Consider the following 72,089-nt stretch of genomic DNA (forward strand, 5'->3'; position numbering starts at 1 on the left):
AGTGCTTTGGGCTGCTCCCTGGGTCTGCTCGTGCCACTTCCTCTGCCCATTCTCACTCAGTGCTCCTCTAAGCATTTTCTACAAGAAAAGGGAGCAATAATGGCTCCAGTGAGTGAGTTTTTATTTCCTAAATATAAGAACTCAAACACTCCAAGTCACATGAGTGCTACTAATCACCATTTTCCTGCCCAGCCTGTTAAAACTTCCACTAACTCATCCTGAGTCCGCCATTTAAAGATACGATAACATTTTGTATCCAATTTCACCTATAATTATATTGTACACACTGTTAGCCTTGCTGAGAGCGAGACAATCAGTAACAAAACACTCCATCAACTTCCAGCACTTTAACAAAATCCCCTTTTTTATTTTATCAGTCTAATGTGAATCCCTCCGATCAGGTGTTAACAAGCGGGGCTATTTTCCCTCGATAATCCTCTAGCACTATAAATACATATTCACTACTCAGACATCAAATCACTTGGACTGCAAGAGGTTTTAGGTTTCCCACTTCTACCTCATTTTTATAAATCTTTGTTGTCAAAATCTCTCATGTTAATTGTCCATAACAGCAGCATCAGTATCATATCTGGGAAGAAAAAAATAGTTGGCTTTAAGGAAAGGAAAAGCCCTTATTTATGTTGCTACATGTTGTAAGGAATTTATTTGATTTATGTTAGATTATCCATATACATAAAATTTTAAGGATTTTATCAGTGATCCACATCTATCTGTCAAGTACATCTCATTTTTGCTTGATGGGTGAAATATCTTTGGTGATCACAACCATACAGCAGACAAGAGCTGAATTCTGTTTTGTCCTTGGAAAAGAGACTTCACCTTCCTGCGCTTATTGCTCCACCTGGAATGGCTGCAGTCTTTTTGAATATACCAGCATCTCTTTTCGTCCTTCTGGGAGATTCCCAAAACAGGAATGGGAACTGGACAGAAGACATCCGGTAACAGAAGAGCCCTGAGAAAAAAAACAAAAACCAAATAACCCCCCAAAAATGGTATAAGTAGACAATATATTTGTCTCCTAAATTTGTATAAGAACACAACTAATTCCTGCCTCATTACACAATTTCTTATTTGGTGTTAAGAATGTTATAATCCTCTTGAGAGAAAAGGCAAATAATGACGTTGGCAGGAATTATGATCAGAACTGCACAAATTTTCAGTCAAAATCTCTTAGGACTGTATATAACAAAATTTCTAATATTGTCTCTACCATTCTTTTTTCTATAACTTTTTAAAAAGCTGTAAATAATTTTAATGCTGATTTTTCCCTTAGAATTCACTGAGTCAAGGCCATAATAGTTGAAATCCAGAGCGACTATCTAATTAATTAACTTAATTTAAATATTTAATATTCAAGCCAAATATTGAAATTAAATTAAATTATATATTGAATGCTGCACAGGAAAATGCCTACATCAATATTTACACCTTTCTGGCTTTGTGTTGCATTGAATTCTTTAGAAATTTTTCCCATCACTGCCCAGGAACTCAATGTGTGAGGGATGGAGCACCTCTCCTACAAAGATAGGCTGAGGAGCTGGGATTGCTCAGCCTGGAGAAGAGAAGGCTTTGGGGAGACCTCATTGCAGCCTTCCTGTACCTAAAGAGGGCTTAGAAAAAGAAGGGAGAGGGATTTTTCATGTGGGCAGACAGTGACAGGACAAGGGGCAATTGTTTTAAACTTAGAGAGGGCAGGGTTAGATTAAGTATTAGGAAGAAATTCTTTACTCAGAGGGTGGTGAAGCACTGGAACAGGCTGCCCACAGGAGCTGGGATTCTCCCATATCTGGAAGTGCTCAGGGCAAGTTTGAGTGGGGCTCTGAGCAGCCTGACCTAGTGGTTGGCATCCCTGCCCAAGGCAGAGGGCATGGAACTAGCTGGTCTGTAAGGTTCTTTTCAACCCAGGACATTCAATGATTTTGTGATAAATAATCACAAACTCTTTTCATACCCTTGGTCTCACAATTAACACCCAATCAGTGCTAAAGATGTTTTCTTTACATATGGAAAAATTCACCTTTTGTGGACAGATTATACATACATATACCATACATCTAAAAATCTGAATCATACTAAAAAAACAGAGTTCAAATTATAGCAAAAATAGAACAGCTAATTAATGATAGAACTCCAGCAAAACAGTAACACAACTTACTTCTCTGATGACACATGATTGTCCTGCCCTTTCTGTGGAAAAAATTGCCCTCTGACTGCAGTATTACTAATTTTCTTACTGTTAAGCCATCTTGGACAAAGAGTGGTGTTGGTATTGAGCATCCTCTGTAAAGATTAATATAAAGATTCTGCCAAAGCTTTTTTTCTCCTCTGTCATTTTTAAAAGAGTTTTTATTTTCTTCTGGTGTTTCAGTTTGAAATTTAACCCAGGAAACTTCTGCTGCCAGGCAAAATAAACCTAAAGCAGAAACAGGATCAGTAAGTAAAGAATTATGTAATACATCCATGCCAATCAATATGTGTATTGATTTTGCATGGGCAGGTTTTGGTAGCAGGGGTCTGTAAGGGGTGGCTTCTCTAAGAAGCTGTCAGAAGCTTCCCCCATGTCCAGCAGAACCAATGCCAGCTGGCTCCAGGACAGATGAGCCACTGGCCGAGGCTGAGCCCAACAGTGATGGTGGTAATGCCTCTGTGATAACATGTTTTAGAAGGGAAACAAAAAAGTTATTGTACAGAAGTAATTGCAGCCAGAAAAGATTGGAGTGAGGATATGTGAGAGAAAAAGCCCTGCAGACACCAAGGTCAGTGAGGAAGAAGGGCCAGGATGTGCTCCAGGTGCTGTAGTAGAGATTCCCCTGCAGCCCGTGGTGCAGACCATGGTGAGGCAGTTGTGCCCCCTGATCCACCCGCTGCCTATGGAGGAGCCCATGCCAGAAGAGGTGGATGCCTGAAAGAGGGTTGTGAACCTGTGGGAAATACAGTCCTGGCAGGGACCCTTGGAAAGAAGGGTCCACACTGGAGCAGGTTTGGTGGCAGGACTTGTGACCCTGTGGGAAATCCACACTGAAGCAGCCTGTTCCTGAAGGACTGCACCCTGTGGAAAGGGACCCACACTGAAGCAGTCCATGAAGACCTGTAGACCATCAGAGAAGTTCATGAGGAACTGCCTCCCATGGGAGGAACCCCACACTGGAGCAGGGGAAGGACTCTCCCTGAGGAGCAGCAGAAACAACCTGTGATGAACTGTGTAACTCTCATTCCATCTCCTTGTCCCCTGAAGGGGAGGGGGTGGAGCTGGGAAGGAGTTAGGGATGGGGGAAAGATGTTTTTTAAGATTTGGTTTATTTCTCATTATTCTGCTCTGATTTTGATTAGCAATAAATTCAACTTAATTTCCCCAATTCGAGTCTGTTTTGTCTGTGATGGTATTTGGTGAGTGATCTCTCCCCGTCCTTAACACAGTAACCTTTGTTACATTTTCTCTCTCCTGTTCACTTGTGGAGGGGGGTGATAGAGCAGCTTTAGTGGGCACATGGCATCCAGTCTGGGTCAACCCACCATAAATGATTTTGTGGAAAAAAGATTATTTTGGTTTTTAAGGAAATCACATATAGGTTAATAAACATAATAGTACAGATTTAGCATAAGTATATTCCTTCACAGTCACTTGGTTTACCACCAAAGCAGTTAAAATGTGAGTATAGCACACACTAAATGGATTAAGAGCTGGCCAACTGGCAGATTTCAGAAAGTATTTGTTGATGGGGAATTGTTACCAAATGGATGTGTTTCTCATGGAAATTCCCCAGTGGGCTGCTCCGTGTCTAACACTGTTCAACACTTTTATCAACTCCTTATTTGCACATGTTGTAATAAGCTTTGATTTTCCTTGATACGCCTGACAGATTAGTTAGTGTTTAGTGATGTACATGTTTTCTGCAAACTGTTAGCCTCTTACCAGAGTTTTGCTGCAATTCATTCTGTTGCCTCTTGTGGTCTGGACATAAAGTTTAGCTTTTTAAGACCTATTGTGAAATTCCATGGAGAATTCTGCCCATTTTTCTCTTTCTCTCACAGATAAAATAAGGCACTCCCATTACAAGTTTTGGTACTCAGATGAAGCAGCTGGAGAGTCCACTCTCTAGTGACTTGTATTTTGGAAAAAAAAATTGAAAACTTTGAAGGAAAGAATGGTTAAGTTACGCTTTGGAAGCCTCTGTTTTTGAATCTGCAAAAGAAACTCATCTCCCACTTAGAAAAATGTCTTCAACTGTTACCTGAGAGATGTGTAATTCTGGTACTGTTTTGCACACATATAATGCTCTTTATTCAAGGATGTTGCAGTGCTGAAAAATATTACATCACTAGGAGAAGAGCATAACAATAGAAAAATACTGATCAAAGCTAAGTCACCAAAAATAATGCTAGCAATGACATAGTATAAGTCTGCTGATTTGATTGTAGAGGGAGGGATTATAAATCTCCCTGATTACTGTGAGAGGGAGGTACCCTCATCTGGTGTGTGTTCAAAAGTTAAAGGAATGAGTCTGGAAGAGGATAATGGAATAGGATGAAGTGAGAATATAATTTGATTTTTTTTTTTTTTTTTTTTTAATTAGGGACCATTTCTTTTATGACCAATCAGATTTTAAAGAGTTTGAAAATATGTTACTATTCTTCACAGTGGGGAAAGAAGTCGCTGGACAGTGTTTAATTTTCAGAGGACAAAAGCCTGAAGGGCTTTCCTCTGGTTTTGAAGTGAAGAGTCCATGGATTTTGCATGTTGGATCACTGCAGGGGTTGTTGTGAGAGCCTCTCTGCAAACCAGGTCAGCAGCCAGGAAATTAACAAGCAAGGCAGCAAATAGGTGGTGAGAAAGATTACTTGGGAACAAACCTTGTTGGAACAACTAGCTAAGAGCAATTAGCAGGGCAGCCAGCGCCAGCCCTGGCCAGTGGGAAGAGCCAGCCACAAACACTGACAGCAGAAAGCACCCACCAGGAGCGACAGTAAGGGAAGGGCTGTTTGCACATGGGGCTGTGCCTGGCTGCGAGCAGAGCACTGGCTGGTGCTGCCTCTGAGGCCAGCCAGCTGCCCCAGGGCATGGGTAGAGCTCAGGCATGATTCTGCTGAGAATGACCATCCTACTACTGAAATCTGCCTGAGTCTGGATCAAAACCAGAGTGAGACGCAACTAGAAGAGGATATCTATGGCTGACACCGATGCACTGATCTTTCAGAGGTCTCTTTTAGCCTGGAGTGAGCAGGTACCACAAGGGGGAATGGGATCATGTTTCCTTCTCTTGCTTGGATTTTCTAGGTTGGAAAGGTATGCCTGGAGCTCAAGTATCTGGTCTAGAAGCACTGCTAGGCTCATGGTTTATACTTTAACAGCAAACTACCAGTGGAAAATTTACTTACTCTTAATAGATTCAGATCCCTTTACTTGTACTTGGTTTGCTTATAGCTGGTAGTTCCCACACTCTGGCTTCTGTTTCTTTATTATGAGGAATCCTCAGCCATTCAAGATTCAGATGACTCTGATGCCATCTTAAATGGACAATAAGCCCAAAACTCAGAAAAATGCTTTTGCTCATGAGAGCGGGGAATATCCTCCTACCAAGGATATTACTTGTAAACATGTAAACACATTTGATGGTCTTGAAGAAAGAAAGATTTAGAAGTGACATGACGGGCTAGAAGGCAGTGCCCTGCTGAGAGGTCAGTTCCATCCGTTTCTGCTGAAGCCAAGAGGAATCAAAGGGGTTTTGCGGGGGAAGTGTTTCTACAGCCATAGACCCAGTCTCCTGGTCTGCTCACAGAGCAGCAGCATTTCTCCTTTGTAGCACTGTCTCTCTATACTGCCATGAAGGCACTTCAAACAAACCTCCTTGGCTTTGGAATATTTGTGTCTCGGAGGCCTGCATGGCATTCTTCCTTCTGGCAATATTTTGTTGCTTTTACTTAAGACTGGACAAGTCTAGAAGCCAGGCAAACAGTACTTTTGAGTAACAACAAACATCTCAGCTTTCTTTAGATGGGTAATATTATTGGCAAATTCAATGCTGAGCTGCAGACTGCAATTCGTTTTCTTTAAACGTACAAGGAACACTGCTGTGAAGCACAAGCTGTCAAGATTATTTTGTGTAAGCAATTATCTTCTATCTTGACTGGACTGATGTGGGCTCGACACACTGCCTTTGTAATCATGTAATTGCTAAATGAAATCACAAACTGGTGGGTGAAAATGCAGAAAAGATGTTATTAAGGTTTCAATGTGACTGCTACTGAATGTCACAGCATCTGCCATATTGACCTCCACTCTCTGAAAAAGCAAGACAAAGAGGGTTCATTGATCATTTAGTACCGTGCCAGTGTCTTCAGGCCTTAGGGCTTCATGAGCTCTACTGTGAAGCAAGTGGATTGATTGCAAAGGTTCAAAAAAGTTTAAAATGAGTAAAAGTAAGTTATGAAATAACAAAAAGAGAATTGAATTCTAAACTCCCAATTTAGGCATGAAAGCAGAATGAAGTCAAACAATAAGCAAACAACAATGAGGTCTTTGGGGTCTGTTACTGAGAGGGTACATGCAAAGAGGAGAGAAGGGCACATGAAGCATCACTTCTCTCAGCACTGCTGTTTGAGAAAGGATCACAGAAAAAAAAAAAGCAGCAGCCCAGGATGAGAAGAGCATATGCTATTTTTATTTTTTTCCTTCTGGTGGGAAGTTATGTGTATGTTGAAATATTTTTCTCCTCCTGCCACAGCAGCCTACCCCAAATAGAGTTTTATTTTGGTTCAGTGAAACAAGATAATCTATTTTAGTACAAAATATCTCACATAGGTAGAGCAGCTGAAAAAGTAGATTTAAGCATGGCAGTGAGGAGCTCTGGGTTTACAGAATTGCACAGTTTAAAAATTGAAGCACAGACTAGGCCTTGGGGTATCCCATGATTCTGGGATGAAAGTACAAAGCACCTTTATTAATATTATAAAAAAATTTACCCATAGATGAACTAAATCTGAAGTAAGCCTTTCTTCTGAGGCTTCCTCTGTCTGTCAGACTTCTGTTTGTTTGTGAAGTTTACATGCTTCCTGGGTTTGACCAAAACCAGGGCTTCTGGAATAACTTGAGAAATGTTATCACTCTGATGTTTCTGAGCCGGCTAGGATTAGAAATGACTGGAAATGTTATGGAAGAGCCTGTTTTCATGAGATTTCCATCCAGATATGTAGACCAAAGGGGTTTCTTGCTCTGTGAATTTACAGAATACCTTTCAGTTGTCTTTGATGTAAACTCCTTGTTTCCTGTAGCATAAAGAAAATTCTCCCCTGCATTGTGTCTATGCAAATTACAGCAAATAGAACAGTATAAGCTCACCTTTTAAGACCTGCCCTTTTGTTTTAACTAACACCTGAAAGATGGAGGTTTTTCAGTTTTTAAAGCTGGGTATCACAGTTTGTTTGTTGAGCTAGGAAAAGATTGTGTTATAATCGATCCTTTCAGGACCCTGCAATAGGCATAGGAAATACAGTATTTTTTTTAAGCTACCAGAAACCAGAGCACACAGAGTTAAACTCCCGAGTCCGTCCTGAGAGTACCTTGTTTTCTTTACACAATTACCTGTGGTCTCAGTCTGTTAGATGATCTCAGCTGGCATTCACAGTAATACTGAGACCATTGACAAGGGATGAAGTTTCCAGCTTCAGCTTGAAAGATCCCTTGTGTTTGTGGATTCAGGTCAGACATTTAGTGTTACCTGAACTTAATTGCAGTTTGTTTTTGCTTTGCATTGTCTTCTAAAAAAGCAGTCCAGGGAAAGAGGAAGGCCTGGGGAAAACAAACTGCTTGACCAAAATGACTTCAAAAGCAGCATTAGGACCACCTCAAAGTCTAAACACATCTCTGGCAGAAAGGTTATCTCCTTGCTCCCCAAACCTTGCCACTTCCTGCAGAAGCCCTGCTTTTCTTCGTTTTGGGCCATAACAAAACCCAGGACTGCTACTACCTTACCCTTGTCTCCCCTCTCGAGTTCAGACAGCTTGTGCAGGCAGTGCAGCCCTACTTGACTCCCTTTTCCCAGTTTTGCCTCAGAATTTTCCTTTTCAGTCCCATACAAGGAGGTTGGATGCCCAGGCTGTTAATGATCATCATTTAGGTCACGGTTATCTCTAGTATGCACCTGTGGCTGTCATCTTTGATTAGCAAATACAGTCCTGCTTATCCTTTCTTGAGTTAGGGCAACCCTCTTGGTTTTGGGCCTACTTTAAAAGTTGGCTCAGTCTGGAAAGCATTTCTAAATGCTTCAGACAGCACTGAAAAGACACCACTAGTAAAATATGCCCCTTGAGTTTTGTGTGCATGTTCACATCACAGCGTTGCCTTTTAATATTTTAACATAGATACAAAAAGTGTTACCTGGATATATGTTGTGGGCTCAAACTGCAAATTTCATTGACTCAAAACTTTATTTGACTTAAGAGCTAGTAAAAAACTCTTCTGAGTTCCATTTACATGGTGATGACCTCTGCAATGCATTTGAATGCTTACAAATGATGGCATATACTATTGAGACACATCTCAAGATTGGTGAGTCACATCAGAGCAGGCAGATGAGCCTGAGACATCTTGTTACCTCAGTTTAATGGGCTCCTGCAGATGAGCTTATTGGCAGTAAATGTTTGTGCACATACCTGTAACTAAGACATAGTGGGCTGGCAGCAATGTGTTGATGTTATTCATTCCCATGAACAAATGACAATTGGTTCCTAATTCACCTTTCTTTTGCTGCAACTCAATCCACACATGCACATTGCTCTGATGATGCACAGCAACATCGTAAGCTGTCATGACTGGATCAAAAATCCTTTCAGTTAATCTAGTTTCTGCTATTAAGGTACTCTAACCTCTTCTTTTTTATTCTTCCACAGATATGAACAAAATGGATTTGAAGTGAGACTGTAGTTGCTAAACTGTCACACCAATTCATATAATAATAGCCATCACAGTAAAAAATATGTCTGAAAAAAATTACAGTTCTGCAGCCTTTCATGAAGAAAAATCTAAATCAAACGAGTGTAACTGTCTGAAGGTGCTAAATGAAACTAGGCACTTTAAAGAAATGGATTGGAGACACTGTTTACCTGTGTGAACTCAATTTATGTTTAAAACAAGTGAATAAAGTATATCTGGAGAGTTCAGTAAATCTTTCAGGAGTGAATTCTGTGCACAAACTGCAGTTATGGCAATAAACAGACTATTCTGCCAAAGCAGTGTATAGGAAGTGCAAACAGATCTCAGACTGTGCAGGATCTCAAGGTAAAAGTTAACACTGTGACAGTAATGGCCATGAGCTTTGCCTGCAAGCAGGCTTTTGTGCTGAAAGCAAAGACTGAAGAAACAAGCTATGCCAAGATGAATGCAGCAGAACAGAAACGTGTAAGGAGCAAACCACTCAGGAGAAGACAGATTGCATTTTAGAACAAGCTCAGCAAGTAAATGAGGAATATATTACTCTATAGTGCAAGGCATTAGAAGTAAAATGTCAGGAGACTGGCAAAACTACCCACACTCTTTCTTAAAAAAAAATAAATTGCCCAAATTTGCCAGTCACTAGCAAATAGTTTGCCAAAACAAGGAAACAGGTTATATGCATGTGAATAAAGAGACAAACCGCATCATGCCCATAATATTCTGTTAACTAAGTAGATTTAGTTCAGGATATGGAGCAGGCACCTCTCTCTGCCTTGTTGGGTCTTCTCTGTGCAAACCATTTTCACTTTGCGTAAAGAGACTCTGGAAGCAGCAAGTTAGGAGTACAAAGCATTGTGTAATGCATGACAGGCAAGTAAAAGTAGCAAGCATCCATAAATGTGGTCATTGCCACCTAGAAGACACCTGATGGTGGCCTGGTAGTTACTATCCAGGGGTACAGCAGGATCAGTGATGCTGTTGAGTTGCCATCTTTCAACTTTCAGTTTTTTCTTTGGGGCCATTTACCTCCCATGCCAGTATTTTTTCTCTTGAACCCTCCTCCCAAGGCATTAAAAAGGACTGGAAGTATTGAATTTCCAAGTAAATATAGCTTTATATAGAGCTTTGCTTCATCAGAGTTAACACTGTATTGATAACTGAAAATGAATAAAATGGGATCTATTAATGCTTATTAACATTTAATATCAGCATTTTTTGGGGAGCTGGGGGGGGACACAAATACATAAATCAGTAATTACAGACTTATTAAATAGTGTTGAAGAGGATTAGGCCTCACATATTATCATCTCTACAAACAGAGTTGTAAACCACTGATAGTGAACAACAAAGCACCTGATAATCATAATTTTGGGACCTAGAAACAGTTTTCCAATAACCACATCCATAGAGTGTCTTACTGACACTGAGATCTGGTGCCCAGCAGTTTTATTGATTGCAGTGTCAAGGCTTGGTGATGGGTGAAATTTTACGACCTACTCAAACTGGCTATGAATGGTTAAACCTTTCCTTCAAATTTGCTTTCCTTTTTGAGCCATAAAATTCACTGTGGTCTTGTTTGTCAACTCTTTCAAGGGTTGAGGGATGTCTTTAACCAATTTTCTATGAAACTTCTAAACTCTTTCAATTATAAATTCCTATGCTATCATTGCTGACTGTTATTGCTCTTAAATACACTCTGACTCCAACAAGATATGACCACACAAGAAAGTAACATTTAAATCTGTTTGATTAGTGGATGACTTCACCAAATGAAAATGAGCAATCAAGCAGTCCATTTTGGTCAGTGAGTTAACTATGTGAGTTATATTAATTCTTGCAGAAAGCCCTTTATTCTGTGGAGTTTGTTAAATAGTTATCACATTCTCTTGAGTCAATCTGTCTAAATGCAAACATCAAGACAGATTATCTTGTAGCCTGTAGTGTGTAAAACAATTTGCCCTCAGTAGGTGGGCTGTTCTGTATTGTTGCTGTTTTCATATACCATTCTTTTACTCCCAAGAAACACAGCCCACCACTTTGATGTGATTAGCTTATGGAAATATTTATTATAGGAACAGTGATTAAGTTTTGGTTCCAAGACAGGTATAAGCATCCTCTAATCTATACCATTTTCCTTCAAGCTAAACTGTTCCCAAGTTGAATCATGATATCCATTATCCTCTTCCATTATTCAACCTCAAAAGTATTTCAACCCTAAACTGCATAAATACTAGCAGCACTTAATTAGTCCATATCTTTCAAACATTTTTCCAGTTCTGGCAATGTGAATTTTTTTTGCTGCTGAAGTTGTAGCAAAAAAGCTGTTCCCCAGCATGGACCTAGTATACAGTGAGATAGTCTTCACTACAGCCTTAAAATATCTGCCATGAAAATCCTCAAACTACATTTATATGTTTCAAAATCATGACCAAAACATTTAATAGATTTATATTGGAGTCTTCAGTGGATGAGCTGAGAAATTTTTTCCTCTCCTTCACACTGAATGGGTGGGGTGGAATATCCTCTTTTGGTATGAACAGCTACACAGATTCTGCCCCACAGTAAGAAGCGTGTATCTGTTGATGGATTAATTCTGTTTGAATACCAGGATGAATGAAAATGGAATTTGGCCCTACAACTGTTAAAAACTCAATGTATACAGATGTCATCTGAGCCCTACTCTCAGCAACTTATAAACTTCCAGTGGCAGTCAAGGGGTTTGGATCAGATCCTTTATTCTCTGAGCTATGACACGTTATGTCCTCTCCACTTCCCAGACTCCGGTTTATATGTGACGACTCTTGACTTCTGCATAGTGAGAGTCCCATTGTTTTCCACATCTCACAGTCTTTTTCTCAACACAGTCCATTTCCCTAGCAGAATTAATTCCAGCTTTGTTCTATAAATGCTAGTCTCTTTCTTTAGCCACTCTAGGCATTGAGCCAGTGAATTCAGACTAAACAGAGGATATTAATTTCACTTTAGCATGTATATATTGCACAAAAGCTGTGATGCACAAGGGTTTACTTCCAAGAACTAGAGTGAGACAGTTGTGTAAGTTTTCAAATTTGAACGTCAGAGATAACTTGCTGAGGGAATTGGAGACACTTAAGAGGAAATCCTCTAAGATTTTCTGCTTTTAATGACTACATACCTCAAGAAAGTGGGCTGTGAAGTATGAGTCCTTCACCTGAAGAACTGGATGAGATCAAATAAACCTTGTGCTACCACCTTTTGATATTCTGCATGCCAGTGATTTCCAGGAGTGGATTGCAGGAAGGTGTTGAACTCTTGTCCTGAGAGCTTGAGACATTTTGTAACAGAGAGGAAGACAGAAGCTGCTGGAATCTGAACACTCCCAAGGCATTGGTTTAAATATGTTATGATGTTGGGAAAAGTGAAGCTCACCTTTCTCAGGACATGGAAATAGCCTTGTAACCAGTGCAGCTAGCCAATCCATGCTCCCTGAGGAACCTGGGTGATGGTTAATATTTGCTAGGAGCTGGCAGTCCAATCAGTAGATCTAATTTAGCAAATTAGGCTCTATTTTATGAACTCCTCTTTGCTTTAGGGGAGAATAGTAGGGATGTTACTTAGGCATAACTTCAATAGCTCAACTAATAAACATTTCCTTGAGGCAGACAGCTTCCCCACTGGATTCTTGTTAATAATGGCATGAAACACTTACAGATCCCTGGACAAAAGGAGGTCTTGCACCTTATATTTGTGGGACTGATCGGATTTCCTTAATTACTTAGGGGCTTTATTGTTCTGCCTCAGCAGAGCTGTGCAGACTTTATCTCTCACAAACATATGAGAAATGCAGTCCTCAGCACCCACAACTCCTTGCTACTGTTATCAGCTAATTAACAGCACAAAGAAATAACAAACCTTAGCCCAAAAGGCATCACAGAATTGAATGAGTTAACTGCTTACAGAGCTGATGAGGCTGCCTGCTAGACAAAATACAATTAAATCCAGTTTAAAGTCGTTTTTATCTGACCTAAAACTTTTAAAAGAAGATTTACTTCCTTGAAGACAAAACAGCGATGCCCAAGCTGTTACAGTGTACGCCTTCAAGGACACATCTGTTGATACATTTGGGGAAGTGTTCTGGCTTAACTGACCAGCTGTGCAGGAAATATGTGTGGGATCTTCCTCGAGAAAATTTGTGCCATGTGTAGGTCTGATTAGTAACAAGAAAAACCCCTGAGTTTTTTAGCCCCAAGCTTTCATCACTAATTCGATGTTCATGGAAGCCAGTTTGCTGGAAGTGGGGTGAGTCTGAACCTGGGGGTGAGAGAGGAAGATCAGTGAGCATGTCCAGTTGTCCACATACATTTTACAGAACCACAAAGGAGAGAGATACATTTTCTCCAACCAGGTACAGATGGGATGAAGCAAGACCCTTACTGTTCCTGAACCTTGCATGCAGATCAGGTTTCACCTCACCAGGCACACTCAGCTGAGCTGCTGAGCACCAGCGTGCAGAGTCTCCATCTACCTGTTGCTGGCAGGGGCTCTGGGGCTTGGCATTAGGAACTAAAGTGACACCTTCTAAAAGTGTAGATATAACCCTTTGGTGACAAGTCACAGAGTCCTGTGAGTTAACTGGCTAGATTTTCCTGTCATAATGTCAGCTGGATATTTCAGTGCTAAATATCAGAAATGTAGGAAATGTGATGAAATAGAGAGGCAAGGCCCTTTCCTCTTTGCCCTTTTTGACCCAGCTCAATGGTTTTCCCTTCTTCACAGCCTCTCCCCTCTCCAAGGGCCCTGCTCCTTCCTTTGTCTTTCTGCAACAGTCTCATCTCCTCCCTTGCTACTCAGACATTTCTCCTTTACCCACCTCCTCCTGTCCCTTCACCCCTGGTTTGTTGCTGATCTCCACCCATATCCAGTGTCCTCATGAACCCAGGACCATGTAGGCATGTCCCATTCGTTTCAGGAATTGCTCCATTAGTTAATGTCTGAACATTTTGCCCTCTCTGAAGGGGCATAACACCATGTGAGTCAGTCTTGTGGAAATAAGTCTTACTCGTCAGATCTTTGCTTAGGTCCTTTAGTGAGGGATTGGTGGATTTATTAAAAATATATTATTACAACATGGAGAATCTTGCTTGTCTGTGGATAATGATGTAATGTATGCAGCTGTCTGGATTAATCCAGGGCAAAGCTAAGGGAGAGTTGTTACGGACAGGACTATCCCTATTCTGGAAATGGAAAGCCAGAGTGAAATAAGTGTTTTGATTTGTCTCAATGTGACACAGATGATTTCCTCTTCATGCTACCATGCAGACACAAACAGGGTTCATGAACCTGCTGTGGCCTCTTTTCAGATCTTGTCATTGACCTTTGGATTCTTCCATCTTTTGATGAGCTTCATTTAATCCATAGAGATTAGAGAGAAGGGTTATAGGGTTCAACCAACAATTTCGGACCTGTGCTGAGGAGCCTGCAGGACAACACAAGCTGCTTCTGCAGTCTTTCCTCATGGGCTCTCTCTGTTTCAGTGAACTGAAGGAACTCAGTGAAATTAATATCCCTCCCATCATGGTATATTCTCATGTGTTTTTGTAGGACCAGCCTGGAAAGTATTTCCCATACCTTCAGCAAGTTACTAGTCATATATTCAACACTATTTGTTCGTAGTGCTGCTCTCCATAATCTTTGGGAGAGTGGCCTGATGCTGCACCTATACCAGCCTTTTCCCACCTCAGGTTTCCCATCCCTTTCAGTGGCATGCAGTGGAGCAGACCACTGCTCAGCTGACCCAGGTAAACCTTGACAACATAACAGTACAGTTGCAGTGGCTGCCATTGGTGGTCTGCCCTGTTTTCCCTCTGGTTAGCTCTGCGGCAGGGTTCTGGGTACTGCATTCAGGGTGTCTGGCTCACTGGTGCATTGCTGCAGTACCTCTGCTGTGCTAGAAAACAGTAACAGCAGTGTTACACTGCCCTGACAGAGCTGAAGGCAGAGCAGCTTCTGCATTTGAAGCTCCTCTTAGTAGTTACAAACGTATTTACAAAGTTGAATGACAAGACTTTGTGATATTCTCTGTTAATCATCATGATAGTTTTAGGACAGACTCCTACATCTACAGAGAGTCCTGCCAGAGTATGTGAAATCAGAGTATTTGTGGGCAACAAGTCCAGGTATTGTACAGGTGTCATGACGGAATGCCAGACTTAGTGCTAAGGTTGTCCAAAAACGTGCAGCTATCACCCAGGCATATACTGTGTGGTTTCTGGACCTGACTGATAAAGCAAAGGGACACTGATGGAGGAAGAACAACCAAAGACCTGGCAACTCCTTATAGAAGTACTTGGAGGTTGTGGGTGGGGATTTCAGAATTCAGGTTTGGGCTAACAGGCACTTCTCAGCTGCTAAACCCCAGCAAACTTTTGTGAGAACCAAAGGCATACAGAATCAGTTCAGCTCACTTCACTGGGAGGAGGGTTAGAGGTAGAAAGTGTATGAATGTTTCTACAAAGAACACCCTCACAGTTAAGTAGGTGAAAGCTGATGCAATGAGTATGTGAAGGTGTGTCTTAATTTGGAGGGATACTTAACCAAAAGGAAGGGATTTTTCAGACAAATAGGAAAATGTCCATTCCTTAGGAGTAGAGTTTGGAAAAAAAGAAAGGATATAGAAAAGTACAAAAGCATCTACTGTCAGCACTGACATTTCTCTTAGTCAAACTCAATTTTCTGGCACACTGATTTGATACAAATGTTTTGAACAGCTTTCATTCTTATCATTCTTATTCCTTGAGCAAACATGAAGGAATATCAGTCCTAATCTGAGTTCAGCTCCGTTATGCTTTTCAGTTGTGTCAAAATGCAATAGTTGTAGAACACCTGGCAATATTTTGTGAACTGCAGTCTTTCTCCTCCGCCTTTGGAGCTTTTCTTTCTCAGTCTCAGCTAGGCCTGTCAGTAACGTCGGTGTTTTTTATCTTCTACTGCCATCACATTGATGTTGCCCCAAATGTTCTGCAAAGATAGGTGGACGCATATTACCTTGGAATTGGTGTTGGAAAACATATGCCATTTGGTTTGTTTCCTGACTGGTAGCACTGGTGCAGACCAGGAAAAAAGTTTTACTGGGCAAAGATGGTGTATTAATATACAGCAATAGTGTTGTGAATTCAGTTAGGTCCTTCTCATGTCCACTTCAAAGCCCTTTGGATTGATGAAAATGAGATCTGTCTACAAATATAGTCATTATTTTACATGAGTTAATTGTTACAACCACTTTTTCCTTTGAGGAAGGAGGGAAAGGTGAAGGGGAAAGTTCTTCAAGGACTTGTGGCACAAACCAAGGTGTGTAGAGTCACATGTTGACCCTGTGCATACAAGTAGCAAAAAAAACCCAGATGCAAATAACCTCATGGCCATGTCAAGCTCCTTATAGCCACTTCTGTCTCTAGGCTGAAAATAAATCCCATGGCTGCTTCAGGCAGAGGAAAGAGATACCTTTCTCATCACCAGATCATACGATCATAAGCTATGAGATGTTGAAGTGCAAAAGGAAGTAACTTCTACTCTTCTAGTAGTGTGACCATTGCTATGCATGGAGTAGGACAAGGCCATTTAAAACACGCTGGAAAAAATGAAAATAGGGATTTTCTTAACAAATATCTTCTACGGACAAGAGGCTAAATGTATCTGCTGTGATGGGAATGGTGGGAAAGGTGGAAGTACCTGTGAAGAAGAGTGCTTGATGTAAACATAATGTGCTTTGTCCTGATGAGATCTTGTGCTGAATTGTGTTGGCTCATTTGTAAGGCAGATGATGCCTCAGTGCCCATCTGCAGTGAAAGGGATGCAAAGGCCTGACTCCCTGATAAAAATGTGTCAAAACTTTCCAGACAGGATCAGTGTTTAAAATTATGTAATTTTTGAGAGAGGATAAAGAAAAGGAGAGGGAGTAGGTAGGTAAAGAATTTGATAATGGACAGAGGACATTCCACTGACTCTTTCGTAATATCATACAACAGCTTTTCTGAAGGTTGCATTTCACAGAAAACAAGGCTTTTCTATGGGGAGAAAAAATTCAATTTGCCATCTCTTAGAAGTGCATTCAATAATCATGGGTATGATCTTGGTTCTAAAACAATCCTGATAGGCATACCCTTATCTAACAACTGAGATAAAGAAGTAAGAGCTTCTGCAGGGGTCTGGACTCTTACAACAGCTATGACACATCTGTGCCAGCAACAGGCCAGTGTGAGTGAGCTTCACTCTGGTCTGTTGTTTACTCTGGACTTCATTTCTGGATTTCAAGTTTCTGGTGGCCTTTGTTCAGATTCCCAAGCACAGAACTATTGTAAAATAAAGAGGACGCCAAACTTGGACTTGGAAGAGGAATCTCTGGCACTGTTTGAAACATATAAAAGCATGAGGTTTGGCTAACCTTGCTGAGATGCTGTTGCACAATTGTGTATGTCAGAGATCAGTAATTGGCCCTCGTGCAGATCCTGGTGGTCTTGAGAAAAACATATATTTTTAAGTCACAGTGGGTTTTAATGCCAAAGAATAAGTATTTGATTATTCAGATAATGCTACTACAACTCACTTTCAACTTGAATGAATGTTGGCAGGCACAGTCAAGTTTGTTGCAGATCTTTATTATGTCTGTCAGCTGTGGAGTCATAGTATCACAATCACAGTGCAATGAGTGATTCCTTGACTTAAATATTACTGCCCTTTCTCCTTAGGAATGGAACAACTTAAAACACCCTTCTCATGTAGAGAAGTGTTGTTATTTACACTTTACACAAAAGTAGTTGAAATGCCGTAGGTTCAAGTCAAAGACTTCAATAATGGTCAGCTATCTATGTGCTTCAAAGACTGAACATGTTAAGCACAGGTGGTCACACAAGTTTTTCTGGTAGGCTGGGGAGCAGAACCCTGGCACACTAAGCTCTGGCCTGCTGGATGAAAACACTTTTCAATTAGTATCAGTGTTCCCTGTAGGCTATATCTTTTTAGTAGGTATTTTCCCATTCTGTCATGAACAGTATTCCCAAAGGTGCACCGTTGACTTCTGTTTAGAAGTAATTAATGTAAAAAGTCTCACTGAGGAATCCCTGGAAATCCCTGGAGAATAAAACCCCAAAATTTTAAAGCGCTTCCAAATAATTGTTTTGGTAATATCCATTCTCAAGCCCGGAGTAAACAGAATACATATCTGACAAAATGACTTTGCTGTCCTCACTGCTATACAAAAAGAGGAGAATGTTGTATCAGAAAAGGAAACTATTGAATTTCTTCTTGGTGCAAGTCTATGATGTCATTGCCTGTTTCCCAGTGGACAGGTCGTTGTGGGCACCAGAGTGCTCCACTAAGAAATATAAGCATCTCCAGTGGGTGATTCGGACATTAAATGGCCAAAGTACTATCTGGAGACATGGGTTCCTTTTCTTCACAGAATTCTCAAGTTCCTAATTTAATTGCCAAACTGTAAATGGGATGAAATCTCCACTTAAAATTATATTTTAAAAGGTCTTCTATGTTACTGAGTACACTTTAAAATTTTTTGCTGGTGTGTCTGAGAACAATATTCTTTGTCATACACAGATAAACCCCATGTTTTCCCTAACATGATTAAAATTGTGAGTCATCAAATATTACAGACATGTGGGATGCAGAATTGTTCCAATTTAGCCCCAAATCTTCTTTCAAGAGAATTCGAGTCCCCTGAGTACCTGCATTTCTCATATAATGGATGTCCTTAATTGCTTAATACTGAAAATGATTTAAAATCAGACCTGCAAATACGTTATTAGAGGACTTGGAATTATTCAGACACAAATATGTGCCTAAAAAGTATAGTGCAAAGATTAAAATGCAACAATTTGAAAAACATATTTTACAGCAAAGCAAAATATTAAAAATTATCACCAAAAAAACCCCACAGAGAAAATGTTGGTTAATTATCTACAAAGCCTGCTTAAATCAAAGCTGTTTGATAGGTTTTTAGATGAATGGCAACTAAAAAGAGTGTGACAAACAGAAATGGAAGGAGAGGGAAAAGGAGGAGACATGCAGTGAAGCCCCAGAAGAGCAATGTCTATTATATTAGCATGGAGTAGAATCCACTTGGAATAGAAATGGGTGAAACAGGGTGAAAGAGTTGATGTTGAGGGTCTGATATCTATACTTGGTTGCATTTTGGAGAGTTTTCTGACATTGGCTCTAGTTTGTCCCCATAGCACACAGATTGACCAGAGCAGATCGTTCCAGAACAATCTCTTCCAGCCCAGCCCTAAGTGAACAGAATTTCGGTCACTCGACCTGAGGTTGCTGTGCAAGGTAATGATGAGATTTGCTTCAAATATATAACTCTGTTACAACATGAAATATTAATGTGACTAATGCGACATGCAGGCCTGCAACATAGAATGATCTTATGAAAAGGTAATTTCTGTGTTTTATCTCAAGAGCCTGATGCTAGCTTTATGAGGAGATTGTAGCAGAAGAATGAGTGTCTTCTATTTCAGAGCTATGCAGCAATGCTAAAGCTGTACTCCTGCTAAACCATTACCACAAAGAACACTTAAACCAGTGTACTTAAAAAATCTCCCAGCAGATCTTCACTAATACTGAATCCATTATTGAAGAGGGACAGGGATTTTCCTCAGACCACACAATTTTCTGCAGAATTTGCAAATAAAAATCATCAGATGAGGATAAAAATAGGAACATTTTATTTGGAGCAGTCTTATTTTGGGTCCACTTTCCCAAGACAAAGCATGTCATAATAGATGAGAAAAAGTTGCCCTTGGGATCCACCTCTATATAGAGAACACCTCTTAAAAAAAACCCAATAAACCTCAAGTCAAGGTTTTGTTTTGATCCTTCAATGTTTAAAGCTTACTATGACCTCTAATGCTGGGATACAGCTGGGACATGAGAACCACAGTACTGCTGTCAGTACTACATGAGCTGTTACAGAGAAGGGAGCAGGGTTGCTCAAACTCTGCCAGCAAATACAGCACAAGGTTTGTTCTTGTGTGTGCCAGCATTTACTTCTCACAGTAGAGAATCTTTGAGTAGGATTGGAAGGGACCTTGAGAGGATACCTAGCCCATAGATCTCCCTTTCTTTCCCTCACCAAACTTAATATTTTATTGCTTCATGCACTTCAGCTGTTTCAAGCACCAGGACATGCCAGGCTGTGCAATCTTTGCCACAGGAAAGCAGGCTGCAGCTCCGTGTTAATTTAAGCCTGGCTCCTAATTCTGCTGATGGAAGACCACTCCTTGTTGTACTCTGCTGAGGATCCCTTCCCAACCTGCAGTTGCAGCATGCAACTGAGGTGGTCGCACGGATTCCGTGTCCTGACAGAGAGCTCCCAGGCTGACTCGTCAGATTTGCCTTGCAGGTGGCTCAGTGTGGAAGAGAAGAACACCTTCAAGGACTGGATCTGGGAGCAGGGGGTGGGAGCTGGATGGGAGAGTCTCTGATGCATGCCTGTGACCTGACCTAAGTCACATCCTTTTGTTAAATCTTCCTTGAGCTTGGTACAACCCTTCCATTGATTTCCAAACATTTTTGTTGTTGAGAAATTTTAAATGGATAGAAATTTTGAATGGAAAGCCTCATATACCTTCAAAGGATGTTTGTATTTTACTTCAGAATACTTTCAGTTGTGAGGATTAGGCAGTTAAATTACTTTTACCAGAGCATTAGCATAGTCTGTTGTTGAAATTCGTGCTCTTAGGGCAGGGGTACAAAGGTACACACCCTTGTGTGTAACAACACACACTTAGGGAAAGCTGGTGGCACTTTGCCTCCTAGACTGGTTAGGCAGTTTTGCGGACTCCACTTGCTACATCTCCGTATTTGGGCCCCTGACTTCCCCTGCACAGCTGGCCCACACTGGCTGGCAGTCTATGAACTAATATCATTGACGTTTATTGACTGGAAGCCTTTGAATATTTTGTTTGTGTGGAGTTTATTTGAGCAATACAAATTCCTATTTGGCAGGCAGTTTGAGTTCCCTCTAAAGAGGCTTGTCTGTATTTGATAGTTTTGCCACTTTAACTACAGTGGTATAATTGAAACAGCAACACAGAAAGTACTCAAGGGAACAGGCAATTATACTGGTGGCAAATTGTTTATATTGGCCTAGTATATTACAGAACAAAATGAACTGTACCAAAATGATGAAGTTTTCTATCAATTTCTGTAAACATATTACTCTAAACAAGGTGTTTATCCATGTATATTGCCTGGCCTCAAGTCCTCTTTCTAACAGGTTTAGGCATGCTGGTATAATATAAATGCTTTCAAATTTAATAGAGTTCCAAAGTGAATGATATTTTCTCCTCCTCCCCCAAAATCTGCAAGTCTGGCAAGTCTAAACTCTCTGTTGATACCTGCTTGGGATAGAGATAATTTTTTATAGATCCCTCTCACTCCACAGACTGTAAGCAATGCTATGAGCTCACTGTGATGTGTATGAAGGTGAAGAGTGGCTCTTCCTTCTTATCTCAGTTGCTTTGATGGCATCGGGAAGATAAAGAACATGCTGCTGTTGCTTTTGATGCTCCATGAGGGGAAAATAAAGAATTAGCAACAGCAACTGTATTGCCCAAACCTTCGCCTGCAAACTACTTTGAACAGGTCTTTGCATTGCTTTGATTATTTTTTGTTTGTTTTCATCTGCTAGACTGGTCAAATGTCTGGAATAGCTAGAATATGTTAAAGAAAAAACAGAAGGCAGAACAGGCATCTTAAACAGAAGATTTTGTCTGCCTGGATTTCTGACATGCAGTGAATGAGCCTTTCTCAGTGTTCCTGTCACCTCCTGAATACATGACAACTTCCTGGGAGGTTGAAGGAGACAAGCTGGCAGCAAGGGGAGGGATGACAGTGTCACACCCAGGTTTGTAGGCATCAGACTACAGAAGCAAGGCAGGATCCAGGGCTGGCTGCTGCAGCTCCCACCCAGGCTGCCACAGCAGTGCCTTGGGCTGGGTATAAAATGAAGCCCTTGGCTCACCATGTTCAGCTTGTGGCTGGTTCAGTAGTTCCTAGCACAGCTGGCCAGGCCCCAAAAGATCCCTCTACAGGTATTTAATTTTCCCAGAGAGTCAGATAGAGAAGAGCCAGGGCTCATAGCACTGGGAATTCCCTTAGGCACTGGATCATTGGGTTTATACATTGTTGTGTTCTACCAGGTGACATCTAAATCTGTTAAAAAGTTAGTCTTGCCTTCTTCTGGATGCCTAGATCCTTTCTTCAAAAGGTCTGTTGGCTCCTAAACCACTTATGGTCTTCAGTGCTGCCCATCCATCACCCCTGGCTGTGCTGAAGGCTCCATGTCTGTTTACAAAATGTTCAAAGAAGGAGGAATTTGGGAGCTGGCCTGAAAGGCCTCCTGTGTGCTTTTAGCCAGCACTTCCCTCTATAGATTGGAAAAGGTTTTATAGCTCCTTTTCTCCTTTTTTCTCCACTTCCATTCATTCTTTCTACAGCTCCTTGCTCTTTCCTCTTAGATAACTGTGGTCATATACCAGATTAAACCTAAAACAGCAAATTTGGGGGTTTTCTTGTCTTTATCTTGGTGCACCACACAAGTGCACCAAGCAATAAATCATTCTTAAAATTTTCCCTGCCCACAGCATGAGATGGTTTTCATTCCACTAGTGGTATTTTACCTGCAGAGCCCCTATTGTTGATTTCGAAGTAAACAAAAGCTGTATTAATTGTGAAATTATTTGGTAGGAGCCGAGAAATGCTTCTAAATGTGTTCCAAACATAATGTTTAAAACATTTTGTAATGTAGGGGAAGTCTGAAAAGCAATGTCTCCCAAAATGAATTGGATACTAGGGCATGATCAGACGAAAACATTTGTGAAATATCACCAAGGGAGGATTAGATTGGAATTGGATTGGACAACATGGACAAAGCTGTGCAGACAAATCTGCAAATTAGCAAAAGGTACATCTATTCTCTAATAGTATCCAAAAGGGAGTTAATTTACAGAGCACTGGGAAGGTGTTTTGCTGCTGACAATGTGGCCATAGCCATAACATCCCTCAGAGTCACCAAAGAAAACTTTTATCAAGAGGTTATTTTTTTTTTTTTAACTGCCAAGGCTGTTGAGTTTCTTACAGCATGTTACTATTACAGTACCAAAGGAAAGTTTCTGCTGCTATGAAATATTAGGGTTCTCTCACTTTAGACTGAAAAATTTGCATTGTTTCTTTCCTGATGTTCAGAGAAAGAAACTCATTCTGCACAATGGACTCAAAGAAATCACGGTTTCTCATTGTACTGTCCACTGCTTTTACCTCAGTGACCAGTGTGTGTGATCTCAGCATGCACAGCTAATTCTGCAGCCACCAAATAAATTTTTTGCAAATATCCACAACAGTATATCACCATGAGAGCAAGATGTGGAGCCTGCTTCTTGAGTTGGCATAATTTTATGACTCACAGTTGATGGAGCTTTGTGGGTGGCCTGGACCCAGCTCTCTGTGTTGCTGTGTGGAGGAGTCAGAGACAGAATCTGACCTCATTATTTCAACAGTAAATAAAATAATCTGTGGACTTTAGGGAACCCTTTTCATGTCAGAAGGTAAGAGCAGAGGATCTGTTCCTTTTCTGGGAGGTGCTTTTCAGTCGAGGTTCAGGCCTTCATGGAGCCTGGAGGATGGCAAACTCCTCTGCCGTCCTGGTACTAAGCTCTCCTTTCTTCCTGCCACCCTGACTCTCTTCCATGATCAGTTCCTGTCTATCTCTGCACTTGAATCCTCCTCTTCCTCCTCTGATTACCCTTCTCATCCCATCTCCAGCCTCTCCCCTGCTGACCTCCTCTCCCCTTTCCCAGGGTACTTGGCTCTTCCTGCCCCGCTCCCCATCTCCTCAATGGCTGATGTCCTCAACATCGAGTGGAGAGGGACAGCTACTATTTGATATCCTTGTTGCCACATAACTGCATTTCCATGTTGTGAGGAAGCCTGCCAAAGTCCTGTTCCTCCCATAGCAAATTGAGAGCTATCACCAGCTGGTAACAGCTTGCAGACACACCTTGCTGACTCGGAAATATTCTCGACAGAAGCAAGAAAGCTCAGATTATCAATCCTTGCTATCATGAAGGCTTTAAATCAAATACATTCCAGCATCTGGTTAATGATCAAAGCAAATCCTTTAAAAAAACCCAAAGCACACACATAAAAAAACAACCAAAAAACATTATTTCCTGATAGGCTTAATAACCTGGAATTAAGGAGACCGTTTATATCAAGTTAAGAGACAGACTTGTGACCACCAGTGAAGCGTGAATCAAAGATTGTTCTTAAATTCACAGTGACTGCTCTACAAAGGATCCCACCAAGCCAGACACAGCATGCCAGCATTCACTGTACAATCCTCAGCAAGCAGAAGGTCCCTGAGTTCATCATTCTCTGGTTTAGCAGAGAGGAAGAGACCAACGCTCAGGGTTTGTGAATAACTTCCTAGTCTGCTGCTGGCTTTTTTTCACTCATTCATGATGACACATAAGAAGCTTGGGCTGTTTCTGACTGGTTCTCCAGAAGGAAACTGAGCAGCGGTTAAACTGGGATTATTCAGATAGCAGAAGGAAAAATAATTTTGGGCATCACATGGCTATCTTACAATTTTATTTAGGAACCTTGCCACAGACTGCTGCTCTGTTTTGCTAGGTAGATACAAGCAGATATATATATATATTGCAGACTTTGCCATCTAAGAGGATACATCTGAGGTAGATCTTCAGCAAATGATAGCAGGTCTGTCTCTAGTGTCTAGAAGAAATTCTTGATTAAACCCAGTAGAAAATATCCCTGAATAAGTGTCAATATTTCTTCCAAGCAAAAATAATCCTGCCAAAATTTCCCTGATGATCCTGATTAATGCAGAGGTCAGGTTATTGTCTGTCTTTGGAATAAAGCACATTCATCAGAGTTCAAATATCCAAAGGAAAAAAAGATCCTAGGAAGGGACAATTGTAGTGAGTGGCTGCTCAGTTTTGCCCTTCAGGAGCTGGCAGTGTGACCATTATCTGCTCATATGCCTCATGCATTTGCTGAATCCCCACTCCTCAGCCTCTTCCAACATCACCTTCCCTCTCCACTCACTCCTGTAGTCTACTCGCCAAGGCCTCAAACTGTCTCCCTTTTCCATGATCCCAGGCCTGTAAGTATTCACATGCAAAGTTTGTTTTCCTTTTGGAAATTCTGTTGTTTTCCAACTTTCAGATTGTTTTCAAATTACTTCCCCACTCCAATTAAAAGTGCCATGACAGAGGCAGACTTTAGCAAGATGCTTTGCTCCCTTCATGTCTGTCCTACTTGGATCTGAAAGGATGTTGGCTGAATATTGGATATCCTCAGAAATCCTCCAATTACAGTGAAAGCTGCCAATCTGCAGACCCTTGTACAGACCCAGTGCATTCTCACTGTTCACACACAATATGATTTTTTGCGCTGTGAATCAGGTTCACAGCTACTTACAATTGCCAGCTCTTTGTTCTTTGTTAATACTGTTCTTCCTTTCCTTCCCTATGAAGCAGTGGGAACCACAAATAGCCTGGAACAAGTGGCTGGTCAGCAATGAGGAAAATCTGAGAGAGATTGATTCCCAGCTCTGGCAAGCAGTAAAGAGAGAGGGAGAATAGGAGAAAAAAGAAGCTGTGTCACATGATTCTCATGTTCAAATGACTCGAGGTAGGCTAGTGTTGCTCTCTGTTAATGAAACAGCATGTAGTTTCAAGGAAATGAGAAACCAGTAAATTTTAGAGCATTTTAAAATATTGGCCTTAAATGGAAAGGGATTTTACTTTACCTACTGCAGAGTTCCTGGTCTGTTATGGTATTGTCAAAAACACAGATGAATTGCTGATGCTTTCATAGAATCATCAAGGTTGAAAGAGACCTTTAAGATCATCAGCCCAGCACCACCGCTGTAACCCCTGATCCGTTAAACCACACCACCCAGCACCAGATCCGGACACGTCTTAAACACCTCCAGGGATGGTGTTGCCACCAACAATCAGACTGATTATACTTTAGTCATAAATGGTAAAATGGCCTTTGCTTTTAAAAAAAAAAATTGCTCCTTCTCCCAGGTTCACCAGCATCTTGTGTTAGGTATCTGCTGCAAGATACCAAAGAAATGAAGGGCTATTGGCCACATGTGCAAATTTCCCCATGGAAAAGTTTCTCTTAAATGATAGTCTGCCTCTTATCTTGCTTCAGATAACAGAGAAGCATAGTAGAAAATCTGTATTACAACAGAGTCTCAGTCCTGACATTGCTTTATTAAGTCAGACCACTAATGGCTAATGCCTAGACAATGAATCAAAGCAGCTGCCCGCACAAGGTATTGGATGAACTCAAATAATAAATATGTAAAAACCATGGATTTTTTCTGAATCATTAGGGGAAAATAAATAGCTAATATTGCCAGGTAGCTCATTTATAAGGAATAGTTTGATTACCTCTACATCTGGGTTTCCTGGCTTTTTTTCAGGGTAAGAAAGGTAGCTGGCTTGTCTTGAAAGAGTGTTTTAATGCAGAGTTCCTTATTAATATTATGTTTCTTTAAGGTGTTTTGTGTTAATACTTCAAACATGCACAGCTGGCAGTATGAGCATGGCCTAGTTTTTTAATGCAAAATATCATGTTTCCAAGTATTTTCTAAAAGCCTGAATTACCACAGTTTGTGTTGGGAAAAAAAGAAAGGAGGGGGGAATGAAATAAACAAAAACACCTGCCATCCTCAATTGTTGGTGTGGAACAGGCATGTCTTGCAAAAGCACTTAAACTGAGAGGGTTTTTTCCAAAGTTAATGAGTAAGAGTTGCAACAAATATCAACAGCCGGAACTAGCAAGACCTCAAATGCCTAGAGACTGGGGGAAACAAAATGGAGAGCAAATACATTGGTCTAAAATCTTCACATCATTTAAAGATATTTGAAATGGGTGCTTTAAACATAGTACAAAGTTATAGAATAGAAATAGACATATATTTTTGTTTGCCAGGTTTAGTCTGAGAAAACAATGGTATGCTTGGAGAAAAGTAGCCACTAGAAAAGTGTATGGAACAAGCCCTCACTAGAGAAGTAAATCACAAATAGCCTACAAAAGGAAAATAAAGATAATGAAAGTCAGAAGAATTTACAAAGTTTTGATGAGATGGTAGTCCCAGAATCTGGGAAGGTCTGGGACATTTTGCCCGGTGAATTACCAAGTATATATCTCAGTGCTTATGGCTAAAAATGGTGCAGTATTGTTGTGTTTTGAGGAAGAATGTGTTATTTTTTGAGGGGTAATCACAGAGTTTGGTAGGTGAATGAAGCCAGGTGCTCCAGTAGCACATGTCAAAGTATAGGACAGCAGTTCAAGGAGAACACATGGATCAGACGTGAGGTACAGAGGGGCCAGGAGGTTCAGGTGTCAACCACAACACAGGAAGAGCTTGGTGGGCACAGGAGAAAGCACTGCGGGGTTCGTCTCGTGAATGCTGCCAGGAGTGAAGTCCGAGCTCAGTGGCAAACAGCAGGGGCCAACTATTTATTCAGGCAGTCTCAAGCAGTTCAAATAGATTGCTGATAGAAAGGCATGAATAAACCACCATTTGGCTCAGTGCCATGAACTTCACTTTGTTGAAGGTTTGACTTGAATAACTCCTCCAAAATAGGCTGCTGGATTTAGACAGTGTTTCCTTGTATATAAGGTACTTTGTTGAAAAGGAATTGAAATGGTAAGGGCAGAATATGCCAGAGATGGACTAAAACCACAAGTTTTGATTTGCATCCAACTTCAGAGTTTTCTAAACTAGACAATGGTCTTCTATAGAAAGAGAAAGTGCTGTTTCTATCTGCCATCTCTTACGAACACAGGTTATTCAAAGTGTGATGTGAACACCAACAATTCAGTTAATGCGTTGCTTAAGAAACCAGCTGTCACTTACTGGTGACAATTTTTTAATCTGAGTTTGGAGTAAGAAAATGTAATCTATTTGCCTATTGACACATACTCATGAGTCATCAGAGTTTTATATGAACTCTTGCTCTACAGCAGCAGAAGTTTTGCCATTGGTTTCACTAGGTCAGAATTTTATCCTGTAAAACCAAAAATCATGGATAGTAAATGTTGCTGACCTAGAGCATTTCACATCTTGGTTTCTTGACCTTCTTCTGGTTGTGACTTTATTTCTAACTGTTCCCACTTCTTTACAGGTAAAAAAGGATAACTGGTTTTATCTTGGTTATTTTTCTCATTCTGCATCCACAATAAACCTTCTGTCCCCTCAGACTGTTAAAAAATCCAAGCTATCATTTTTTTCTTCCAGTTATGGAAGATGGTGGGGTTTTTTTCCTCCAATTACATGTGATTTTATAGCATGTTGTCTGAAAGAATAGTGGTAAGAAATCTGTGGAGGAAGAAGCAGGTAGTATTTCTGTGGGAGACTTGTCACTAAGGTCACCACTGCATGTAATTTTACCTGTAATGCATTTTGCCCTGCGTGCATGGCAAGAAACAGAGGAATGCAAAAATCAAGCATTTTTTCGGGCTCCACTAATGATAAACCTCATCTTTGTGCAGTTGTTCATGCCCTAACATTTTTGTGACTTGAGTAAATGATATTTATCCTAACACCCGAAAGTATTTCTTGAGAACGTTTGTGCTCAAGTCTTGGAATGAATTTTCCAGTTCTGTTTACTTTTCAAGATGCCCTTACACAAAATCTGAATATTTTAGTACATTTTTTTTCCTAAAATTGTGTGAGCTGAGAAAGGTTCTGCAGAGAAAGTTCCTTCCATTTAGACAAGGCTTTAATTATAAAGCTCATGACGATGGATCCTGTGGATTCTGAGGTGATGTGAGCTGCCAATGTAATCCTCTCCATTACTCTGTACACACAAAAATAATTGCCTCGATTTTGTCTCTGTGCAAATGCAACCCATGCTGACAGAGTAGCCAGACTGTTTGTTTCCAGAAATATCCAGAAAAATACTAGAAATAGCTGGTAACCTTCCCTAAAATAATTACTGTAGGATTAAATAGCTTTAAAACCTCAAGTTTGAAATTAACAGCAGTTTACAATGTTCTTCACTTGTAGAATTTTTTAATCTTTTTTACTTTTGCCCTTTTACATAAAGCCCACAGACTTTCTGGGAACTACTGACCTACAGCCTTGAGGAGCAAATTCTGTTTTTCTGGTTCATGCCATAAAAAAATAGGCAGAGTTTGAGGGTATAATTTTTGAAAGCAATTTTATTTGCTATGGGCAACTGCAGGCAAAATATTTGGAGGTAATCTGCCTTCATAATTTCTTGTATCTACTGAGATAGCTTCTGATTTTCATGGGTCTTAACTTTTAGCCTAGAAATACCGAAGAGTGTTTTGTCTTTTCAAAGGACAGAAAGAGTTAAAAGAGGGAAAGTCTTCCACAGAATCAGTAGAACCACAACAAACTCTGACCTGTAGTGCCAACGCTGGATACTGTTTGTTTATTGTCATTTTTATTGAAGGACTTCCATTAAAGCTATGAGGTGTTAGCTTTGCTAGGAGTCTCACAATAACAAAATAAAATAAACAAAAAATGAGGATTCTTGGGTTTCATTTCTGTTGAAGCATGTTTTCAATGTATTATTTGATTTCTAAACCATATCCAAAGAGACAAAGTACCAGAACAATAAAACATTCTTCCTTGCTTGCAGAACAACTCGCCTCTCGTGGCAAAACGTTGGATGCAGTTGAAGCCTATCCTCAGCATGTAGTGGGGATCTGTGGAGAAGAAAAGACTCAAAATAGAAACATGTCTGAGCAGACAAACACTACTAAGGCAGGGAAAGTTGGTAAGGAGGAGAAACCAAAACATCGGTCCTGATCCTACTTCTCCTCAAGTCAGTAGGAAGACTTGTGAACTTCACTACATAGAAGTGAATTTCTATGTTCAAAAATATTGCTCAAGGCAGAGAAACTGTGAAAGTCCTCTAAACACAGTAAAAATGAAAGGAAGTGAAAAGAGAACCTCCTGAATCCTACTATTCTTTTTTCCACTCTTCAGTTTCATCTGGCTGACATTTAGTACTTTTTATTATTAGCAGAGACTCTGCTGTAGCTCTCACAGTTTTAGGTCATGAGTAGGCATAATGCAGAACATACACATTTGTCACTAGACCATTGCTGTAGAAATTCAATTAAAAATATGACATTTGATCAGAGTCAGCAGTAGAAATGCACTGACATTCCACAGTATTCTGTCTGCAGAATACTGTCCCAGACACAGTAGAGACCACAACAGCTCCAGTGCAACCCTACCTGCAGCATCAGCTGCCATCTAGGAGAGAATGATTTAAATAAATAAGACTCATATCTAGTGCTAAGCAAAGACTGTCCTGCACACTTTCTACTCTAAGATCACAGTAAATAGCATCTGGAGAAGCTCAACTCAGGAATAAGCACTGTAAAAACGAAAAAGTCAGACCACAGGTCCAGCTGGGTAAGTACCTCAGCTCCAACGCTGACTATTAGCAGTTGTTTGGACTAGAGGGTAAACCCTTATACACTTACAAACTGCAGTTTAAACTTTTCAGCTTCCAGGGGTTGCCTTTCTGTTTCAGTGTACTGTGCACTGGAGTGACTGGTGCACCACATACCCCTTACTATACTGTATATGTGAGAGAACTGGGAGATTCCCAAAACTCCTGCAGTTTGGCTTTGGGGTTTTCTTCTTTGGTTGGGTTTTTTTGAGAAACAGAAACAAGGAGGGGAGGAACAATAAATCTAAATGACTTGAGACATGAATAGGAAGTTTACTGTTTACATGGATAGGAAGCCTGACTGAAACTCAGGAAATGGCTAATCATTCCAGAATTCTTTGAGAAGCTGTAGAAAACTGGAGCACTGACAGCAGCAGGAATCTAGACGAATGGTACAAGGTTCAATGAAAATGTGTCTAACATCCTTACGTGTGGGGTTTTTTTTATTCCTCTGTAGATTTTTAAACTACTTTGGAAGAACAGGATACTCTCCTGTGTATACTTTTGTGTTTGGCTGCTTGATCTGAAAGTCTGAAAAAAATACTGAGTATATCTTCACAATTGGTGCTGAAGACCCCCAAAGGGTTCGTATAATTAAAGACTGTATGATCTGAGGTTTGTTTCTTGAAACCATCTGATATCTAAGCCAATGAGACAAGACTATGCACGAAGGACCTCACAGAAGCTGGTCAGATCCAGACACATTTTTAACATAATATTGTCAGCATGTGTTGCTCTCTCAAAGTAAAATGTTATATTAAAGTTACTGGATTACAATGATGTTTCTGGTTAGAAGAAGTCTTCTAAATACTATATGCAGAAAAAAGATCAGACATGAATTTTTTAATAATGTTTTCGATCAAAAGCCAGTTATATCAACTGATTCTGCTCCACAGATGAACAAAGAGGCTTAGTTTTCCTTCCAATCTAGAACAAGATTTTAGCCCTGCAAGCTATAGCACGATTGTCCATGCATGGTTACTCCTTGACCTGCCGTCAAACATAAAATCAAACACCTGTGGCAGATACTTAAGACTATGTGTGTGCCCCTGTTGATCCATTTGCAATATATTACATCCTAATTTATTACTATGGGTGGTTTTCAAAGGGGATTCATTAGACAGACAAAGTCCACTGCACTGTTAAAAAATTGTTTTTCTTCCCACCATTCTAATTTTCCCTTCTTCTCAGGTTTCTGTTTCTTTTTATGCCATGCCAGGTATATTAAGTGCTTGCGAGACACTATTTCATCCAAAACCAGTCAGTCTGTTCTGGGCAATTAATGTGGGTGGCAAGCAATATCTGACCCAAATTTTGTGGGTTGGATAAACCATAAGAAGTGGTTAATTATCTTCTACAAACCTTATCTGTTTAATGAGGGGTGGAATTTCTCATTTATAAAGAATAAATCCATGAGTTCTGGCATTGTCCTGAAAGAAACCAAGGAATAACTGTTTCTTAAAGGAACAAGATTTTTCACATTGCTGTCTGTGTGGTCATGAATTGGTGTAGAAGGCAATGTGATGGATCTGGTAAGAGTTGCTAATACAGATTAATGTGTACTAGGGACACAATCAGGGGAAGATATGTCTTGCTAAGATACAATTCCTGATCCAGGTTTTCCTTTGGGTTTATTTTCAACTCCTTTGGAAACAACAGGTTAAGAAACAGCTACAGCTTTCCATGATAGCAGTTTTTAGCTTTGTGGGTTTATTGATTCATGTAATACATAAGACTTCATAAAGAAAGTAAGGAGAATTACATCTGCTTCTGCTAAGTCTCTCCTCTGCTCAAAGTAAAGCCATCTCACCTGGGCCACCCTGTTTGACATATAAAACTATAGAGGTGCTTCTACCTGGGCTGGAATTGCTGAAAATTTTCTTCCTAAATAATATCTGAGTCACACGTTCAATACTCACTGTTATAGTATAATATGTGGAACACTTCTGCTCTTCTCTAAGGAAACCCACAAATGCTGCTTCTTCATACCACAGATTGGCAGTTTATGGAGAAATCCAACGCCTAAATCATCAAGCTGAGGGTACTTGGGTTTGTTGTGACTTGGTTTTGAAATACTTTCTTTTATCTTTCCTTCTGCCACCCTGGACACTGCTATACCAAAAAAAATTTCTGTCATTTAAAATACAATCACAAAGCTCAGGATACTTACCCCCAAGTTGTCACTTGAGGTTTTGAAGATGAATATTTTTTGACATTCTTAAGAAGTTGCAGCTTCTATCTGGAGAAGCCCCTCTGAGGATAAAGGCCAATGATATCAAAAATGAGGTTGTCTGGCTTATTATAAGGCTGTTTGGTTTAGATCAAGTCCTTTGGTGTAAGTGGAGCTGCCTCATCTGGGAAAGGAAATTACTTAAAAGTGATGTAAGAGTTCTGAAAGGGAGTCAGACAGTGGGAGATGCATATAACTGCTTTGTCTTGTGCTGCATTTAATTGGGCTCACTAACTTGTCAGATGGTGAAAGGAAAACCAGCATTTCATAGCAGCTTTTATTTGCTAGAGATGAGGAAATAAAGTGGCTGTTTGCAATGATGCAAACAGAGGAATTTTCACTTTACCATGACAGCCATCACTTTCTCCGACAGCAGAGCTTCCTTGACTCAGACATGTGTTAGGAAAACCAGGACAAACACCGATGAGCTGTGAGTCCCCACCCTGCTCATGACACAGGGAACATCTCTCTCCTGCCCCTGTCTGGGAGGAGGCTCATTTCTGAATCAAATGCCCCAACACCTAAGCGATGACTGATACAAAAATTCCTCCAGATGCAAAAATTTTTGAGTTTCTTGGGTTAAGAAAGACACTCCCTAAATGGCTCCCCCTTACACTCCTCCTGCAGCCAGATGTGTGCTCCCACGTAACTGCAGGGCGATGTGTCCATCGGGGAGCCCTGCTGAGGATAGCCAGTGCAATTTTCTGGCCGATGTGTGTCTTGAACACAACCTTCATCAACTGAGAGTGCCAGGGAGCCCTGGGAGCAGGGTACTGCCTGTACCTACCGGAAGCCAACACAGTTCCCTGCTGTTGCTGAGGCCTGGGGCTACCTGCTGCCCCACAGTGCCTCACTGCTTGGCCCAGCTCCAGTGCCTCCAGCACTTGTGACTAAATTGCTCGGTGAGTTTGAATCATAGAAGATGTACCTGAAGCTTGGATATAGTTTAAGAAAGGTCTCTTGCCTTCATCTTCAAAATTTATGGTATGTCTTGATAACCCCATAACATAAAGATGGAAGTCGTCTAAGGTTTCCAGACAAATACCTTTTTCCAGAATAATTTTTACTTCAGAAGATGACATTTGGAGCCTGGCTCAATGGCCTGAATATAGGCACCAGGTACCATTTTAGTGAATTCATATCTTTTTCCCAACCAGTTGTTGTCCTATAAAGATGCAAGTTTCCCATAATTTTTTGTTACATCTGCCTTTTACAGATATCTGCCTTGATATCCCAAGCACCTTGGATGACACTGTATGTATCTTTAGCCAACTGAATTCCTCCATTATGGATTCAAAACTGTCTAAGCAAACATCTGTTTGGAAGTAAAAATATTCTGGAATGATTCGTCCTCTTCCTTGGAGGCACCATAAACATGAAGATGCAGTAAGTTATAGGTGATTACAGGCAGTTCAGGAGACAAAGAAGTGATCAGTGAAACTGGAGACTAGAAAATGAAATGGATATATTTTCTGTTTCAGCTCCAGCCATGGCTTAGTTCAGCAACCACCCCATCTGCCTAGCAATCATATCTTCCATCAACTGGAGAATTACTTGCATTTTTGTACCATTAGAGTGCCGAACCACCCAGCAGCCACTGCAGTCCAACTGTGCGAGTTATGCAAAGATCACACAGTGATGGATAGCCTCTACCTCAGCTTTTTTACTATCCATAGTGGGACAGAGATGAACAAAGCGAGGAAGGCTTACAAGCAGAAATATTTAGGTACCTCAGTCCCATTGAAATCAGTAGGGAACTTGGTTCAGTACTTTAGTGACATGGATGTCCTGGGTTTTATTATAGATCTCACTCTCAGCCATGACCTGTAGATGTATGACAAGCATCTGAATTTTAACTATGCTTAACCAATCTGGACCATCTATGTGATGCAGTTGAATTTGGCTTGGAACCAAAGCCAATGATGTTGATGTCCATCCATCAAATTTACAGGGCCTGCTGGACAGTAAGGATGTTGTCTCTCTAATGCCTGTCTGTCCTTGTCAGACATCAATGCAATGTAAAAAAGCAGTAAGGATATGAATGGATAAAAAAAAATGTAGGAAACTTAAGTGCTAATAGATATACTACTGTAATTAGGAATAAATGATACCTTCTTTCTCAAGAGAGATGCTTTCTGTAAGTAGCTGGGGAAACTCTAGTGATGTACTCCAGGCATCTCCTGCTCCAGCTGCTCTCTTGTCTTTCTGCTAGATGCATTTTATGGAGAATATGATGTTACACACTTTACATTATTGACATAACCTAAAGGCAATATATGAATTTTTTAAACTCTGAACCACTTGCCAGAGAGGGATCTACAGGCCTCACAGGGCTGGCACAGTCTCCTTAATTAATACCCCTGTTCACCCTGGGCCCAATTGCTCATTTGTCCCTGTCTCTTCCCAGCACAGTCAGGGGACCACCACATGGGACATTTGTCACAAGGCATCTGAAGCTCATCCCCATATTTTCTGGATATGTTAATAAGAAATCAAGCATTAAGGATTTCTTTGCGAGCTCCTGGGAAGCTTTCTCATCCCTGTTGCACAATGAGAGTGCCACTTACCAGCAGCATCAATTCACTGGCAGGGGCACATGTGGGTAGTTCCTTGTGTTCTTCACTGTTACCCACAGGCAGAAAGTTAATTGTGCTCTCTATGATTTCTATGTGCTCTGAGGAGCAGTTATATGTCACATGAGCCCCTCTGGCAGAAGAGCCCACACCAAGTATTCTCTGAATGCTGCAAAGAAACCATAAAATTCTGCTGCAGGAAATCCCATGCTCCTTTGGCTTGAATGCTTAGCAGCTATTCAGGGTTTTTCTGTGTCATGTTTCTTTTGGGAGGACAAGCTGATAGAGTCATGCAGAGCCTTTGTGCAATCTGATTTATTTGCCAGAAGTGCGAGCCAGGTCTCCTTGCTCCACAAAATAAATAAAAAATAAAAGTAAGCAGGAAGTGGTTTTCTTGCTGAGAAATCCAAATGTGCCAGAAGCTTTTTGCCTGATTTTTTCCAAATTCGGTATTTTGCATCTCTGGCCTTTTTCTGGCCTTGTCTCTTGCCCCCAGAGTCATGGTTGGTCCAACAGAAATCCTTTCATCCCATGTAGCTTAACTGCTCTCAGGCACTGCTCTAATGATCAGTACCTTTGGCAGGGACTTCAGTTGTCCCAGTTAACTCTGCTCCAAGGAACATTTTGTGTTCCTTCCATTAAATCCCAGAGCTTTTTCCAGAAGATACACTTTTGTCACTACAGGAGTGATTGAAGGGTAGTCTTATGGTATATGTTAGAAAGGAATCAAATTTGATCATTACAGTTTCTTTAGGTCCTGTAATACATAAATTCATCCCTCAGGTTGATAGTTTGATGGGAGCTTTAAAATCTTCCAGAAAACCAGTGAAATCAAGGAAGCAAATTCAGTTTCCAGGAGATTAGCTCAAGCTTCAATGGCTTTTTTTCATTTTTTCTAAACTAAAAATATTCTCCTGCATTGTGAACCCCCGTCAGTCTGGGCTTGTCTGTAAGTATTCAGAATCATCACTGGCCACATAGGCCATCCTATGATGCTTAAGAATGGTTGCATGGCTTCCATAGGTCATTCTTTTCTCTCTCAGTGCTCCTGACCATTCACTATTTCTTTCACCTGTGTTTCTGGTGTTGCAGGACATGTACACAATCAGACAAAAATTTACATTGAAAGACATCTTAGGGGCTCCATCCTCTGACTGACTGACTGACTGTGCTAAGAGCATGGCCAGCTCACTCAACTTCCTCAGGGCCCTGTTCAGCTCAGTTTTCAATATCTGCAAAGAAGGATACAGGGTCTTACAGGAAAGCTATGGCTGAGCCATCCTCTGCATCCCTTTATTTAAGATAAGCAGTTCCCTTTCCCAGCAACACAACCATTGTGCCCACCCCATTGTGGCTGTACCTGTGGGGTGAGACTGCATCATCACCCTGTTGAGAGTCCCTGTCTCCCTTGGGTGAGCAGTCCTAACCAATGCTCACTGTAGTTCTTGAAATCCACACCTCTACTGCTGCACTAGCACACACTTGGTAAAGGGGGGTTGAATCTGTCTCTTCTGCCTATGCAAACTCAGAAGTCTGAATCTGAAATCTCTCTATTTCCCATTTGAGGAAATCAAAACAGACCCCAATTGTCCTGTGGAATCCTCAGCCATTCACGTAAGTGTCCTGGTCCCAGCTGGATCAGAATTCGTTTTTTCATAGCCACTGGTGCAGTGCTGTGTTTTGGATTCAGCAGGAGGATAATGTTGATAACACACTGATGTTTTGGTTGTTGCTAGGTAGCACTTACCCTGAGTCAAGCACTTTTCAGTGTCTCATGCTCTGCCTTTGAGGAAGTGCACAAGAAGATGGGAGGGAGCACGGCTGGGACTGCTGACCTGAACTGGCCAAAAGGATATTCCATGGAACATAGTGCCTGATATATGAACTGAGGCCAAGAGGGGCTGATCACTGGTGGAGGACAGTGGTGAACACTTGTACTGTGCATCACTTGTTTCTTTCTCCTTTTCTTTACAGTATTATTATTAATATTATCATTATCATTATTACTCTTATATTTCAATTCTTACACTGTTCTTAGCTCATGGGTTTCACCTTTTTTTCTGATTTCCTCATCCCAGCAGGGTGAGGCAGAGGGGAGTGAGTGAGTGAGTGCTGTGTGGTACATAGTTGCTGGCTGGGGTTAAATAGCAGCAGTGGGGAACATCATCTTCTTGCAGATGCACAGCCTTGATCACGGTTTAATAAGGCCAAGTGCCAGGTCCTGCACTTGATTTACAACAAACCTATGCAGCTCTACAGTCCTGGGGAGGACTGGTTCAAGAGCTGTTTAGCAGAAGTGACCTGGGAGGTGCTGGTTGACAGTAGCTGGACATGAGCCAGAGTGTACCTGGGTGGACAAGAAGGCCAATGGCATCTTGGCCTGTATCAAGAATAGTGTGGCCAGCAGGAGCAGGGCAGTCATTGTCTCCCTTTACTTGGTACTGGTGAGGCTGCACCTGGAGTGCTGTGTTCAGTTCTGGGCCCCTCACTTCAAAAAGGACTTTGAGGTGTTGGAGCAAGTCCAGTGAAGGGCAACAAGTCTCACAAAAGGACTAGAAAGCTTATCTTATGAGGAACAGCTGAAGGAGCTACCCTTGTTCCGTCTAGAGAGGAGAAGGCTCAGGGGGGACCCCATCAGTCTCCACAACTGCCTGAAAGGAGAGTGTAGTGAGGTGGGGGCCAGTCTCTTCTGCTGTGCCTGAAGTGAGAAGACAAGAGGATATGGCTTTAAACTGAGATAGGGCAGAGGCAGATTAGATTTTAGAAAAGCTATTTTCAGGGTGGCCAGGCACTGGAGCAGGTTGCCCAAGGAGGTGTGGAATTACACTGTGGAGATGTTTAAGAGGCATCTGGAGCTGGGTGATTTGGTTTAGTGGTTTAGAGGTTACAGTGGCAGTGCTGGGTGGACAGTTGGATTGGGTGGTCTTGAAGATCTCTTCCAGCCTTGACTTTCTATGATTCTGTGTCCCGCTCTGGGTAGTCTGCACAGACCTGTCCCTCAGACAGCTGGAGAGCAGCAGTAGCAGCCTCAGAGACGGTGAGACACTTGAAAACCGGGTACAAATGTTATTAACATGAGCTGCAGACCCCCACCAATAACTCTGAATTTGAGCCACAACACCATAAATGCAGAATATACAGCAGTAACGAGCCAGATGCAGTGAACAAGCCAAGGCCTCTCCAGGAGGCTGCGTCCCTGAGGCAGTTAAGGTGAACCACTTGGGCTGGCCAGTGTGTGGGAAAGAACCACTTTTTGGAGGTTTAGTTGCTGGTGCTGGTTAGAGCTGCAGCTGCAGCCTGACAGCCTTATTCCTCTGTAAAGCAGCTGGTAAGCTGTGCTCCTGCAGCTGTCACCAAGCTGAGGGCATCTCCTCACATGGGTGGCGTTTCTGGGCTATGTGTTGCAGAATCAGGGCGAGAAGCACAGCCTGTGCCAACGGAATGTGGAAGTCAGAGGAAGGAATGCAATTTGCAAGTCTCAGGTGGAAGATATGGTCAGGTGGAGACAATTCCTCTGTCTCAGAAAAGTTTGTGAGATTTTTCACACTTTTTCTCATCCTGTGTCATAATGCAAAGACATTCTGACTATTTCTTTGTTACAAAGGGACAAGCAAAATGGAAGTTTGTGACAATCCTTGTGCTTTGTTTAACTGCCTTTGGGATACACTGTTTTTATCTGACTGTTCTTTTTTCTAATTAACTTCCACTATAAGTTTTGCAAAAATAATTTGAAGCTGGAAACTGGGCTTAAAATTTGATCGTGGAAAAAAAAACCAGATTGGATTTTTAATAAATAAAAAATGCAAGTAATTAAAGAAACTTAATAGCCTCCTCCCCAAGAGGTTTTAAATTGACAATTTGTAAAATTTTAGTGCAAAAATGTTTTATATAAGAGGCTCCAAGCAGATTTCACACCCTTTTATTTTACCTTAGTCCCATTAGGACCTCCCCATGATGCAGAAAAGATTGTGCCTATTTTCCTGCAGATGTTAAAACACCTATGGAGGTCCTTTAGAAAAGGGAAATGAACTATCTACGCTTTGTGAGCTGGAAAATATAACTGATAATAAGTAATAGAGAATTGCCTCTTAGAAAACACAAATGCCATAAAAAGACCTGTTCCTCTTAAGGACAAAAAATTATTTCCTGCTTCAGAATTAGAGGAACTCAAATAAAACGCAAGCAAAATATAAACGTTTGCAACACTTTCTGCCGCTCTAAATGTACTTATTTTAAAATCAAAAGCTAGACAAGGTGTTTTTGAGATACCACACACAAAAATACCTCAACAGTCCAGGATTTAGTGAAAGCAAAAAACCTCATTTTTTTCAGGATCTTTTCTTCCTAATGCCCTATGTAATAAATCTCATCTCAAATTTAATTAGATAGACAATTTATTTAACAGAGAACTGCACATGTATACATTCAGTAGACTTAACACCACTTCTGGACAGCTTATGTGCTCAGAGAACTCCAGCTCCAGCATGTGGTGAAAAACTCATCCCTTTTGCACTGTAGATCCTTCTGCTACCACAGAAAATAAAGAATGTATTCTGGGTGCTGGGGCAGAGCTGGCAAAATTCTGAGTACTCACAACCAGGGCAAGACCTTTGAAGGAATTCAACTACCTGGAGCTCTTACTGGGAGAATCTGGCCATAATTACAACCAAAACATGCTGGGTAAGTCCAGATTCTCAGAAATTTATTGAACTTCCTAAACGCATTTGAAGTGTATTGGCAGGCAGATGTAAAGGAGCAAAGCTCAGCTCCTGTAAGGCTTTGCTTGCTCCTGGTTGCGCTGGAGAACCACAGTGCTGGCTGCCAGCCTGTCTGCTCTTGTCTCGTGATCACCAGGCAAAGTGTGAGGCTGCAGGGAGTCTCTCTGTCTTGGCCAGTGAACCACCTGAAGAGAGCCCGGGTATTCCAGTCACTTGTGATCATTTGTCCATTCCCTGGGAAATTGTTTTGGAAAACTTAGTCATGATCCTAAAAGTTGAGGTATGCTGAAAATCCTGGCCACAGGGAAGAAGAAAGCCTATGTTTCTATTCACCACTTGTTTTGAAAGGACTCAGTCCAAAACTCAGAGAAAACTAGAGTGATTCCCATTGACTTAGCAGGCTTTGAATGAAACCCAAAGTGCTTAATACTAAACTCCTCAGAAGCATGAGCTAGTGAAGCTGGTGAAGCGTTCTCAGGCAACAGGCTCCTTTTTGCACAGCTACCCATGTCTAACTGTCTCTTTTCTTTTTCAGTCCTTCCTCTCTTCCTCTACATCCTGAATGGCTCAGGCAGGGGACAGTCAAACCATTTCTTTCCGGATCCTTGCAGATCGATCTGTTCCTTTCCTGCTCCACTTTCCACATTGGGAGATTCCCAGACTGAGATTTAAACCCTCTTCTGGAGAGCCTTTCTGAGAGACATGATACTGTTTTTTGGCACGACCCTTCTCTGATACTCTTTTCCAGACCCATCCTGTCCCCATAGCAACGCTGGGTAACAACTGAGATGCATTACATTATTTTTTCCATTCTTCTGGCACTTGATTATGAAGGTAGCTGCCAGCAGGTAAATTTAAAATGTATGAAAGTCAGGCCTTCACACAGCTGGTAGCCAGCCTGCATAGTTTGCTACCACAGGAGGCCACAGAATTGAAGAAATAAAGTCTGAAAAGGATTGAAATTGGAGTTGCTTGTGGGAACCTCATCCCACTTTTCACATGGGGTTTGGTGGGCAGAGGAAGAGATCCAAAGATTTCAGCTCTCACTCTGCAAAGGACTCAGATGTGGTGTTGTTATGTGCTTCCTAACAAGAATTTTGTTCAAAATGATTCTTAGCTTCAAAGAGTGGATTTGTGCAAACTGTCCCCATCAGGTGAGGGGGATATCTGTCTCAAGCCTTTGAATGGGGCACAATTTTAAATACAAAAAGCTGGTGGCAGTGCCAGTTGTGTATGTTCCTTATTTCTTTTAAGAAGTGCCTGGAAATCCAAAGAGGCAGTATTCCCTCTCATCTTGGTGATCTCTAAGTGCTGGTCTCTGTGATGCTCCAGGCACTGGACTTTCAAAGTTCCTGTTCTGAACAAAGGGGGACTAGCTGATGCCAAGGAAAATATTCATTTGATCCCTCTTGCCATTTCAAAGCTTCATGAAGAGGTTTTTTCTTCCTATTCATTCAAGTCCCTTAATACAGGAATATGATCATTTGAGCAGAGTGGTTTACTGCCAGCAGAGAAAACAACATGGGCATGTACATTCAGCCTGAAACAGATGTCTGTGCAGGGGAAACCCTCCTTTCAGCTCCTCCCTGTAGCAATGGTGTCTTCTCGTTGTTGAGCAAAACCGCAAAAAGGAGGTCGGATCATTTTTACATATGTATTCCTTGGAAATCTCTTTTTCTTCCCAGGCACCTATTTATGCCTGACGCTATTAATAATTTTCAAAATTTCAGGAAGCTCTTAAAATCAACCAGGACTGCAAAGAAACTTTCCCTGGGAATGTTTTACTGCCTTCTCAGAAGTGGCTGACCTTGCACTTACTGCAAGTGATAATTTGGTATAAGGTTTCTTTTCTCAGCTTGAAATACAATAGGAGCTCCTCCCACTCCCACAGAAATACATGTACCAGCACTTAACAGACCATCCTCAAAGACCTGGATTCCCTCACCCACCACATGTTCTCTGCCTCCTTCCTCCTGTTTCCACCCGCATCTGGTCAGACAGTCTTGCTGTGAGAAATGATGGTGCCATATATAAGAATATTATCACATCACCACTTACTACTCTGTCTATCAATCCCTTTTTATGTGACTTATCTTTTTCCCCATCTCCCTTTCTGTATATTTCTACTGTATCAGAAAATCCTTGAAAATAACCAGAACTCCCTGCAACACTCCCAAACACATTTTAAAATAAAATAAATTTTCTCAAGAAATGTTTCTTGATTAACAGTCTTGGATTTTTCCTGTCACAGGCTGTCATGAAAAACCCATTGTTTCACTGAGAGCTGTTCCCTTCACAGATTCACAGAACCACAGATTAACGAGGTTGGAAGAGACCTCCAAGATCTTCAAGTCCAACCCATGTCCTAACACCTCAACTAGACTATGGCACTAAGAGCCATGTCCAATCTTTTTTTAAACACATCCAGAGATGGTGACTCTACCACCTCCCTGGGTAGACCATTCCAGTACTTTATTCTTCTTTCCATGAAAAACTTTTTCCTAATATCCAACCTATACCTTCCTTGATGTAGCTTGAGACAGTGTCCTCTCGTTCTGTCAGTTGCTGCCTGATGAAGAGACAAACCCCCACCTGTCAGCAATCTCCTTTCAGGAAGTTGTAGAGAGCAATAAGGTCACCTCTGAGTCTCCTTTTCTCCAGCCTAAACAACTCCAGCTCCCTCAATCGTTCCTCATAGGGCTTGTGTCCCAAGCCCCTCACCAACCTTGTTGCTTTCCTCTGGACACACTCAAGCATCTCAACGTCCTTCCTAAACTGAGGGGCCCAGAACTGGACACAGTACTCAAGATGTGGCCTTACCAGTGCTGAGTACAGGGAAAGAATGACCTCCCTGCTCCTGCTGGCCACACAATTCCTAATACAGGCCAGGATTCCGTTGGCCTTCTTGGCCACCAAGGCACACTGCTGGCTCATATTCAGTTGGCTGTCAACCAGCATCCCCAGGTCCCTTTCTGCCTGGACACTGTCCAGCCACACTGTCCCCAGCTTGTAACATTGTTGGGGATTTTTGCGGCCAAAATGCAGAACTCTATTACTGCAGGCCTGGGCCCTAGGGTATATCACCGTGTCCCACAGCCATGGGGAGGAGGAGAGAAGATCCAACAGGCAGGAATTGTGCAGCAAGATTGATCTATTTAATTATTTTACAAACTCTTTTATAGACTTTTTTCTTCATAGTCTAATTGGATAAGGATCAGCCACCCCTTGGGGGTGATTGGCTAAAATCCTAAAACATCCATTGTCAAAATATTTTTCTACTGTACCGTAAACAAGACTTTTCAATGTTGCAAGTGGCTTGGTTGTTTACATTCCCTGCTACCTCTTCTGTGAGAGAGAAAAGTCTCTCATGGACTTAGAAAATAGCAAGAAAATCCTTGCTAGCAGCATTTTTATATCAACAGAACTCAGCATTTAGACTTACTAAACTTCATCCTGTTGGACTCTGCCCATGGCACTTTCCTGGTGCTACAGACCAGTTCTAGTCAGCATTTGCTACCAGTTGTAGCATGGAGACGCAAAACACAAATACTAACCCCTTCCAGAGGAGCAAGCAACTCTGACTTGGATGATGATGGATTGATAGAAGCTAGTTCTGCTTTCAGGGCTGTCTCTGTCAGTCTCAGACCTCAGAGGGATTTTTTGACAAGGTGGTAAGCCTGTGGGTGGGAAGTAGGCTGACTGACTGTGCAAGTCAGTGCATGTCTGCACCACAGTTACTTTGCAATCACAACATGGGAGAGACTTTCTTTTCAACCTCTCCATGCTCATGAGGTCAGGCCCAAATTCATTGCACCTAATGTAAATTGTTAGTTCCTGTCCTTAAATGATGACCTTCACCATCCTTCAGTTCCTGGTGAGGTGGCACAACTGGGAAATTAAGAACTCACTCAGGGTGACTTAGACTGCAACAGCACTTGTGTTTCACGGCCAGGTGAGGACCCTAAAATGGCTGAATTTACGTAGGTGTTTCAGCGAGGTATTTACAGATAGGAGGAGGAACACAGGTCTTGAGCACTATAATATTTCCCTGCCTGTCAAGGTGGATGTGAAATTAAATATATTAGAGGATTTAAAAGATTCAGCCATCGCTTTGTTAGGGGTCTTACAAGTCATTTTAGACATGATCTGTATGTACCATGACAGAGGAAAGCCAATCAATATATACATAAGGTATAATACTTTATTATTTATCAGAACTACCATAATTGGTCCTCTCCTGTAATACCTATCATTATATCTAAATTTTAAAAGAAGTTACTTTTTCATAGCCGAAATAGAGGTACTGAAATTCTGCAGAGAAACATCTATTCAGTAGAAGATTCTGTCACATTAGTGACCTACATTTTGAAATTAGTAATGATTTTTGCAGAGTTGCGTAGCCCACCAGGAACATTTCTATAAAGGCTATCTCATAAGAAAACAGTATGTGTCACATTTAGAGATGTTTCCTCATGAAAATTTAAGTTAGAGATAGATTTTTCCTTTGAGACAGAGCTAGAGTTGGACACAGATTATTTATCTAGACTACAAAACTCCAGAACATTTCCATCTTTTCAGGACCAGGACAGATTTCTGCCAATCAGGAAAAGATCAGGAAATACACTTTTATTCTCGCTCTTTATTTTCTGCTTTATGCAGTGGTTCCATTGCCACATCTGGGCAACCAGAGGACAAAACCCCAGAGAGCTCCAGCAGAAATAAAGAAATGTGATCATAGCCTGAAGAGTGAGCTGAAAGACTCAGTCTGTGAAGAGTTTGCTAAAACACCCTCAGCCATCAGCAATTTCCCTGAGAGATGCAGTTTTAGGGTTCCTGAAATTATTCATTAATTCAGCAAGACAACGTAGGGAAAAAAGTAGTGTTTTCTAATAATATTTTCTTAGTGGAATGCTGCATATTTCAACTATTTTATGGAGACCCTGGAAAGCTCAAAGAAAAAATTTTGTGTTTGAATACATACATTATATCTCAAAAAAAATGGTGAGCAAGGAAGAGCACTACCTAATGCCTTGCAAGGAGCCTGTTTGAATTCATAGAAACATAGAATGCTTTGGGTAGGAAGGGACCTTAAAGATCATCTAGTTCCAAACCCCCTGCCATGGTCAGGGACACCTTCTACTAGACCAGGTTGTTCAGAGCCCCATCCAGCCTGACTTTGAACATCTCCAGGGCTGTTACAGCTCAAGGCATTTAATGCTTATGGCTGTAAATGTGTGACCCCAGATTCATTCAGAGCTTTGAATTTTGCACAAGTCCTTTCCTGTAACAATGTGTTGTATACCAAGGACTCCAGAAGGCATGAAGTGTAGAAAACAATAAATTCCCATTGTTGACACAATTCTCTTTCATAAATTAAACCAGACATTTGTTGACAAGCCTGCCACAAACAATATTCAGCAACTGCAACTCCTATTATTAAACTAGGGATTTGTCTAGCTAACAAGAATTGCATCCACTGAGAAAGCCTGTCTAGCTAACATCAATCGATTTTATTTAGACAAGAAAGCCTGTCCAGCTAACATGCTCTCAGGCAGTAAACCAGCAAATGTGCTATTTCATAAAGTTTTTGTAAATGCCTCTCCACTGCTGAGCAGCTACTTACGGGTGAAAGCATGACGACATTACCTCTCTAATGAATGTTACTTGGACAAATTACTTAAGTGATGCTGGTTTCAGTTTCACAGCATCATCACTGATCCTCCATGAAAAACAACAAGAGACGCCTTGATAACTTTTGCCATGTAAGGGTGAAATATATATATAATACTGAGCTGGTTTCCATCTTTTATATTGGTAAGCAAGTCAGGATCCCTTTGCCTTGAAAAGACTGGCCAGAACTCTCTCTCAGGCATCCACATTCTCCCAACTAGATGATGCACATGGACCCATGATAGTTCACTGGAGGAAGTGGCAGAAGGTCCTTTTCTCTGTCCTTTTGCATCTTTTGGTCTATGGTGGGACACATGTGCAATGACACTGGCTGATACTACCTGCCTTTTCTCCTCTCTTAACCCTTATACAGCTGTAGTCAGGGCAGGGAGTTTCCCTTAATTTTCTGAAGAAAATGAAGTTATTGTTTTCTCTCCTTGGCCCCTTTCATGAAAAATAACATCCTGTTAGTCCTCTGGAGACTATATCCAGGATCATTAAAATAATAGCAATAAAAGCTTCAAAAATGTCCTACACCCATCTCAGACCTAGGGAATCAGTGGCTGTAGTTGTCATACTCAGCTTTATCAACTGCAGAATATCTAACTTTTTTGAGTATAAGAATAATTAGAAGTCCTAATTTTGTTCCTAGAAAAACAAAATGGTGTTGAATAAAATGTGGTGCTATCCTTTCTTGTCTCCAATTTTTATACCTTCTTCTTTTTGCTGAAATTCTCTTTGTTGAGCATAGTCTCTGGTTCAACTTGCTCCTCCAGTTAACTTGTCTTGGAACAGTGTTCTCCTGCTTTTTTGCCCCTCAATTTTCTTGTTTATTGCAAAATGGCTTGTAGAAAATTAGTAAAGAAAGAGAAATTGTGAATTCCAGATGTTGTACTACCTTTTGTTTTTGTTCTCAGCCCCCTAAATATCCGTGCAGGTCTCCCTTATTTTTGGGTGAAAACTAGTAACGGCACACTGAAAACATTTGTACCATCAAGCACATGTCTCAGGCTGGCCTGTGCAACAAACAGTACCTAAGCCCAAATACCTGGGATATGTGGAAGCAGAGGTCAAAAAGTGAATCTCTCCACAAGTCTTTCTGCGGTGTTAGAAACACAATATACTTAACACCCACAGCAGGTTTCAGACACTCTGTAGTATGCCCTCCATCACCTGTGCAAATCCTGTCCTGTTCCTATTATTCCTATAAGGCTGCACATTGCAAGTGGTGTTTTTGGCAAAGTGTCTGGCTAAGGTAAGTACCAGGAATATCTGAAAAAATATATATTTAAAGAAAAAAAACTAAGCAGGAAAACCAGAAAAAATTGGGATAGAATAATAGCAGGAAACACAAGGTTTAGGGGCTATTGACAGTTCTTGTTGCTTGCTAAAGACTGTTAACACCAGAAAAGCATGGACCAGACTTCTATCCTACAAATGAGCCAGAAAGAAAAATGCACAAGTGAACCCACCATCTTTCCATGGGCCTGGTGTTCCCACTTTAGTTCTCAGGAGAGAAACCAGGGAAGAGCCCCTGCAGCCCGTATCACTCAGAACCGCCCCTCCTCGGAAATGCGCCTCTGGTCATCTCTGGTCCCTTGGAGCTGAGTCCCTATTTAAATCCATCAGCTGGTACTCTTACTCCTTGGCTGATTCCCGGCTCCTGCATGCTGCTGTCACATAGCAGGCCAGCTGCTACCCCAAGCCCTTTTGGGGACCATGTGTGGTTGTATTTAGCAGGGAGGGTACTGGAATTCCAGTCAGGCTTGCTGAGATCTCAGTGGGAATCAGTCAACTCCTAATGCATAGAAAAACTAAGCAATGAGAAGGTTGCTTCGAGGTCACTGGGCTGGTGTTCAAAAAGAAATAAGGTCAGGAGTGAAAAAGGAGGAGAGAAAGCAATAAATATTTTTCCTGGTGTTGATGTCAGGCTCACCAGCCTATTCTTGTCACACCGCTCCCTTTTTTCCATGCAGACACAATATTAGCTGTCCTCCCTGGTATTTCTCTGTTATTCCAAAACGTCTTAAAGATGAACATTTGCACAGCAAAGACCACTTTAGTCAGTTCTCATGGTACCCTGGGGTGCTTCTTATTTGAGCTTCTGCTTTAAAATATTTATCTCTAGAAAATGCTGCCTAATGTTTCAGCTACTAATGGCCTGGAAAATCTGTCATCTTTTTCCTCACCTTGTGCTTTCTAAGTATAGCACAGATAATTACTGAACATAGTTTTTCTGCAGCAGTATTGATAAAGTTACCATCTTTGTGTAGTAATAGGCTTACGTTGTCTTAGGGATTTGTTTTATTACCAACACATTTAACATACTTATTGTCCTTAATCCTACCAAGCATAAATTTGTCTACAATAGCTTTAGCTTTGTTTAGGAGTGTATCCACAAGTGTGTTAATTATAATTTCTGTTTTGCTTGCTTCATATTGCTTTATAACATCTATGTCCATTTCCCACCAGATTTTAATTGATTTTTGACTGGCTACATTTTCTTAGCACCCCTCTCAATTTCATCTCTTTAGCTTTTATAAATCTATCTCATGCATATTGTGATTCTTTTGTGACTATTTTTTGGACTTATTATACTCTCCTTGGTAAACACTGGTCCCACAGCAAACATAAGGTTCTTGATCCATGGTCTTTCTCTATTATCATGAGAACCGGTTCTGAGAGTGTGTAACAAATAATTAAGAACAAAATATTAATTGAACATGTAAACCACCATCTGTGGCTTTGTTTATTTACTGTAGAAGATTTTATTGCCTACAAAGGAATAAATTTGCCTTCGGGTATAAGAAGCAAAAAGCCGGAGTTAATCCATCTAATCAGTTATTCACAAGTGAATTTAAAGGTGTCATTGAGAATCACAGCTGACTGTGACAGAGGCCTTTCCTGCAGTGCTTTTGCTGAGCTCTTGGTACTAAAGCAATTATAAGTTGGGCTTCTGGCCCAGACCTACATGTATGGGAGATGCAGACAGCAACAAGTGACCTTACCGTGAGCCAAAGAGCTGCTGCACAGACTGTTGAATATTTAATGTGGAAACACAACTGAAATGTTTTTGCAGCAACAAGCACAGTGACTGATTGGGAATTCCCCCTTCTTACAAGTGTGGTGTTTTACTTCCAACCATGTTTGTAGCTTTAAGATGCTTTTGCCATTAAGCCTTCTGCTTTCAAGATTACAGTAGCAGTGATAGATAGACGCAGTTTCAGGCCTGCAAAAAGACTCCTAAGCCTGCTTAAGGGACTAGTGCAGATAAATGGCACCATTTCCAGGCAGACTTTATGGTCCAAAACCAGACACACAGGACATTCCCTGGTCACTTACATTTTATTGTTTCAGCTGAGATAATTCACATGATCTCTTTTATTCATCCTCCCATCCCAGAAAGCACCTGTGTCCTTCATCTTCTGTTTCAAAGGCATTTACAATACAGCTAGGAGTAAGGTTAATTGAGAAAGGAGCCAGATAAGGGACAGATGTATATTTAATTGAAAATTAAAATGCTGCCTGTTTGTTAGTTATAAATCAGTGAATATACATCCTTAAGCACATAACTCTGGTCCACCTACTCAGTGGTTATAACAATAACTTAGCATTTCCATAGCCCTTCTGATTGCTCCATCTTCATGCTGAGTAAGTTCCTCGTTTCACAAACAGAGGTGTGAGATACATAATATTTAATTGCCCAAGCCCAAGGAGGCAGCACTGACACAATAAACCTGCTTTGCACTTAAGCACTAGGCTTCATCCAGCATGAAATATAGCTAGCTGTCACCATGAGCTAGTTAAAGCTTGTACCCTTGCCCTGACTTGTTGTGAGAGTCCCTGTAGGGGCAGGTCTGTCAGTGTTGCTGCCTCTTACACCCAGGGTTTTGGTGTTGGATGGATCCAGGTGATGCTGTTGGGCTGCATCCTGTGAGATATCTCAGGAGGTGCCAAAAAGCAACTGAGAGGGATATGGGCTTGAGACTGGAGGTGGAAGTGGCCAACATAAAATTCAGGGAATATTGGATTTGGTAGGTTTTGCAGGAGACAGAAGCCTTGAAGAGGAACAGGGTATTGTAAGAGGAGGGGATGTAAGACTGAAGTAGTGGGGTATGGGAGGAGACTGGGATCATGGTGGATGTCCTGTGATGGAAGGCAAGTAGGAGCTATAAGGTATGAGAAGTGTGAGGGTGTCAGTTCATGTCAGATTATCTGCTCTTCATACATCTGAACTCAATTAAGCATGTGGTCTGACCACTTATTCACAGTGGCTGCAACACCAACCCAGCAGCTGCTGAGACAAAGCTGCTGCCTGTGGCTGGACTGGACATGAAGGTTTCATGCCTCCCACCACTAGCAAAACAGTCAACTCCCATCTCTGGCAAGTGCTTTAATTCCTCACAGCCCTCAATATCCTGCCTGTGGCACCTTTTCAGAGGTGCTTATGAGACGAGGGTCACAAGGCTGTAGAAACGCAGCTATGCAGCACAGGGTAGGAGAGGTAAGTATGGGAACTTGATAGTAAAGGAAGATTTTTTTTTTTTTTTTTTTTGGTAGCAAAGCAGTATATTCATCCCAATTACTTGGAGAGAATCCAAATGTCATTTTCAGACATTCTGGTATGGCTGTGGGCAAACAGTCTAGCATTTCTGCTCCAAGTTTAGCAAAAAACATAAGCCAGGATTGTTATTAAGCATATAGCAATGAGAAAAACGTAAAATACTGTACATGTGCTTCCAGACATATAAAGAAAAGTATTTTAAGGAGCAATTGTTATAACTATTTTCCATGGATGCAGAACATCTAGGAAAGACTCTATCTGGACTTTCTGTGACTGGAAACAGCCCTCAGTCCAAGGCCGAATCTTTCATTGATTCTTTTCAGCTTAATGCCAAAATGTCCAATTCCTATCAGCTTTTGAAGTATTACTTGGTTGTGCTTTTGCTGCTTGATGAAAAGGGGGCTCCTTGATCACTGAGTAGCTCCTGTTCTTCAGAAAGATGTTGCCCTTCCAAACTGTGGTAGGATTCTATGAAACTCAGCCCAGGAAGAGCAGAGAGCACCGAGGAAGCTGGCAGAAATCAACCCCCACATTAAGTTAAATATTAAATATTTGCGTTTAATGTACAAAAGCAAACAAAACCAATGACAAACAAACAACCCCCAAAAAATCCCTAAACCCCACAACAAAAAAAATCCACAAAAAACCCTCAAGCAAAAATAATTTTTAAAAAATAACAAAAAAATCCCACAAAATAGTTTTTTCCCAAAAAGACATTTTTCTGAAACAATCTTTGTCAAAACCTGATAAACTGCCTCTCACTTCAAACTACCTCCAAAGCAAGCTTTTCCTTGAGTGCATATATTTCTGCCTCCTGCTAATGACTTGGCAAGCAGTGAGATGTGGTCGCTGCTACTAGCTCACTAAAGCCTTGTTTGGGGAACAAAGAGACATCTCCATTGCTGGAGAAGTGGCACCTGTTTTGTGTGAATAAGCAGAAGTCCTTAGCCAGCTTATACCAGAATAATTAAGGCAGTGTAAGCCCTTATCCCTGGCTTTACACAGATAGAAGAGTAATTCCAATTTAATTTATTAATGTAAATTCAGATGAGCAAACTCTACAAGAAAAAGGTTTCTCTTCATATGTTCATTTGTTTCTATATTAATTGGGGGGTTTTTTGTGGTTTTTTTTTTAATTTAACCATTTTAGCTAAAAAAAAATTGTACCTTCTCCAATTCCAGTTGCTCCACTTCTATTAAAAATTGTAAAAAGTGGTGCACAAAAGTCTTTCCACCTCTGCTCATAACCTGCTTTTATCTTGATTAAATTTTGTCTTGGAGTCCAGGCCCTGTATTATACATTCTTACAGCAATTAGCACAGCATATCAAACATGCATTTCAAACCTCACAATAATACGTATTTTAGAGTAAAATAATGGGATTCACAGCTTACACTCACTGAGTCACTGCTTTCTGCTGCAGAGATTACAGTTGTTTCACCTTTGCTGTTCTGCCTGGGTACTTGAGGCTTCACATAACCATGCTTTGAAGTGCTTCGTCCAAGTTCACAATTTAATGTTTGAAATGTCTGATGTAATGCTATCTAATCCTCTCCAGGACTTCAGGGAAGACAAACTTTCAATTTGGTGAAAAATGTATTTTTGTAAGGTTATTAGAATAAAATGAAATAAAAACCAGTTGTGGAGTGATCATCATAAGGCATATATGGTATGGGTTTCTTCTTGAATGAAGCAGAGGCCAGCTCCTGACCTGCTCAAAGCAATAGCAGGGTTGCTGTCAGCCTCCATAAGCTCCAGATCAAACTACAGCTTCCATTCAAGACTTTTTTTTATTTGTTTTTAATAAGGTTGATGTTCAGGAAGAGGTCAAATGTAAAACATAGGACCTGTTTTATAGGATACTTGAATCCCTCTTTTTTTAAGTGCCATGTAGATTAGAAGCCATACGTGGAAGACCTGAATAATCTTACACGTGGTAGCAATCACTACTCTGCATTATGCACTCCCTTCCTAATATCATATGTGAGCAGATGGGGTCTTTCCTCCAAGGGTGCTCTTTATTCATGTTCTTGAATTGAAGTTATCACTGTGATCTTAAACCACTTTTATTAGAGAGTCTGTTTTTAATCAAGAGGGAAGAGGGATTTGCAGTGAAGAAAAAAAACACTGGTGGGTAAAATGAACCACCACAGAGACAAAAATAAACACAGAGGAGTTTCCTCAATGCCCTATTTCATCTTCCTTTTTCCTTTTTATTAAATAAAACCTACTAAATAATTTAGCATAATATTGTTTTTTATAAGCACTGTCGTTAAAGTAGCTGCTTGTTTTGAACTAAAAGACAGTGTCTGTCTGTCTTTCTTTTTCTTTCACTCTCCTTTGTTTCTTTTTGTATTGCATATACTCAATACAAAATCAGAAAGGAAATAAGAGGAGAAAATTCAGTCTCAGGACTGCAACTGTCCTAACAAGTTAAGGGAAGAGACTGTTTTGCTGCTTCATTTTCTTGGTCCTCCTGCACATGACTTCGAAATGGTGCCAGTAAATCTAAGAGTAAACTCCATGCTAATTTTGAGTGTCTGATCTTTGAAAAATAAAGGTTGATGCAATTATCAAACAATGGCAATTGTAATAACATTGTCTGACTGTGATTGTTCATGGAGGTTCCAGCTGAGAGCTGGACATGAAAAATGCACAGCTCAGGTTTAGCCTATATTAGGGGAAGTGCCTGAAGACTGACTACAAGTTCTGTGTAAATTCAGTGGGGTGCTAGGACATATTTTGCCTTTGCAGCCACCCTCTCTGTTGTTCTGCCCACAGTCACCAGGCAGGAGGACAGGAAGGGTGTGTCCTTTCACCCACCCCAGAGCTGGAGCACTAATACATACTCAATGGACAATTATGCCAATGTGCCCAGCTGTGGTGACACATGCTGTTGGCTCAGCTGCAGGACCTTCCTCTCTTGCAAGACCCTGAAATCTCCCATCAGGATTCATTAGGAGTAGCTAGGCAGAGCTGGAAGTTTAGATTAGACTGCACCACCTTGAGCTGGCTAAACCCAGATTAGGTTTCAGGCATTGACACAGAGACACAACAGATGAAACACCAGTAGTGGAGGAGGTTTGGTCTCCCTGTCTCCCTGAGTGCCTCACTCTTATCTCTTACCACCTTCTGTGGCAAGAACAGGCAAATCACAGGTAGAAGTAAATGCCTGTAGTTCACTGAACTAGAAAGTCAAATAGAATTTGCAAGTGGGCTGGGCCAGCACACCATGCTCACATCATTTAGGAGCAACTTGATGTAGAGTTCAGGCTTGCAGGCTGCAGTGGCAGTGGGAGAGTGGGGAAGCTACCACAGCTGGGAGTGAGAGCTGCTCCTGCAGCAAGGGTTGTATCCTACTATTCTTGTAAGTCAATATTCTTAAACACTTTCTTTAGGGTGAACGTGCTACAAACCCAGAAGCTGTATTTAAAGCATTGGCAGAATGTAAACTCAGCCATTTTTCCAAGCTCACCCCACACCAGCTTGACTTGATCTTGACGCTTAAATTCTTGCACTCTTGACAGATCTTAAAAATGGATGCAAATACATTCGATTGAGTCCTACTGAAACATTGGGGCCAGCTGGAGTGGACCAAACCAACAGAATCTTTTTAAAAACAGCCTAAATCATAAAACATCCTCTCCAGGGAAAGTGCACAAACATGGTAGCGGCGATGATTGAAAACAAGGCGCTGAAAAACTCTTTGCTAGTACTCTGGGAACCACAGAGGTGGTGAACTGCTGAGAGATTTGGGTGGCCTGTCTGCAGTATATATATCTTATGCTTCAAAGAACCATATCCCCTGCACTTAAATTACAGCCTTTTCCACTTGCACGAGCTCAAAAGGACAGAGGAACCAGTTCTGAGTTACCTTAGCTTTTCCAGGGAAAAAGGTCATCCTATTACAGCAAATCTACCTCTTCCAGCTTCATGCTGGGAAGTTGCAGATTTTGGGAATGGGGATAGAAAGCCACGTAAGGCTTTGAAAGGAGAGTGAAATGGACTGAACTGTTCCCATCCCCCCAAAAAAATTGTATCAAATTTTTAAGGTTTTTAAAGTCATTTTGATAGCTTTGGTCCATTTTAAAAATGCTTTTTTAAAATTCTGAAGGTAAACATCAACGTCTTCTCCTCTGACTTACAAAGACTGACTTTCCAGTAACTAAAATTCTTTTACAAAAACCAGGAAATCTTTGATTAAGACTTCTTCTGTATCCTTAGCAAGAGTAGTTCAATAAAAGGCTGAATGTCCCACTTTCATGAACCACATCTCATGAGGCCAAGTCTATAACACTGAATATCCTTCTAGATAAACAGACCTCAACATTTTATTTTTTCTAAAGAAACATAGTGTCTCACTATTTTTGCTTGAATAGTTGGAGTAAAATTAACAACGACTTGAATTTTCATCCCCCACAATGCAGCAAGATTTCTGAGCCACATTTAAAAATAATTTGTGTGCTTCTTTTAACATTTGTATTTCAGTTTGAAGTCAAAGAAAGTCAAAGACAGAAGCAGAAATACCGTGAGAGAAAAAGTAAACCCATAGTATTCCAGTACAGGAGGTAAGGGAACTGACTTTGAGATTAACAGCCAGCTGTGTGTGCCAAAAACTTAAAGGTCTCCCATCGTTATCTTGCAGTCTCCCTTACGCAGATCCCTGGACCAGATCCTCAGATGATATCAGCTGGTGGGTGCAGTCACATTCATGAGTAGTTACAGTGATTAAAGCTAGATGATAATCAGCCTCGCTGGTTTCAATGAGTTTTATTATTCATTTGATTGAAAGGTATTTTCCAATTGTTGTGAAGCAGGGAAATGTGTTTTGAATTCATCATTTTTTAAGCCTCACACACACTGTTTGGCAAACAAGGATTGTTTAGGTTGTCTGGGACTCCTTCATTGCATCCTTCTAAATGTGAGGTTTCCCTCTGTTCTCCAATGGACCATTCTGATGCAGTTAAACACACAGTGGCCAGCTTTGCAAAGCAGTAAGCCTTCTTTAGAATGAGGTCTTTTGGTTTAATCTGTAATCTTTATGGAAAAACTGGACATTACAGTAGAAGGATTATGCTAAATTGCTTTCTGCCACTGAAGAGATAGATGGACAAAGCAGTAGCTCAAGGCATGGAATGAGCATTCTGAAATAAGCATTTAGTCACTGAATTCAGTACCCAGAAATTAACCTAAACTATTTCAATTTACATATGTTTGTAATTTGCATCCTGGCTTTACACCTTACAGAGACTCCCTTGTTTGCTGTTACTGTAGTAAATGTTTGTTCACAGGCTGCTTAAAATCAAGCAGGGAGGTCAAGCTGGGACCAAATCCAAGGCTGACTGCCATACCCTGTCTGACTGCCTGTGTGAATATACTCCTAGGGCTGAACACTTCTCCGTGCTTGAGTGGTGCAAAACTGATTCCAAAGCCTGATACTGCAGTACAGGGGATCCCCAGTTATGCTGGGATCTATGAATCAAGCCAGAGACTTTCATGTGAATGCTTCTCCTGCTACCACTCCTTTTCTGTGCTGAATTGCTCTCTGGAGGTGACTCTGGCTTGCTTTCTCACTATCACTCTATAAATATTTTGCACTGGATGTGTCATCTTTCCTTGGATACATAAATTCATATCACCTTCAGATGACCGTACCCAATAAAGAAATTTGGGAGTCTGTAAGTTAGAAGAGGTAAACTTCATGTGCATGGCTTTTGGACTGGTATTCAGTATTTATTCCTAGTCTTTCTGTGTCATACATTAGCCAATCTCCTGCCCCTTTCTTCACTCATTCTTCTGCATCAGGTGACTGCAGATTGATACTGCTTTCCTATGAATTTTTACTTTTCCATTTGGCACAGAGTAAACTTCAGATGGAAGCTCTCCATGGCAGGATGAAAAGTGCCAAGGTTGAGCCCATCAGCTCTATACAGTTCTGTCCCAGGGAAAGGAAGGTGTCAACCAGGGGTAATGCAAATCATAGGGACCTTTAAGATCATCAAGTCCAACCATTAACCCAGCACTGCCAAGTCCACTCCTAAACCAGGTTCACTGCTAAACCATGTCCCAAGCAACACATCTATATTCTTTAAAATACCTCCAGGGATGGTGGCTCCACCACTTCTCTGGGAAGCCTGTTCAAATGCTAGACAACCATTTTGGTCAAGAAATTTTTCTTAATATCCAACCTAAACCTCCCCTGGTGCAACTCGAGGCTGTTTCCTCTCATTCCATCGTTTTTTACCTGTGGGAAGAACCAATCCTCACCTGGCTACAGCCTCCTTTCAGGGAAGTGCAGAGTGATAAAATTTGCCCTGAGCCTCCTTTCCCCCAGACTAAGCACCCTCAGCTCCCTCAGCTGCTCCTCATCAGACCTGTGCTCCAGATCCTTCACCAGCTTTGTTGCCCTTCTCTGGACCAGCACTTCGGGGTCCTTTTCACAGTGAGGGCCCAAAACTGGACACAGCACTCAAGGTGCTGAGTACAGAGAGACAATCCCTGCCCTGGTCCTGCTGGCCACACTGTTCCTGATACAAGCCAGGATGTCATTGGCCCTCTTGGCCATCTGGGCACACACTGGCTCATGTTCAGACCAGCACTTCCAGGTGCTTTTCCAAGGGCACCTTTCCAGCCACTGTTGCCCAGCCTGTAGCACTGCATGAGGTTACTGTGACCCAAGCACAGGACCCAGCACTTGGCCTTGTTGAACCTCATACCATTGGCCTTCGGCCATTGATCCAGCCTGTCCAGATCCCTCTGCAGAGCCTTCCTACCCTCTGGCAGATCAACACTCCCACCCAATTTGATATCATCTACAAAGTTACTGAGAGTGCCCTCAATCCCCTGGTCCAGATCATCGACAGAGACACTAAATGGGACTGGCCTGAGAACTGAGCCCTGGGGTCACCACTTGTGACCAGCTGCCAGTTGGATTTAACTGCGTTCACTGCTACTCTCCGGGCCCAGCCATCCAGCCAGTTTTTTACCTGGTCAGGAGTGCACCCATCCAAGACATGGGCTGCCAGCTTCTCAGGAAAATATTGTGGCTTTGGTGACTAAAGTCCAGGTAAGCAACATGCACAGCCTTTCCCTTACCCACAAAAGTGAGTCACCTTGTCATTCAAGGAGATTATACTGGTCAAGCTGAGCCTACCTTTCATAAATCCATTGTGGCTGGGCCTGATCCCCTGATTGTCCTGTATGTGCCATGTGATGGCCCTCAAGATGATCTGCTTCCTAACCTTCCCTGACACTGAGGTCAGGATGACAGGCCTGTGTATTTGCAGATCCTCCTGCTTGCCCTTCCTGTAAATGGGTGTTACATTTATTCACTTCCGGTCAGCTGGGACCTCTCCAGTTAGCCAGGACTGCTGGTAAATGATTGAAAGTGGCCTGGCCAGCTCTTGCACCAGCTCCCTGAGTACCCTTGGTTGTACCCAATGGGTGTGCTCATCGGGGCCCATAGACTTCACGGTAGCTGCAGAGCTTAGCAAGTGCATGACTTTCTGTGGGGGGATACCATTGCTCCCTGGGCAAGTTGTCAGGTCTTTAGTGCCCTTCCTGCACACCTTCTGTGCCAACTGCCATGCAGACTGTCACCCTGTTGGTATCACTGCGGATCACCAGGGCTGCCAAAGTGGTTCTTTTATAGGCATGAGGGCATTTGGCCACCTCTGTCTCCAACCCCACCGAGGTCCCACTGTCTGCTGTCATGTGAGCTGCAGGATCCCAGAGGCTCTCTCGGCTCCCCCTGAGGTTCTCCCAGTTTGGAAAACCTCCCCAAGCACTACATGAGACCACTCCACAGTGGATCACGCCAGCATTGGAGCCACTCACCTTGCAACAGAGTGCTGCTTTCAGTTACAACATGATTCAATCTCCTGCTGTTGCTCCTGGAACCATCCAGATCCACTGCATGCAGGTGTCTGTAGGGCCCAGGGGCCTGTCTGTAGCTTTGCAGCTCACATGAGATGATGTTTTCTGTGCACTTGCCCATCTTGCTCTGTGGTCAGAGCACATGACTCTCCCTCGTTCTCCTTTCAGCCTGAGGCTGCCTCTGCCCTTTGGACTGGCAGGATGTTGCACAGCATCAGCGATGAGCAGCTACAGAGATAGCACATGATGTTGTCTGGGGTGCCAGGGTCATGCAAGTCCGTCCCCACTGTCCAACAGCTGCAGGGGCCCATTGCAAGTTATTGGTGCACTTCAAAACACAGGAATATTTACCCATGAAAAAATAAAAGTGTTTTACAGAAATGGCCCAATGTTTCTCAGTGAGGGTCGTGAACCCCTTGAAGGTTACAAGAGCATTCAAAAGGGTCATGAAATTTTAGACAGCAGAAATCAGCAGCAGCTCAGTTCCTCCAGAGAAGCAAAGTGAGAATCGGCTGTCAGTGCTTGCAATAGCAAGGGAATTGCTAATTACACTCCTTTAATGGCTATCAGCACTCAGTCCTGGCAGGAACAGGGAGGAAAGGACAAGCATTTAATCCCCCACCCTTGCTCTCTCGCCCTGAAAGAAGGAAGCTGCAGTGGATTTGGGAAAGAGACAGTCACGTCGAGAAAGATGAACCAAAAGGGGAATGTGCTTTGTAAATGTTTGACAAACCCTAGTAGAGTATAGTGTTCCTGCATTAGAGGAGGATAAGGGAAACAGTGCCTCTACCTGCAGGACAGTATTTGGGGCTTGGTATTTGGTAACACCACCTTATCCATAGTCTTCAACAACCTCTGCCATTTTGTTTATTGCTTTTCTGCTTCCCGCAGTGTTTCATTTCATCGGCTTAAGGGTCACTGCAGTGTTTTCACTTAATCACTGTACAAATGATTTAGCTGGCTCACTTATTTCCTTTTTTCCTTTATTCACGTACTCTTTGGACCCTGCAGAGCAAAATTCTGGTGTGAAAGGTTTAAGACTGCAGACAGTTGTGAAACTACTTTGGCAATTTAGCATCTCTGGTTGAGATTAGTCTTAAAGTTGTTATGTGACATCTGAAGACAAAATCCTGTAAATCTTTCTAAAATGCTAGGCAATAGCTTCAATATGTAATAAATACTGAAATTCTGTAAAACATTGCAATCCATTTTATCATCTTTTCTAAACAGAAAGAATAAAGTCAGGAAATTCATTGCTGAGGAGTTATACTTTTCTTTGAACCTACTTGATATTAAACATTTGGGGAGTTAAAGCAGCCAGGTTTCAATGTAAACAGGCAAATGACTAAATTAAATGTACAAAGTGAACTATTTGTTTTTCCTTATGTGTTGAGTGAGCTCTTAGGATGAGATAATAATGCTTTGTAATCATTTACTGCTTTCCAGCTAGAGAAGTACAGTAATGCCTTAATCATTTTAGTGCCACTACTTAAACATTATCCATCTTACCTGGTTACCCTCCTGTAGGTTATAAATGTTATATCCCTACCTGCCTGTCCTCTCTGAGGTCAGAAACCCATGCTCTGTAGGTGTGTAAGGAAAAGGTTTACAAGCTCCAGACACTCATCACAACTTCCTCATCATCAAAAAGTAACACTTCCTCATAAATGCCATTTAAATGGCTCTTTTTTCATGCTCTATTCCATTTTATTTAAATAAAGGCAGCCTATTTAGACTAGGTTTTAAATAACAGGCATTTACTCTGCAAAACTGCTTTGACTAGAATAATAGAAGGAGACACTCAGGAGCTATTCAGTCCCTACATCTGAGGAGGCGATGCCCTGGGTTAGGTGGGAAGTGAGGAGGAGAGGGGATGCTTAGGGATGTATCTGCTTTATCCATCACATATGGAACCTGAAAAGAATATATGCCAATGACATTATTAGCATGCTGCTGTCAATTCCCCTGCCTGCTTTGCCATTTTTTATTACCTGTTAGGGTAATTTTCTCTTAAAAATTTTGGATTGTATCCCCTGCTGCATCCTGTGCACAAGAAGGGCTCCCCAGTCCCCCAGTCTGTAATGCTGTCTCTTCAACACTCACCTCTGCTGTAACACTCAGTAGCAGCTGTGCTCTCTGCGGGCTCATCTGGTCCAAAGTAATATCTCTATCCTTCTGCTCTGCCTCATATGTCCGTTGATTTTCTTTCCTTCTCATGAAGACTAAGCAATAATTTCATGTGCTTTCATGCTGCCCAGGGCTGCAATCAGGTGGGCACGCTTAGATATATTGCAAAGTTAGCAGCAACATCAGCAGAAGATAGAAGTGGCTCCCCCTAAGTCATGCAAGAGGACTGCTGCCCAGATGGGGAAAGAGCTTGGATCTTTTGTCTTGGTTATTGCTCTAACCACACACTCCTCCTTCCTAGCATACCTCTCCAAAACATACTGACAACAATTAACCTTTTCATTTCATTGAGCCTCTGCTTTTGTCTTTATGGCAGTGGAAACCTCTGTAATACCAGCAGTCCTCAAGGAATGCCCAAAGGATAGCAAAGTTGATTATTTTAAGGGTTCGGATCTGGGAAGGCCGAATGAAATAAGTAGTAAGGACAAATTCACATGCCAGAAACTGTACCTTGTATGTACAGAGTGAAAAGATATAAAAGAGTGTGTGCAGCTGAGGACAGGAACCCTCCGAGGGGCTGCCTGGTACCTGGGCTGAGATACACAGGCTGGGATGTGCAGTCTCTGACTCACCTGCAAGATGAGATTTGCCACAAGTGGCTGTTGCCAAGGCAAACACCACCTTGTATCTATTGCCTGGACACCTCTCTTTGTCTGCGTTTTGTCAGGGTCCAGCCCTATGGATTCAGGGCTCAGAGGTACTGACAACTACATGAGCCATTTTGAGAGTGTTTCTGGCCAGACTGGTGACAAAGTAGCTATGTTTAGCCACGGAATAATTACAACCAGCATGTCATACAGCAGAGAGGAGGCTGCAGCTTGTTCTTGCAGACAAAGGTGTCCGGGAGGTGTTGGTGTGGACTCCAAGGACAGCAGCAGTGAAGCTGCCTACGTCACCTCAGCTGTGAGAGAGCTCCCTGTCACACCCCTCCCTTGCTGCTGCCACACACCCTTCTGCCGTCCTCCACAAAGACGTGGTTTCTGGAGGAAGCCAAGATCCACTTAACCAGTTACGTCAGCTCCCCTCGGTGAGCACATATGCTTCCACTTCAGAGCCTTGTTCCATGTGCTTCTCATCTCTGTAAAAGGGGTTTCCTTGAAAACCATTCTTCCAAGTGTGCTGCCTACGTTTTTCTCATCACAAATAATATTTTCCTATTCTTTCTCACAGGAATGTTTTCATTGTTCCCTGTTGTTCTCTGTCTGTACCATTTGGTAATAAAATAATTGGTAACTATTCTTAGTAGCTAAACTGTTTCTCCCTGATCTTGTCTTTTCTCCTTCCCTTCCACAAAAGTGGTATCTCATTCCCTCTAAAATAAGATTTAAAGATGACAGCTGTCTTCTGTGGGATGTCAATTGATACAAATAAGAGAAATATGGACTAATTTCATTTTCCTGATCTTGTACATGCTCATTATTGCAGTAATCCAAACATTCCCTACTTGGTGAATAAGGAAATATTAGAGAGATTTCTAATATTACAAAGAGTTGGCTGGATACAGGTTTGCTGGATCAAGCCCTCAACAGGGTCTGCACAAAATCTTTGTTTATTTTGCTCTGCTGAAATTGTTCAAATGGCTTCTCATTATCATTGGGTGGGACTGAAGAGAAACACTGATGTCAGTTTTGTGACATGTCCTGTTATTTAAGTAACTCACAATTTAAGCTGGGACATATTTGACCTTCTTAAATAATTGGCATTTTTCCCCCTCTTTTTTTCCTTGGCATCAATAAATGAAGAAAGAACAAACTAACAACCATTGGCAAGAAAAGAACTTCTAGTAGACAAAAACCTCTTACGAGTCTTTTGTAAATATCACTCTGTTTTTCGTCCCTTCTAAATCATATAATGCCCTATATCAAACCTATTTACAGAGTTGTTGAAAATCTGACCTGGGAAGGAACTTTGTAAATTCAAAATACTTCAAACTCTGTTAGGGGTCGTACTTCAAGGCTTTCAAAAAATCCCGGTCCTCAGCTGAGCTTCACCTCTGTGAAAAGCCACACTGAAGTTAATGGGTTTACTTATGAACTGAAGAGTTAAGTGCATGTTTAGGCTGTCGGTGAGAGAGCCTGGATGTTGACCTTGTGCTTGCAAGAAAGGAGCCATCCTGGGCTGCAGTGCCATCGTCCCTCTTTGTGACAGTTATTCCCGAGGCCCTCAAAGATGAATGAGGCAGTCATGGTCTCTTGAGGGGTTTTCAAAGAAATCAACCATGAGTGATCATTCATCCTTCCCTCACAATTATGCTGCCCTGGTGACTTTGGTGCTCAGGTTGTAACCAGGGAAATTTTAGTTTCCCCGTTCTTGCACAGCTGTTCACACAGACGTGGGTGTGATTTTCACATCCACATATTGGTTTAATACACTATTCACATTAGTGCATCTGCTTATGGAGCTAAAACATAGTGGTGGATTTGGCTTGCACTCTGTGAAAGAGGTTTTTAAAGGGTTACTACTGTGTCCAAACATGTTTCACAGCTGACATTTGACAATGAAAAAGAAGAGCTCAATGAAAAGGCTAAATGTTCACAAGGAAACTCTTTACTGTGGGGTTAATGAGGACTTGAAAGGACTTGCACTCTGGCCTTAGCTGTGTATGTTTGTCTTTTCTTTTACTTTCATCTCTCCTCCCTGAGCCCTGGTCTCTTTTCATTATTTTTTTGCTGCTTTTAATTTGTGCCCCTGTATTAAGTCAACCAGCCTTCCTTCCTTCTTTCTCTTCTTCCTTTCTTTCTCTCTTTCTGTCTGTTTCTATTTCTTCCTTTACACTGTTTTGGGAGCCTGACTTTGATAGATTGTTAACAACAGAAACCACAAAACTGTCTATTGCTTGAACCTACTCAGGGCCTCTCTCACTAACATGCAATCTTTTTTAGTGGTAACATTACATGGCAAAAGATGTAATAGCCTCAGAAGGAAAATTCTATTTTCCTTTGAAGATGTAAAGATTTAACTTTGTGGGGTTTAACGGAGAGGGTTTTATCTGCAACACATGGCCAGATGAAATTCAGTATTTGCCTGATTTAGTGCTTTCTCCTTTCGCCTTTAAATATAGTAAGCTCATAAAGAATTTTTACATCTCATAGTCAAGAGAACAAGGTGCATATTGTCATGCAAAGAGTATCCTGATGGAACAAATGATTTGATACTATTGCAAATGCACTGCCTGCTATGCTCGATAATGCATAATTTAAATAAAAATATGAACCTGTCAGAATACTAATTATTCTGTATCTTCACACACAAAGAGAAGTTTAAAACCTTACACAGACAAACTGAGGCTGCTGTAACAACCAGGAAAGAGGCTTGTTAAAAGGCTTCAAAATAAAAACTAAACTTTCAAACATAGTTCAGGCATGTAAATTAAAGACTGTCTCAGCTCATTGATCCTAACATCTCCAATTGCATCTAGCTTCTGTGAAGCTAATCCCTGGTCTCAATGCTCTGATATATTCCTGAGTTATCTGCCAATCCCTAGTTTATAAAGACTGCATTTCTTCTCCTTGAGTCTGATGAATTTTTACTTTAAAATTAACAATGGAATAATAAGAAATTAGAAATCAATGCTTCATCATATAAAATGTTTTCTAGGGCAACATACTTAATTAGACATAGACTTAATGTAGGGTTGCAGATAACTGGGTGAACTAAGTCACTTATCGAGTGGTCCATATTTCCTGAAACCCTATTTCTATAGGTTCTTAGACTGCCTTAATGTCTACAGACTACACTTACAATATAAATTTAGCAGGGTGAAGGAATATTCCCAGGCTCTGTAAGTCAATTTTCTACAGTTTTAAACTATCAGAGAAGTTTCTGGCATATTTTTGGCCCGCTTCAGCAGTTTCTCAAATTGTTCCCAGGCATGGTTCTGAGATTAGCACATGACAGGAGCCATTCCCAATAGGCAATTGCCCTGTTTTGCAGAGGAAGAGATTTTAATATACTGATGTAGTATTTAATAGCGTTTAGCAGTATTGATTTTGGCAGTGCTCCATATCAGGTGACCTCAGTGCCAGACAAAAGTCCTGGCTGCACTTAATTTTTATTAGAGAGGTAGCCTTAGGATCTAAACACCCAATAGTTGCACATTAAGTGGCACAACTAATATTATGATATATAGCTGCATTAATTCTTCAGAACTGTAGCCTTTGGCTTCACCAGACCTGGCAGAATTGCTCTTCAATATGTATTGTTCCTTTCCAGAGTGCAGCTTGAGGAAATGTGGTGAGCGCTATGAAGACTTTTCCTTCTCTGAGACACGTATTCCTGACTCTTAGACGAAGGTTTAGTTTAGGCCAAAGTGTAAGGCAGTGTACTACAGAGAGAAAGACCCTTTGTGTTGAAGGAAAAGAGTCATCAACCATGTGCCTTTGAAACTTTAATGGATTTTTAGGGTATGCTGGTATGTAATCTAGACGCTTCTTTTATCAAAGCTCACATTCACATAGAGATGGCTTCCAACATTCAGTGTTTGCAGAATTTACCTACTTTCTAATACCTTAATTCTCAGCTGTTCTGGGATGCAATAATATATACTGCCCAGACAGCAAAGGCCTGTACAATTGCAGTCACTTTGTCCACCAGAATTAGACAGACCCTGGAGCTGCTGTGCAGAATGGCATTAACAACATCAAGAAGTTAATGAGAATTCTTAAATTAATCGCTAAATTAAGCAATTTTCTTTTTATATCTTTAATCTAAATGTATTTTGTACTAAACCTGCAGAATCTTTCAAAGCATTGTTGCTTGCCTAGCTGCCTACCCTCTGCTTTGCTTGGAATAAGTCTTGGTAAATTCTGTTTAACCAAAAACTGATCTCATCCAAGATCTGGACAACACCAGTGGAAGAGTTGTAGACATGAGGAAGGTAAGGTGTCTTCTGCACATTGATGGTGTTCGAACACTTGTCTATCAGTGCTCCTTTTGCCAACCTCTGGACATTGTCTCTGCAATCACATCTTCTAAACATAACTTAAGGAGGCACCTCCAGGACCTTAGTGACATTTCACTGCTGCAGGCCGTTAAGGTGACTCTATTTGTTCTAGGTTTCTGCACCGGAAAAGGAGGTGGAGTCCCTAAAATCCTGTGCTGAAAGACTGTCATATTAAAGGAAAATCAAAAGCTTTTAGACTTTTTTTCTGACAATTTGTGACTCTGAGTCTTGAAAATAACACTTAAAATGTACATTTGAAGTTTTTTATCTAGATATTGTTTCTGGAAAATACCTCTGTATATAGGGGTTATTTTAGCTCATTTGGTTGGGTTTTTTTGCTAGATTAAGGCCTGCTTCACAGAGAACCACAAAGCAAAATGAAGTCATTGTTTGCTGATTTCATACCTATGCAGTCCTGCCTGCAAGTCCTGCCACCAACGATGTGTGCCATATGAACCAAATCTGGGATTAATTAAGTGAGAGTGAACTCCTAACCCATTTGAACTGTCATGCTGAAGGTCTGGCACAAAGGATCCGGGAGTATACAAAGACTAATCACCATTGCAGGGTCCTGTGGGCTACTCTTCACACAAGTGCCCTTGTAGTAAAATGAGTCTTCGAAGTGATTGTTGCACAGTGAGAACAACAAAGACAGCAACAAGGAGATGCTCATTGGACACTGACTTGCTTTTGTTCAAAGATAATTCTTTGCTCTCTTTCAAAAACAAGAAATTATCTCAGCCTTCAAGTCATCTATCTAATCTTAGCTCCATATGCCCTGACGTCCAGCAAAAATATAAGGGAAAGGACAGGTTTACTTCACTAAATCTTTGGGAAAAATTGGTTACTTTCCCCAGGCAGCATATTTGTTGCATTCTGATTATGATAACTACAGAATTGACAAAAGTTTCTCAGTTAAATCACCTGGAGATCTCAGCAGTAAAGTTAGCTAAATATAAAAGCAAAAAGAAAAATTTCCTGAAATTCCCAAGATCAAGCAGCTGAATGGAGAATTTGAGCATAGACATCAAATAATGAAACAAGGTCCATCCTGCAAGGTCGCCTTGAGGTTACAGGGTCTTTTCATAGTCTGTTAGTGCTATCAGTTTTTTGGGTGTCCTTTTGGGCTGGGATCTAACAGTTCCAACCTTGTAGGTGCCCTACCCATATGACACATAATGTCAAACAATACAGTTTGGGGGTTTAGTTTGGTTTTGTGAGTTGGGTAATTGAAAAATCTTGGGTAGTTATGCAGGTCACAATAAGATAAATATTGATAATAACATTACTGAGCTGGTAAAACCAAACAGTCCACTCTTAAAATTACAGTTAATCAGTGTTCAAAATGGTGAGATAATTACAGACTCTTAGAAGGATTCAGTTGAAAAATTTCTGAATTTTTCTGCCACAGTTTGAAATCCCTGTAAGTTCTGAACAAAGCCACCCCACTTTAATCCCCTACTTCTACACAGGTTGTTACTTTATTGGTTGGGTTGCTTTTAGACACAGTAAGTGTGGGCTTGATAGACCCTGGGTGCCTAGACCAGTGTTTATGTCCCTGTGTCATAGCAAATAAAAATTTCAGGTCCACACTGAAAATTTTTCAGCAGCCCAGGATGTTGAAAAACTAATTAAAAGGATGGAAATGAAGTTTCAGTTCTACAAAATTCAGACAAAAAAAAAAAAAAGTAAGCAAAAATAAAACTCCAATTGTTAAACCAGTTCATCCTGTTTTCAAAAATACAAGCAAACCCAAATGCCCAGAAGAGAGCAAAGCTGGAAAGATCAAAGCGAAAGCAGAAATAGTGGGGAAAAACAAGTGGACTTTGCTTTAACATCCTGCACTTCGGCCTGAAAAATATGGCTGTGGCTAGACATGCTTGTCCAGCCCTGGCAGTGCCAGCTGAGGACACTGCCATTGCTAGCCCACTCCTGATGTCTTGTTAGCCCTTGAGGGAGGCTGCTGCCTCCTCAGATCCTCTGAATGAGACAGACAACAGGCTAAAACCAGACCCTTTTTGTCAAAATAAGCTGTGTAAGAAAGGGCTTACTGTCTATATGCCTTAGATTTGTCTGGCTGTGTGACCACACTGGATGAGGAAACACCATGTTGAATTCTGGGACCAAGACACCGGAGGTATAATGGCCACTGGTGGCCAGGAAGAAACAGAACACCAGTGGCCAGGGCAGGAAAAAGGGGTGGATCCATCCATGCCACAGAGGTAGCAGGTGGTGCACTAGCAGCCTGTCAACTTTTCAGCCAAACCTGGCCAAGGGAATGTGAATCGACTTAGGAGACACAAACAACCCCCATGCTCCAGGAAGAGCACAGTCCTCAGCAGGATGAGCAGAAGTCAGAGGAGGTGGCTTCCTCAGCTGGCAAAGGTGTGTGAAGGATGGGTGTATAAGCACAGCTTCAGGCTAACAACAATTTTCTAGGAGGCAAAATTCACACTGGCTGTAAAGACATGCTTGCTGCCCCACATTTACACAGTCTTCTGCTTTGCACTTTTAGTAAGCCATTAATTAATAATTGCCATTAATTGTGAGGTTTATCAGAAGAGATAAGGGTTATGGGTTTTGGCTCTCTCCTGTCTTGTGTGGTGTGTGTGTTTACTCAAACACACTATGTAAATTCATAGATTTCTGGGACACTTAGGTTCAGAGAGTAAATGCTGGAAACAGAAAAACCCAGCCTGAGGTGGTTGTGAAGCCCTGGAGTAAGGCAGCAATGCTCTGTGCAGTGGCTGACAGCACTATTTATTTTCATTTGAGAAGCCACAAGAGCCCGGCCTGCCCCAGACATCTCTCACTCCATTCAGAAAGTGATGTTTACAGACAGCTGCAGGGAGTTACTCACAAGAGGCTTAAACAGGGAGGGGAAAGAAGGGCCATTCCTCCAGGCCCACCCAGCCACTGAGTTTTTCAGCTGAAGGGCAGGCTCAGATTCATCACAACCGGCTGGTGGAAACTAAGCCCAAATAACTGTCAGGATCACAAAAGCCTGGGAGACGGAAAAGTCTGGTGATAAATGTGGTGGCAAGTCGTTCTCCTGGAGCCACCCGACGTGCCTCTTGTTTGGATGCTGTCGTGGGGTTAACAGTGGTTTGTGGGATAACATGAGGGAACAAGAAAGGGTCATTCACAGACATCAGAAAGATGTTTGGAAAAGTGTTTAAAGTGCTTATTAGTTCAGAGACCCTTTCAACACCAACAGCTCCACGTGTTTCTCCGGAGATGCAGCTGAGTTACACCAGTAATTCTACACTCAGCTGAAGCATCATAAATCCATTTTGGGCAGGATTTTGTAGCTCCCATGGTGTAATCTGTCTAAGTCATTGCCTATTCATCTCTCCAAGATGTTTTTCACTGTTACCCATCACCATGTCATACAAATATCTTCCACATAAAACTTCAGGCTGTGCCCTTATTGTTTATCACGGTGTCTGTAGGATTCCCCCATCTTGGTGTGGGTGTAGGTGTAAAAACTCCTCTTAGCAGAAGGATTTCTACCTTTTAAGATTTAATAACATTTTAATATCTTACTGGTACACAGCTTTGGTATTTCTTAGATGTATTTCAAAGATTTCACTGTTGTAGGTATGCTGGTAGGATCTGGAGAGGTTAAAAGAAAAAGAGGGAGCTTCCTCATTGCCATGGCCAAAAGGGAGCAAAATCCCACTTATTCCTCACCCTTCTGCTGGCAAAAAATGCCAACTCTCCTGGTACAGAAATGTGGTAACACCTCTTTCCTCTATTTCAGTTACTCTGGTCCCTGCTGAGATGATGACATGGGGTCAGTATATTGAAGGAACTCTCTATCACTTGACATTTATCTAAGATTTTTAGCACAGATTCTGGTCTTTTATGCCACCTATTTGTACAGTTATATACTATAAATCTTCTGTGACTTAGAAAAAACATGTGATATGTAGTACAAAACAGTTTCTTTTGCATTCTAGGCAAATCCAAATGTCTTGTCCATAAGTTACAAGAGCATGTAGTGACAGGACAAAGGGGGTTTCAAACTGAAAAAGAGTAGACTTGGTTTAGATATTAGGAAAAAAAACCTTTACTGTGAGGGTGATGAGGCAGTGGATCAGGTTGCCCAGAGAAGCTGTGGCTGCACCATCCCTGGAAGTGTTCAAGGCCAGAATGGATGCGGTTTTGATCAAACTGTTCTAATGGAAGGTGTCCCTGCTCATGGCAGGGGGACTGGAACTAGATGATCTTTAAGGCCCCTTCCAACCCAGGTCATTCTATGATTCTAAGTACCTTGAAATTGAAAGCCAGATTAAAGTTATGTTGCCTTCACCTGGACTTTGGTTATGGCTTCACATTAAATGCAGGTATTCATCTACCTGACCTGAATTTTAGTTATGTTTTCATCTTGATCAAAGCTACTAAACTATCTGGGAAATGTTTTATGTTTCACATTTAATTCTTTGAGAATTAAAAGATATCTTTCAACTTTGGAAAATATTAGTAGTTTCTGATCTTCCACGTGGGGTGTCCACATGCATATATATAATATGATTTTCAAGTATACTTAGCAGTTGTCTGACTGAAATGTTTGCATGTCTGTAAAATGGCTACTATTACTTTGCCTCAGAATAAAAAAAATAGTATTGGTAATTGCACATGACACATTTCAGCACAGGAGTCTAGTCAAACATTAATAAGATTTAGAATGTTTACAAAAGCATGACTTTAAAGCTGTTTATCTGTTATCATAAATTCAGAACTCCAGTGGGCCTGTAGGTATTCTGTTCTGCTGCTGCCAAAGCACTGTTAGGTGCCAAAAGCAGAGAGAGGGTAAAACTAGGTAAAATATGTTCATAGCCATGCATTGTGTGAAAACGACACATCAGGATCCACCTTGCCACTGCTGGCCCAATGCCACACACTGCCAAGGAAGGTAATGAGTACTAAGGGTAAATGTGTTCTTACACCCATATTTGGTGGTCACTTTGACCCAAATCAAGGGAGAACACCCAACAATGAAACATCTCAAAGAGAACTCTCTGTAGTGTTTCTGCTACTGATTTACCCCAGATGGTATTCTGTCTCCAGGGATGTCTCTGAGACTTCCCAAGACTTGAAACACAAACAAGAAAAGCATTGCTGAGAACAGAGGATCACCATTTTCTTTTCTAGGAGCAAAAGGGAACAAAAATGAGAGAAACAAACTCACAGGACCCAGTGTAGAAAAGGACTGAATCAAATGGAAAAGACTGCATGTGATGTTTTTCTTACAGTAGCTTCCTTATCAAGCCATGTCAATATCAACCTATTGGTAAAAATAAAACACTGCAACTGTCACTCTGCAGGCAAGCCTAGACAACAAAACTGAGCTTCAGTCAGGTTCTTAAATCCATTAGCATTAAGTATTTCCATATGTTTTACCAAGGTAGCTCATAAAGAAATACATGGCAGCACTACTTTGGCATCACTCTACCCTTCTGTCAGGGGTGTCACCACTTTTCAAGCCAATGCGTCAAGTGAAAAAAAATAATCTTCCAAAACTGTGAAAAAAAAAATCTTTGAGTAGATCCAAGAACAAATTCCTATAGAAAGCCACAACTCTAATCTCTCATATAAATCTTCCCCTGGCATTTAAGGTTGCACTTCTCTTGCTTTAAAGACTTTATGTTTTCACTGTGCTCTCAGATGATTTTTTAAGTAAGTCTGCTAGAGGTATGGCTGTTTTGGAGAAGAGTAGTGCCATGTTCTCTATCTGTCTAAAACAACATTTTCCAGTAATTATATGAACCTTACAGGGAGGTACAAACAAATTGCAAATGAGCTTTTTCCTGTGGTTCCACATGCTACAGCAAGTCCAGAGTGCTTCACCTGCTGAAATGAGAGCAGCTGCAAAAAGTGGAGTTGGATTCAGCTCCAAGATATACAGGACAGGGAAGACAGCTTACAGGTTTCCTTACACACTGTCCTGTGAGTTTTTCTGTTTTTCAGGAAAGATTGCCTGGAAGGACAGACTTAGCTTCTTTATCTCTCCTCCTGTTTTGCCCATAATTTCCTGTTTTGTCAGCCAAAGTAGTGGTGAGCATAGTGCGGATTGTCCCCATCTGCCTTCAGTACTGCTGACTGATTTATTGACACCCCTCTGGAAGCTGGTGGACAGCCTCTGGGCACAAATTTGGCTCTAAACAGCCAGGTGTGCTTGGCCTCTGAGTACTGGGTACTCTGGACATGCTTCAGCTGCTGGACTTACCACTGACTCTACATGGAAGGGCAGGCTGGCCTTGAGGCAGTGTGGACAAGCCCATTCCAAATGCCATGGTGCTGTTAAGGGTGAACCCTGGTAAACACAAGGTCCATGTGAAATGATGGACCTTGGCTACGTGCCTCCACCATCCTGTGAGCCCTGCAGGGAAATGACCTAAGTGTGTCCCAGCCCTCCACCCTTTTGGGTTGGTTTCACAAGGAGGAATGCAAGAGCTCAGGCAAGAAGGAAACAAGAGGACACTGGCCAAGGCCTTACTAAGATAGCCGGGGGCAAGAGGCTGGAGACAGCCTGGTGTCAGTAGACACAGAGCCAGCTCTTACCCATTTGTGATGTGAAAAAAGGCCAATTTTTCCATTCTTATTGCCTGACCCAGAACATCAAACCAGTGAGTCAGGTCACTTTTAAAATTCCTTTTTCTTCACCAACAGCCATCTGCACTGTGAAGCAAGGCATGGCTACTTGTACCCAAGGCAGCTTTCATCCCACAGATGCAGGTAACTGAACCACTGGCAGCTCTAGGATTGGTGTGGGTTGCACAAACCCACATGGGGCTGTGGGGATCTTTACAGCAGTTCCTCAAAAACAGACACATTGCTAGGC

The 72,089-nt window shown here is 41.4% G+C and overlaps 2 long non-coding RNA genes across 2 annotated transcripts; one reads left to right on the forward strand and one right to left on the reverse strand.

Moving 5' to 3' along the window:
• The first annotated feature begins 5,005 nt into the window (after positions 1–5,005).
• Positions 5,006–9,177, forward strand: LOC116450426. The gene is made up of 2 exons (XR_004242796.1): positions 5,006–5,243; positions 8,908–9,177. It is a non-coding gene; the product is annotated as an uncharacterized LOC116450426 (long non-coding RNA).
• Positions 9,178–29,132: 19,955 nt separating this feature from the next.
• Positions 29,133–60,452, reverse strand: LOC116450461. The gene is made up of 3 exons (XR_004242805.1): positions 60,217–60,452; positions 58,075–58,341; positions 29,133–29,725 (listed from the first exon to the last, which is right to left on the reverse strand). It is a non-coding gene; the product is annotated as an uncharacterized LOC116450461 (long non-coding RNA).
• Between the last annotated feature and the right edge of the window lie 11,637 nt (positions 60,453–72,089).

The sequence above is a fragment of the Corvus moneduloides genome, chromosome 1, assembly GCF_009650955.1.
Source record: "Corvus moneduloides isolate bCorMon1 chromosome 1, bCorMon1.pri, whole genome shotgun sequence".
In the NCBI taxonomy this organism is placed as follows: domain Eukaryota; kingdom Metazoa; phylum Chordata; class Aves; order Passeriformes; family Corvidae; genus Corvus; species Corvus moneduloides.